Source organism: Aptenodytes patagonicus, chromosome 2 (assembly GCF_965638725.1).
Source record: "Aptenodytes patagonicus chromosome 2, bAptPat1.pri.cur, whole genome shotgun sequence".
NCBI classification, from domain to species: Eukaryota; Metazoa; Chordata; class Aves; order Sphenisciformes; family Spheniscidae; genus Aptenodytes; species Aptenodytes patagonicus.
In genome coordinates, this window is record NC_134950.1 from 137,062,402 (window position 1) to 137,123,349 (window position 60,948).

General features: G+C 40.9%; 1 protein-coding gene across 7 annotated transcripts; it reads right to left on the reverse strand.

Annotated features, from left to right (window-relative positions):
• Positions 1–21,823: 21,823 nt before the first annotated feature.
• ABCB5 (ATP binding cassette subfamily B member 5) lies at positions 21,824–60,241 on the reverse strand. Of its 7 annotated transcripts, XM_076331356.1 has the most exons (31): positions 60,196–60,241; positions 59,435–59,532; positions 58,293–58,380; positions 58,117–58,165; positions 56,917–57,070; positions 55,898–55,964; positions 55,472–55,663; positions 54,172–54,343; positions 53,022–53,146; positions 50,451–50,625; positions 49,363–49,476; positions 48,384–48,494; positions 46,149–46,286; positions 45,882–46,007; positions 44,392–44,595; positions 42,998–43,168; positions 42,052–42,138; positions 40,200–40,361; positions 39,467–39,706; positions 37,346–37,492; positions 36,830–36,934; positions 35,968–36,045; positions 34,762–34,845; positions 32,608–32,811; positions 31,654–31,754; positions 30,149–30,289; positions 29,503–29,659; positions 27,555–27,752; positions 26,427–26,633; positions 25,277–25,423; positions 21,824–24,732 (listed from the first exon to the last, which is right to left on the reverse strand). In XM_076331356.1, the coding sequence occupies exons 2-31, from the start codon at positions 59,481–59,483 to the stop codon at positions 24,535–24,537; spliced, it is 4,191 nt and encodes a 1,396-aa protein (XP_076187471.1). In that variant the 5' UTR covers positions 59,484–59,532; positions 60,196–60,241; the 3' UTR covers positions 21,824–24,534. The 7 variants fall into 7 exon arrangements, with proteins under 7 accessions (XP_076187471.1, XP_076187474.1, XP_076187473.1 ...); XM_076331359.1 differs by lacking the exon at positions 46,149–46,286; XM_076331358.1 differs by lacking the exon at positions 42,052–42,138.
• Between the last annotated feature and the right edge of the window lie 707 nt (positions 60,242–60,948).

The following is a 60,948-nucleotide window of genomic DNA, read 5'->3' on the forward strand; positions in this document are numbered from 1 at the left end:
CCTGCTATAGTAATTCCTATAACACGCAACTCAAATCATGGGTTACAACAATTTAAAGGTATTTCCATTACAATCTCCACCCCTGGTCCCTTTGGGCCAGGTTATAGGGTTTAACATTGCAATGAACTCCTCCCCTTGCTCCTAGCCTGGCTAGCAACAAGGGGTTTCTGCTATAGTAATTCCTATAACATGCAACTCAAATCATGGGTTACAACAATTTAAAGGTGTTTCCATTACAATCTCCACCCCTGGTCCCTTCAGATCAAACCATAGGGTTTAACATTGCAATGAACTCCTCCCCTTGCCCCTGCTCTGGCTTGGACTTATCCACAGACTGCAGTCCCTTAGGGTAGTACCTGCTCCAAGTGGAGCCTTATCTATGAGCCACAGTCTCTCCAGGGGTACGCCTGCTGCGGCATAGACTTATCCACAGTCACTTTGAGATGCACCTGTTCCAGCACGGCCTTCTCCATGGGCCACAATGTCTTCAGAGGTATACCTGCTCCAGCGTGGCCTTACTCGCAGCCACAGTCCCTTCAGAAGTAAACCTGCTGTAGCACAAACATAACCGCGGCCACAGACACTTCGAGATGTACCTGCTCTGGCATGGGCTTATCCACGGCCACAGACGCTTTGGGGTGTCCTGCTCCCGCATGGACTCATCCACAGGTCACAGTCCCTTCGACTCGAGTTCACACTGGAGTTCCAGCCTGTCCAGTACAGCAGCACAGAAACAGCAGCGATGCCCTGGCCATCTGCCAGCCCAGGCACATCGCCATTGCGTTATCAAAATGTTCCCAGGCACAGCAGAATACGATGATAAGCAGTACAGCAGTACAGCAAGCAGTGAAAGCAAAAAGCAGCCACTAACGAGCATTGGACTCTAATATACAGTAAGGCAAGCAAGCCCCATGGCAAGCACAGGAGCCTGCCAATTAATAGCTAAACAGCAATAACAGCTATAAATTCGATCTAGCACATTCCAATCAAACCTGTCATTATCTCGAACCCTTCGAGCCCCACGTTGGGCGCCAGAAAGGACTGTCGTGGTTTAACCTCAGCCGGCAACTAAGCACCACGCAGCCGCTCGCTCACTCCCCCCCGGTGGGATGGGGGAGAGAATTGGAAGGGTAAAAGTGAGAAAACTCATGGGTTGAGATAAAGGCAGTTTAATAGGTAAAGCAAAAGCCACACACGCAAGCAAAGCAAAACAAGGAATTCATTCACTACTTCCCATGGGCAGGCAGGTGTTCAGCCATCCCCAGGAAAGCAGGGCTCCATCACGCGTAACGGTTACTTGGGAAGACAAACGCCATCACTCCACACGTTCCCCCCTTCCTTCTTCTTCCCCCAGCTTTATATGCTGAGCATGACGTCACATGGTATGGAATATCCCTTTGGCCAGTTTGGGTCAGCTGTCCTGGCTGTGCCCCCTCCCAGCTTCTTGTGCACCCCCAGCCTTCTCAGTCAGTAGAGCATGGGAAGCTGAAAAGTCCTTGACTAGTGTAAACACTACCTAGCAACAACTAAAACATCGGTGTGTTATCAACATTGTTCTCACCCTAAATCCAAAACACAGCACTGTACCAGCTACTAGGAAGGAAATTAACTCTATCCCTGCCGAAACCAGGACACTGCTTTAGGTGGATGTGCAAACATGCCTGCAGATTCTTTGGATAACAACTAGAAAATGATGATATACATACATGTATGTATGTGTCAGGTGGTGACAGAGCTGAACAACTGCCTCATGCATTTTCATGGAAGAGCGCCTGGCACTGGAGTTTAGGCTTGAGTGTATTTTGCCACGTTACAGATTGGTCTGGAGAGAATATGCACGCCTTAATGGCTTTAATTCTGTTAATTTTTCCTATACTTAATCCCACCTACATAAGCGTTACCCCCAATGACAGCATTTTCCATTCTTTCATTTAGCCTTTCTGGAGGCATCTTTATCTTCCCTCCACTGATTACAAAGGGAACCTAGATGATTAGCTTAGACTAGGCATCAAACTTCTAGATGGTTAAAACTGGGTAAGATAATGCTCACGTGAAATGTAAAGATGACTAAGTTTAAATTTAGAGTGCTCTATAGGCTGAAAAGTTAGAAACTGATGAATAGGTTGTTTTCAATGTTACTCATCTCCTGTTGAGAAAAAGTGATTATTGCAAAAAAACACAAGAAGGTAATTCTCAAATATTCATTGGCTTAACATAAGTAGTTATTATTATAGCAAGTTTTACAGAAAACTTGCAGCCTCCTGCAGTCTGCACAGGGAGAACTTTTTATCTGGCTGCATTGCAAACATCGCTATTTCATTTATAATCTTGCATCGAGTAGCAAATCAAGCTTCAGTTATCTCTGGGTACTCAAAATGCTCAGCTCTACCCAGCAGAATGCTGTTCAGAGGAAAGGCAACCTGAGCTTTGGTTAGGCTTTAGTAATCATGTGATGTTTAGATGATTCAGTATTTTGTGACGAATACTCCAAGAACACTCTCCTCTTCTGCTGTTGGGATGTCCCTATGTAGCTTATGATGTTCTCTATTTAGGTATTTGAAACTAGAAATAAATTTTTCCATGAAGTCACATAATGTTGCCTATGTTCCCCAGTTAAATAAATATCTCACAAGTCATATTTTTTGTTTTAATGGGTCTAGAAAGTGAATTTTGCTGTAACCTGTCACATACATTTCAAGCCGTTTCAATTCTGCAAGCACCATATTTACACCAGACATGAAAATATACATTTTGATATGGGTAAGATTGCTTTTCTTTCCCGTCATACTTCAGTTCTGTTCCGTAGCTGACTGAGATAAGGACAGTTAAAGGTGCCGTGCCAGTGGTGCCGGTGGGGCCCTTCCCTGACCTCATTTAAACTGGGGAGTGAGTAATTGCAGTGGAATAAATATGGCTATAGCAGCAGTAAAGCATTTGCGAGAACACTAATACCATGACCTGATCTCAGTATCAGCTCTGAAGATTTACTCTGAAAATGTTAGGCAGTGCTTTTCAGACAGCTGAGCTACTGAAGAAAAAAAGTCAATCAGGACAAGATAATAATAAACCTACTTACCACAGGCATCCATATGATCCTTGAATATTTTTGTGCGCTAGTGTTTTTTTTTCCCCATCATCATGTCTATAGACTATTTATCCTGCAAAAATATAGTAATGTTGAGATTAGCGTTTACTGCAAAATCTTTTAAATGGTAAAGAACATACTTTCTGTTGGTGTGGCAGCTATAAGAAATCATTAAAATATACAACTGTACATGTAATATCCTATGAGCTTTTGTATTATACCAGTTCTGACATCCCCATTGCTTGCAGTGTCCCTGCTCCCAGCTACACTTGGAGTGAAAGGAACAATTGCTGAAAACCAGGGGATGGGGAAATCTATCATATAAACAGATGAAAAAAAGATTGGGAATATTTCACCTGGGAGAGAATGGAAAGGGCATGATTTGTATATAGGGTACACAGAAAAGAGATTGGAAACCTCTTCGTATCTCCCTGTGCAAGAGGAATAGCATAATTTCAATATCTAGGAACAAAATAACTGTCCACCTGGATTGCAACAAGAACATTATATCTATTTCCAAAAATTGTTACAAGCCTTATGTCCAATATACCAACCTAGACTCTACTGGACTGTATATGTCCTTTTGCGTGATTTTGCCTGTGAAACATCCAAGGCAGAAGAATTTACAAGCCTGGATGCAAGTTCCCTGTTTTGGGATGCACTTCCTTTATTCTCTACTTAGAAAGGGGAAATATTATAAATGAGTCAACTGATACAACATACACTTTCTACAGCACTCCTATACAGACAAACATTTCTTCTGTACTAAAGAGCTACAAGCATGAGAAATCACACCGCCCCTCCACATACAGGCAGTGCAGCACCCAGCTTCAGAGGGTTTTCCAAAGGTGTCCGGAATTGCCTGGGGGTGTGCAGAAGCTGCGTAGCAAATAGCAGCTACAGATCGTTTCAAGAGAAATATTAGTTCAACTGCAACCAATTTCCTGCCCTTTGCCACGGGAGACTATTTTGCATGAGCCTATTTTTAACTTGGGTTATTATTTCTTTACTATGTTGTGACAGCTACAGGAGTACTGTTTTCGGTTTATCAAAGCAAACGTTAACTTGGAAAAATGGACTTATTCAGATATTATGTAAAGGCAGAAATAATACTCCTGTCCTTTATTTTAGAAGCAAAAATCATAGCAAAAGATATATTGAAAGCTCTGGTGCAAAAGATTACGAAATTAAGGTCTCGGGGACCGATAAAAACATAAAGACCATCTGCCTGCCAGCTTCTATGGAAGATGTAGCCTGTTGTGTTAACCACTCCAGGAACTCCCAGCTTTAATCAAAGTTCTTCAGCTAAGCTGCTGACTTTGCATGTGGTGGACAAGGGGGCACTTGCAATGATTGCTCCTTTGGCCCTGAGGCTTTGCTGCTGACAGTTGTTGAGGGTCCCACAAGCACCGCTGAAGTTGTCCTGTGACATTGTAAGTTTGAGGGTTGAAAGATCCTCTGAAATCAACCTTTTGAGACCTGTTACACCTTCAGATCTGTAGTTTCTTATCTCTATGTTTTGCCTCTAGAAGCAAATAAAACCAGAACACAACTATACAGCGCTGTTTTAAAGAATACATTTACCCAAACCATGGTAGGAGGCCAGGTGCTGCCCCAGCTGATACACCTGTATGAGAGTCAGTAGCAACCACAGCTTTCACAAAGAGCTTCCCAGACTGCTGACAAGAACAGTCGGAGGTATGGGAGAGGGAAAGGGTGGCAGTATAAAAAATAGCAAGCAATACAGAGTAAGAAAAACTGGTACACCTATTTGCTTTCCTTTATAATGCAGGGAAATGGGGGTGGAATGAAATCTCCAAGGCAGCATTTAAAAAGTGGTTGAAGATGCTTTTGAAAGGTATGAGCATAACTAACCCATGAATTTCCCTGTCTAAATACTGCAGAGCCATAACAACAAGAGCAAAGATTTTAGTCTTGAAAAACTCGATTGACCCAATTTTAGGATGATTGACACATAGTTAGTAATAGATGGGATATGTTTTTAAAATTGAAAGACAAACAAAACCCTTTACCAGCCATCACAGTCCATTCTTCCATTAAGTTCACTTACTCATCGTGTTAACTGAAAAAGTTTAGTATGAATTTTATTCAGCTGGATTGAATATCCAGTGAAGTCAATCGGGCTGTAGAGCTCAGGGACTGAATATGGAGGACACCTGAAAGGTGCTTCAATTTAGAAGGAGCAAAAGCTACCACGAATTGAACAGCCTTAGGGCAAATACTCATCTCAAAAAAGATACTACGAGTGAGCAAAGAACCTACGAGAAGGGAAAAATATATTTATCACCAAATTTAGTTCTATTTTGGATGTCAGGAAACACAAGGATGAAGTGAGAATAACCTCAAATCAAGCAGATTCAATGCTGCAAAAAACTAAGACTAATATCAGGCAGTTCTCAAGACACATGGATAGAAAATGACAGAAGCAGCAAGGCCATCGTGTATAACTGCCTCCACCATGACTGCATAATGTAGGCATGACCTAAACTACTAAGTCAATACCTTGACTTAGCTTTCCAGGAAGCTGATGATGTCACGTATGTGGGAAAGGCAGAATCACAAAAGGGGCAGACAGCACGGAAATGGAAGTGACCACGGTCACGGAGGTCGTGGGCTCAGCTCGGATAATCTCTGTTCCGGAAAGGAAATGGCATGTGAGGTTCTGCCCGGAGGCAGCCAGTCTGAGACATTCTGGGTTCATCAGAGGCATGCTTTACTTGGCAGAAAATAGATATTAGGAATATTTTTGGATGTGAAGAAACTGATTAGAAATGACTCTATCATCTTCTATACTTGTGTGAACAGTTTAGGCGATCTTCAATTTATTTAACTGAATCGATGGTATGTGTAAGGGGAATCAGGGAAAAGCGTAATTTGTATTCAATTTGATAATCAGTAATTTAATTTAATGAACTCTTCCCACATCAGCAAAAATTGAATTTTAAATCACCGGGTTAAATAAAGAGAACCTTTCAATGCATAACTGAGGACTTGTTTAAAGTTTCTGGTGCAAATTTTCCCTGTTACCCCAGGGATTAATATGACCTGCAAATCTAGAAAAAAAAATACATTAACTGGTGTAATACAAGGCAACAGGGTCACCTCCACCAGAATATTCTGTTTACAAGACATTTCAGAATTAAATCTGTAACTCCTTTAAATTCAGATAGCATATTACAGTGTATGAAGTTCGTGTTTAAGACTGGTGGTTCATGCCACTACTACTGCATATAAAGCAGAAGATCTGACCAGAAATTATTATTTCATTGGTACCTTTACATGGTATTAGAGCCCTTCTAGGACTATTAATTTATAAATTAAACGTATATAAATACATCGTCATAAGTGACACAACACGGATGAGGTGTAGAGCACACAACCCGACTTGCAAAGATTGAGCTACGGTTAGAAATACGCTCTTCTGAAAAATGCTTCTGTTTGACGTATATCTCTCCCTTCGCTTTTCTCTGTAGTTACACTCAGCAAATTTGGTATGACATATAGATTTTATAAATACTTCTCTGTGGTTAATATCTTTTGTATTACTTTCTTTAGGTTCTTTCAGCTAAGTCAGTTGCTCTCTCCTCTTATTTCAACTAGCAGTGATGCGAGCGGGCTTCGTGCAAAATGCTGCTCTCTGTATTCACAGAGGAAGGGTATAGATGTCCAAGCGACAAATGAAAGTGGCAATGGCTATGCGACCTGCACCTTCTGATCCATTCAAAGCAGTGAAAGACAGCAGTCATCTGAAGCAAGGACGTTTCTCACGAATTTCTTTTGCAACTGAATCTTTATCCTCTGCCGAGGGAGAAGCTGACAGTTAAAAAGATAAATGAGGAACAAGAAAACTGAAAGAAAAAGAAATCTCCTTTTTCCACAAAATATACTAACGGTACGCAACTCAAGACTGATGTCTGTCAATTTTATGGGGATTAATGATGCCTTACACAGAGCAAAGTCTGCCATGGGGAGCAAAATTCTGTAAATTACATTAAAAAGTTGTTTTTTCAATCGAAGTGATAGACCTACTTAGACACTTTTATATATTTGTAATAAAATAAATACTACTACTTATTTATAATGTATTTATATACTCTATACTTATATCACATGTCATATATTAAATGTATTAATTGTACCATTGCATGTGGTACACACTGTGTGTGTGTTATAAAATTAGTATTTTCTTCCGGCTGGATATATATGTGTTTCTGCAGAAAGAGTACAGAAATTTGGGTCTGTATACGGTATTTTCTTAATGAATTAATTAAATCCTTGCTTTTAGAGTATAACTTGTTGAAAAAGAGCGCTGTGATCAGTTTTTCCATTTTGTGTAATTGCATGCTTACAGACTTGCTTTAGGCTCTTGTTTATGAACATTACTGTCTTTTTGTATTTTCCCTTTAAAATACCAACAAATGATATTTCTTTTCTGAACAGATTCCACCCAGACCTTTCCTTTCCCCAAGATTAATACTCTTGACTCATACAACATTTGAAAATTCTGGCAACTCTCCAATCGATATGTTGACAGGATTTTCTTATTAGCATCTGATCTGTGTTTCTTGGCGAGATGTTTGGCCCTGAGCATATAATCAATAGTTTGCCAAAACATAAGTTCAGTGGGATAGCTTCTCAATTTTATACAGAAGCTTTTCTGGATTCACACCTTTTTTTTTTCCTATGGCTTAGTGCATTTACAAGAGATGATTTCTGATGGAAATAAACATTCCCCTTCTGCCAAAAGTGAATGTAAAACTTACGGCCATGCACCATAAAAATCAGCTTCCTACTTTAACAGAAAGTTTTAGATGATGGGGAAAATGTGCCTGAGGACAGCATGGAGCTTGGAGCAGGAAGATGTTTGTCTGAAACAATATAATAATTTATTTTTAAATGACAAGCCTTTTCTCTCCAGAATTATGAAAGTTGTTGTACTTGGATTATGGAAAGACATGATGCATTTTGGAATAGGCTTTTTGTTTAGGACATTTCTTCTGCAATTTGCTTTGATCTCAGCAAAACATGTGGGTGAGCATTGCTAGAGGGGGACCTTGTGTTTCAGTCCTGTCAAAGCACATTCTTTGCAGAACATATTGGAAAAAGCTAAGTAATTAAAAAAAAAAAAAGCCCTGTGCGTGTACGTTTCTCCTTGCCATAACGTTGTCCATCTTCAAGCCATGGGTGTCCATGCCAGCTCTCCAAATTCATCACAAGTGTCAGTATCTGTCAGGCCTTTGTTTTAGGGACAAAACGCCAGATAAGGGCTTCTTCCCAAGTCCAAGCTCAAACTAGTTTTGATACCCCAGGAAAAGACACCAAGCTAAGTTTGGAGCAAAGTAGAAAAGCTGTTGGTCTACCCTTTTATTGTGTTGGTTTTTTTCTCATATTTGTCTCCATGTTAATATTGCTTTAACAATTCTTTCACTGGCTGGTCCCCCTAACCCTTATGCTGGTGACTGGATGCTTTGGTTGATGGCTCTCCGTGCAACGGTCTGCTGGCCAGCTTTATTCAAGAAAGGACACACGGGTGAAAAAGAAGCTAGGGAGGAGACATGAAGTGCTTTTCTGAACCCCAGCAAATTGGCTCCGCAGCCAGACAGTTGCAGAGACTTTAAAAAGCCAAGCTTATCTGCAGAACTGATGAAGAAAGTATTGCAATTAGACTGACATTTTATACAGAAATATAGGTCATTTGCCATGTACCCTTCTGACTCTGGTTTCTTCCCTTTGCGTCATAGTGACCGATCATCTAACCTGTATGTATCGTTTTAGCTCCTAAAACAGTGACTCAGTTTATAATCAGGATCAAGTGCCTCCAGCTTGGAGATACCTTTCAAACCCGCATGTCTGGATTCACAAATACAACCAATATATGAGAGCTGGAGAAAACACTCAGATAAAAGTGATATTTTAATTTTAAAAATTAAAAAAAGGAAGAAGGGAATGAAGCTTTGTGAAAACATCTGTGAATTTGCTTTCCCTTGTCTTCAGCTCTGGCTCCAGGGCCTCCTTAGTGAGAATGACACCTAGCAGGATGATTACTCATGAAAAGAGGGACAACCTTGTAACCCTGGGGGCATTATCATGTACTGCATACGTAAAACTGTTCACCCAGGATAGCTCTGATGCCGCAGGTTTACCGACCTGACTGCTTACTGGGGATTTTCTTGCATTGCTATGTTGGAAAGCTACTTTCTTCTTCTAGAGGCAGCATTTGTCTCTGCTTGCGCTCTATTTTCTTAGTCATTAGCAGTGAATGCATCAGCTGCCACTTCTCCTTGGGCAACAGCAGTGACTACGACCACAACGGAAACCCAGTCTCCTCACAGTCCCTTCCTTTGCTTTTGTTACACAAGATTTCATAATGATCACAATGTGCGATCTTACTCAGCTTAGGTTTCTTTACAGATAGCTGATTTAGATGTGAGAAAGTTCAAAACTCATTCATACAATAAAACTTGACTAGACACCACCTTATTACAATAAACAGGTAAAATAGAAATGAAAATCCACTTTAAAATCAATTTTATAGGATCTCTTCTCTTTTTTCCCAGGTTTCTCTGATGGGACAAGGAAAGCAAAGAAATGTCTCTTGGTTAAAATACCTTGTCCTTTAAGCTTTTCCCCATCTCTTCAGAGCCACATGGTAAATTGCTTGCAACTGAAGTAATCAGAAATAGTTTCACTGAAAGAAGGCTTAAAAAACTGAAAAAACCTAACAAAATTGGAGATTAAACTTAACTTAACAATGCTCTTGAAATACTTGAGCACACTGTATTCCAGGAACTCAGTTTATCCTCTTGCATTGAACTACACAGTTTCAGGTATAATTATGGAAATAGTGAAAGATCTCCGGGAGTTAATAACAGTTATTGAACCACACACTCAGCTAAAATAATTATTTTGGCCACACAGTAAGCAGGCAGCTTTCGTTAGAAGCAAACCTCCAAACACTTAAACCATGCCACCCCAAATCAGAAAAGATGAGAGTGCACTGTAATGGCGAATAAAAAAGGGAGTAAACCCACCTGTTTATTGTTCACAGTCAGGCAAGGAGAAGGTGATAAAGTCTCTAATGCCCCCATGTTAGCTAGTTCCTTGACAGCTTCTCACTTACCCTCCCAATGCACAGGCTTGTTGAAAAATAGATGCAGCAGAGGAACTGACTGCAAAACTCTCTGGGGCTCTGAGGAGAATTAGTTGCCTTCCTCAGGAAAGTTACTCCGGTGGTGTAAATTTTGTCAAATTGAAAGAGATGGGTCTGGCAAGTCAAGTGATATAAAAACACTAACCCAGGACTTCCAAAACTCATAACTCTGCAATTGCCTCGTGGGCTGGGAAATCTGGAGCTTGAAGATCCCTATAGTCACCTGGGGCTGGACTTAACACACAGCCTCAAGGACTTTACAGCCAAAAAGAAGAAATAGTTTTACCAGCAGTCTTGCTTCTACCTGTTTTTGCCTTGGAGAATCACTGGGTTCCCAAGAGAGTAGAAATTCTTGTGGTGAAGTCTCTTTCCCCTCTCCCCCCAAGCTAACATGTCACAAGACAATGTTTTTGCTACAAATGAAGGTTTACACAAGTGGAAATGTCTTTTTTTTTTTTTAATAAAAAAAGAGGGAGTCCACTGTTAGTGGGGATTGCAGAAGCATGGACTATCTGCAGTTTGTACTGTGCAAAGAGAAAAGACTGTTCATAGTTGAGACTAAATTTATTTGCACCTTAAGGGCAAGTTATCCAAGAGGCTCTTTACCTAGCAGCTCTGCCAGCTTGCAGGGCCTGTGCTCGAGATCGGCAGCATGCTATCGCAACAGCATGCGATGCACACTCATAGCATTGCTAAGGCAGCTAAAAATATTGCAGGAGAATAAACAAGCAGGGATCTGTAAAAAGTTTGTGTGCCAATAGATGTCACTGTTGCATATCTTATGTAGCTTTATAGTTCTAGCAAACGCTATCTGGCCTAGCTGTGCTGGGAAGGGACTGTATGTGTGTCCTATTTTGTTTCATAGACTCTTGTCTATGTTTTTTTATATATAAGCCTGTCCATATGACACAGGACAAGTAAACTGGGGCATCCACTGCCTAGTGCTTCATCAGCTAGATTGTAAAAAGTAAGTTTTATCTGTCACATAACGATTAAAGCAGACCTTTACCATTGATCTGTTTGAATTTGCAGGCCTGGCAATCAGCAATACCATCTGCAACAGAGCTGATAATCAGACTTCACAGAGATAACAAAGGTGAAACCGAGGAGCCGCACATGGCAGCCCACAGCCAGTCCAGTGTCTCAGCTGGCGCTGAGATAATACCTGCTCACGTGCCGTGTTGTTGTGGGCCCATACAACCAAGAGCAGGGCTTGGCACGGCTTTTTGGCAACCCCTGTGTCTGACTCATGCTCCGAGAGAAATACCAGAACACTCCTCTGTTAAAGCACCGGGAAAAGGCGCCTCTTCATCGCCGGACGCATCAGCTGGAGACTCCGCTTTGCGGGGAGGAGAGCTTTTCAGGGGGTTTTATTCTCTCACCAGGGATTTGCTTTCCATTACTTGCCAGATCATTCATCCTGGCCATCTCCTTTCACTCTGCAGCCCCCTCTCATGCTCCTGCATCTCTGGTTACATAGCAGGGGAATCACAGAAAACGTTGCTATAATTAATGTGCCACTTCAGGATCCTGTCCTGCCTATGCTCTCATTCTTGGCTAATGACTCATCCCCTCTTTTATTCCCCCTTATGGCAATCAATGTGCATCAGTGCCTTTACCCCAAATGGTAATGTTTTTATTAAGGACATCGAGCATATCCCTTGCGCGGTGATGCCAGGTAGAACACAAGCGGTTTTGATCCTACCAGCGTAACCAGAAAATCCAAAGAGGGTTTTTGGCCTCCTGAATTTCCTGCATCTCATTAGACTGTCCGGCGCACATCTGTAACAGCTCACAACCAGGCCTGTCAGCACATGGCTCATTAAAAAGCCATGGCTGCCAGCTTCTTTTGGCCTAAATCCTTCCCTTCACTGCGTAATACAAATACTGGTCTGTGCGCTGAGTACCTTCGTGGGAGCTTGAGGGAAACAAAAGCAATCTCTTATCAGACGGTTCGGTTCTCCGTGGGTGTCAGTGTGTGCTGATGTGCAATAGCCTTTGCACTCCTCAAGAGTGGGAAAGTGGAAAATCCCCATGGATGAGACTCTGACCTGAGGAATTTGCCTTGTAAATTACACAGAAGGGTCCAACTGGTAAGAAGGTTTTGTTTTGTCCTCCTGCATTTTTTTTTCATTTCCTCTCCTTCCCCAATCATATCATATACAACTTGCAAGGTATATACTTAAAAAAAAAAAAGGGAAAAATATATGAGGATTTAAATCAGGGCTATTATTTCCAATCCCCCTTTACTCTGTCCCAATGAAAAACCATTTCTGGCAAATTATTAGAATTTAATTCTTGGAGCATGTGAGCTACTAAACTTATGTCAAAAGCCAGAATACCTCAAACTTTAGCTGCCTTGAAACCTTTGTCATCCCAGTAATGAAAGCTGGAGGTACAGACTGAGTATCATCACCTTGCCCTGCTAATACCGCTCTTCCTCAGGAATCTCAGACATTTCCTGCATTGGGGATCCAGAGAATTTCTCATGAAAACATTGCTCAAGATCTATTTTGGCTAAAACCATCTTGATTTATGGCAACTTAAAAATATTTTCAACTGTCTGTTGAAGCATTAAAAAGCTCTCAGAGTTTTATGGGCATGTATTAAGGAAGGAGGAAGAGTGGCTTTTTATTTAATACTAGCAAGTTGGGTGTTGGTTTTTTTTAACAGTAAAAATGTTAAAATCAGGTAATCAAACCAAATATGGATGAAAACATAGATGACACCTCTTCTTTCTCCTCCGGACCCAATTTGTCCCACGAGCAAGAACATCCGAGGGGCAAGGCTCGCTCAGAAGGCCCATACAGGGCACTACTAGCAGCCCTGGACCCCAGCTGTCTCCCGTGGGAGAAGGGGGGTGGAAGGGGTGTCCTACCTGGGACATCCCCTGCAGCAGTTCAGGGGATCTGCTGGGGCAGTGCAGGTGGTGGCCGTGCTGGGCAGGTGCAGAGCAGCAGGGCCATCCTCATCACGCTGAAACGAGCGTTTGTGGGGTGAGCGCTGGGAGAGGCATAGCGCCCATCCTGGGCTGCGGTTGTCAGCTGCCACAGCCAGAGGCTGGGGTAGCACTGGACAAAGCACGGGGGAGCAGAAGCTGTGGCTTCCCATCATCGTCCTCCCTTTCCTCTTCCACACATCTGTCTCCATCCATTTTCCATTAATCTTTCTTTCCGGTCCTGCCCCAGCAACCTGGTGAGCGTTAGGTGGGGTGACCGTCAGGGTGCCAGGCGCTCTGTGGCTCAGCTCAACGAGAAGGGCTCTGCAAGGTGCACAAGCTCTTCCCGCTGCCAACTTCAGATGCTGTGGCCCCAGCCCAGCCCCAGTGCAAGCGGGGCTTTTCAAGCACTTTCCTCCCTGGCCCAGGTTATTAAGCCAAACCCCAGATGAGGCAGGCACAGCTAGGGACAGAGCAGTCTCACGCAGGGTGTGCGATGGCACTATGCGATGCACTACGGAGCATAGCCAGAAAATAAATAACCTTTTTTTTTTTTAATTAACCTGTTTTTCATCTCCTCAGCCTCCTTTCCCCAGCAGGTTCTCCTTGTCACAGAAGTCTCCTGCTGGAGTTGTATCTCAAGTCTGTTAGAAACAGGACCGGGTAATTGGCTTTGGATGTATAGTTTATTCAATAAAAAGGCCAGCAGAGGTTAGCTAAAACTGTTCACAGCTAAATTTGGAAAATGCTTTTAGCCACAAAAAATTGCTGAGAAGGTTGAAGCTCTTCATCTCAACATTTCTAGAACAAAAAAAATATTTTTATGTGCACAAATTATTTCTAATCAAGAATTTTAAGAACAGAAACCATATATCCAGTTTCTGCTTGAACAAAATGTTCAAAATATTTGGCTCAGCTGAAATAATTTTTTAGTGAATGCATTTTCATTCTAGCTTCCCCCAAAAAAATTTGGGGCAGAATGTCTTTGCAATGGCTTTGCAATTGCAATTTGCTATGGAAGAACTTGCCATGGCAGAATTAACAGTGTCAGGTAAGACCCTGGGCTGGTTTTGGAGACCTTGTGATACACATCCTGGCACTGATCCTGGTGTATCTAACAAAGTAACCTGTCCTGCAGATAAAACTCTCCTCCCTGTTGTCTTCTCAAGGCTCTCTTGGTGCGGTCTCGGGAGGCTGTGAAGGACGCTCATGCTTCGAAACCTGGGACTAGGTGGACAGATTGCGTATATCGGCTGTCGCTGGATGGAGAAAATCCCCTGTCTTGTGATCTGAGCATAATGAGGCTTCTTAGAAAAATATGACCTTTTGAAATCTCTACTACTAATCACTCAGAGCAACCATACCCGACAGAAATCCTCTGTCTTCTGTTAGTTTCCTGTAGCATCATTACTCACCACTTCTGGAGTTTACTTACCCTTTTCATGTGTAGGACTTCTTTGTTTGAGACACTTTTTTTTTGTGTTTCATGTGCTTGAAAGTATTCAGGCAGGACCGAAGCTGAATGGTGCTAGTCATTTCGTAAACAACTTGGGGAAATACCTCCCCCTCTCTTGACAAGTTTGCCATTTAATCTGAAGCAAGATAGGACAAGTGAATGTGATGAGCTGAAAAACGGAAGGCCACATGAAAGTTGTCTGGCTAATGTCCTTGTAGAACATCTTTTACCCCTCGAGCCTCATGAAATAATTCCAGAAAACACACACATCTGACTATCATTCAATTCAACCTTTAATGGTTCCCAAGTTTTTTGGAAGGTTAAAATAGTGCAGAGTCCTGAAGAAAGATTTGGAGATGTTTCTGCTTGTGTGTATTGATCTAACCATGAACTTCAAGTGTTTAAGGTTTGGGTTTTTTTCCTGTTTTATTTTTTCCTAGACTGATCTCATTTGGGGACAGGATTCTCTCCGCCTCGTCAGAAAGAAGCTGGCACATTTTAGAGGCAATTGTCTAAATAATAAATATGGTAACAATTATAGCAAAGCCCCTTCTGGCTTTGACTTGTCATCAAACTGGGGTTACACGCATAAGTGCATCTTAGTACTTGAAGTTCCCAGACATTTCCAGTTCTAACAGTCGATCTGGCCATCTTTATTTCCCCCTGCCAGTAAATGAAACACAGCAAGCCACTTTTTGTGTACCTCTGTTTCCAGGGAAACATTATCTCAAGTAATACGGTCTCACCAAGTGGGCCCTTGCTAGTCTTAGTGGAGGACGGAGCTACCCGGGTGGCTTAGTTTCTTTCTCTGTGGCAGTGGTTGCAGCTGAGACATTGCTTAATATGTGGGGCAATCTGAGAAGAAATGAGGAGGCATGAAGGAAATTCCATCAGATTTTGGGGAAAACAAATAGAACTGCTGATGTAAAAAAGTCTATATATTATGCAGTAGTTTTTAACAATATTCTGTTAATCACAAATCACACATAATCAAATAACACAACCTGTTATATGCAACATTAAAAAACATTTATTGATGCCTGTTTTCTTTTGCTTGTGCTTTTGGGTTTTTTTATTAAAAAACCCGAGACTCAGTTTAAATATGACTTGTGTTAGCACAAGTTTATTATAAACACATGCAAATATTTATGTGAATGTGCCAGTCCTGGTGGCATTATGATTGAGTGTACTTACCAGGAAAGAGGATAAAATACATTTTTAGATGTACAATACTCCCCATAAAGATGAAAACAAGCTGAAGAAGTCATGGCAAAAGCTGAACTTTAACGAAACGCGTTTTAAATGTCACCCACATAATACAGTTCTTTACTGACGCTTGGCAGTAACTATGCAATGATGACTAGGGTGGGATAAGCTGTGCTCCTGGTGGCTCGAGATAGATTTTAAGGACACTCAGCGTGGGGGTGTTGGCCCATGGCGGGTGGCACTTCTAGGCGCCTTCTGTGCTGAGCATTTTCTTAGCAGTGACTGGGGTTCAGAGCAGCAGCGGGGCACCGCTGCCCCTGTGTTTTTCTGCAAACAACGTGCAACTGTGGGATGGCTGGGGGGAGAACGAAAATACGAAGCCTTCACAGGAAAGCTATACTTTCTGGAAGAAAGCAAGTCTCTGGCAAAGCAGCGAGACGAGGAGAGGTTTAATTTTGCTGTAAGAAGTGTTTTCGCAGAAGCTGGTTTGGGTTGTGTAGCTTTTCATAAAACCATCTCTCGTGGAAGCCAGGGGGCAGCTTCTGGGGTCTGGACAGACCTGCTGCTGCTTTCATAGCGTGAGCTGTCTGGGCTTTTCAAGTGCAAGGACTTTAATTGCTTTCCCAGGAGGTATGGCTAAAAGGCCTAGACATAAAAGCTAACAAAGATTTATCTACTGAAAAATGGAATAAATATGTGTGAGTAGCTAAAATCATGGGGGCAAGTGCAGTACGTGAGTCAAGAGTGATGGCTTAAGTGTCTGACTAAGCTGAAAAGAGAAATTGCATCATCAAAGCTTGGTGACTGTCAGAAGAAAAAACTACTTTTGACTCTGCAAGATTGAACTAAAATGCTGAAAGCAAATGGAATTTTCCCATGATTCATTCGAATTTTTGCTTGGATTCTTTCCAAACTTCTCATCATGAAGCAATCTCTAATGTATTTAAATATATACAAACATATATTTTATAAATCTAAAACTATATATCCATTTAAGTATACTCATATATATTGCAAAGTGTATGCTTTCCTCTCTTCCATAAATGGGGCAGATTAGACATTTTCTCACAGAAAAAGCACATCCATAACTGTTTATTTGTGAGTGATAGAGGCAAAGATTATTTAACGGTGGTGGATGCAGACAAATTTATCAGAATCAATATACATTATCACACTGTGCAACTAAATGTATAAGTGCAAAATAATTATAGCACGGTACTAAGATATACCAAAAAAAAAAAAGAGAGAGAGAAAGAAAACATTAAAACATAACATTGGAAGAGTCCCAAAAGGATTGGCATAAATTCATGGAAAAAGTTGCTCCAGGTCTCCAAGTATGTGTGAAATAAGAAATTGAAGAAAACAGTCATGTGAGTCTTTATTGGGAACCATATTTATTCCAACTAAAACTTCATTACTGAATATTAAAAAGTAAATCACATTACAGATGTCTCTTCACGTTGCTCTAACATCATAAAAGCGGCCCATTAAAATTTCATTTTCATATTCAGTGTTGCTGATATACATTTCATTTACAGTAAATAAAACACATGTACTGGGTTTATAACCGAGACCATTAGTGCTGCATAAAGTGATAATTGTTTGGTTGAGTTTCCTTTGAAGCAACACACACACTACATTGCCAGGTGTATGTTCATATGAATAGCAGATGTGAAAATGGGAACTCCACTTACCATTTTAAGTGTGGTTTCATAAAAAACAGGCAATGTGTGGGATTGTCAGAGACACCGTTTATTTTGATCCCTGAAAATGTTAACTCCTTGTTTCAAATTCCCCTCATGCCATCCGAGAGGGAAAAAAAATCCAGATTCTGCTAATTCACTCATTATTGTAAGCCGTTTTGGATGCTTCTGCAATTTGTAAATTTCTTTTCCATCTTACACAGTCAGGATAAACAATTCCTGTTGCCTGAACGTTTGTCCTTCACTCCAACCTTCTTGCACTGCTAATACCTAGACGAAGAGACTTCACCCTCCTGTGCTGCAGAGGCCCTTCCTCTTCCTCAAAGTACTCCTTGTCTGGAAGAGTGTGCTCCCCAGCGCCTTTCTGGTCAGGACCTCCAAAAATTATTTGCAGGACTGATAAGCTAACCTAGCAATCTCTTTAAGAAAGATCAAACATTCGGAGTGGAACTCTCTTCACCTAATGTAAATGTATAATCTGAATGAAAACCGAGACTCCCCATTTATATTTATGGTAAGAAATAGGCACTTCCCTGGGGTAGTTCACGGTACGCTCAGACAGACATCTGGAAGCAGATGAGTCATATCCTAGAGTGCTTTAAAGGCAATCTGATTGATTGCTTCAGCCCTAAATGTCTGAAGTTGAGTGGTAAGTGTCCCACTGCAGTGCCCGTTTCCCTCTTGTTTCCCTCTTCATAGAATACCGTGTGGGTTCTCCAGGAATGCTGCCCGTGGTGGATCAAATAGTGAGGATAGCCTTTTGCAACTAGGGGTGAACTTGAACAATTATTTCCACAAAAATAGACGTATTCAGGTCATTCTTTCAAACCTCAAGGACCGTAACAAAAGGAACTATTCTAGTGGTGGTTAACTGCAAGATGTTTTTTCTTTGGACTATATAGGAGAAGGCAGTAGTCACAGACGATGTTCATAATGATTAGAAAGAAATGAGGATGTTACTCCTACGGCAGCAGCAGAGCAAGGAAATACATAGCGGTCAATTCAAACAAGTCCACAAAATCTATTTGTTGAGCTAACACGACTTTAAAATATCTTTCTGTGAAAGCATTCAGTAAAATAAAGATTGGCATCTTCAGGAGAATTACAGGAAGGCTTAGCGAGTTTGCTTTGGAGCATGTGATACTGATGTCGTTGGACAGGCTGGGGATAACTCGAGCGGATGTGTGAGCTTCCCTAAGGGCACAGCAAATTATTATTTCCAGATGGAAAGACACGCTTCAGAAAATAGTTTCTGGACATAACTGCTGATGAGCCAGGTAGGCAATAAATGCTAAAATGAGAAGGTGACTGCTAAGGTCTCAGGTAGATAAGAGCTGCCCGCAGTCTAGATGACAAAGCACAGCACAGAGGCAGATGGAAGCAATCCAGTGTAAATGATTCACTTACTGAGAGCAATGACCACTCTTCTGCTGAGAAATTTTTGTTAATTTTAGAAAGTAATCCTTTTGCATCCCTATTGCTTTTGGCACTTCCCCTCTCGTCTCTGTCTGTCCTTTTGCATCGGATCACATGGTGCAGCATCTGCTGTGTGTACTAGGGAAGGTGCTTGAGGAGGAAAAGCAGCCCAGGCAACCAGAAGGGAACAGTCAGGGAGAGCTATAACCCTAGAAAATACCAGGGTGATGGGCAATCTGTGGTAAGGCTTATATATAGGGCAGCTGGAGGCTGGTAAAGAATAGCAAGGCAACTGGATTCTTCTACCTTTGCATAGAAAACTGTCAGTCCTTTAAAAGTACCTAAGGATCCGAACTTAACAAAATAAGCCCCTCAGGTATATTTTACAAGAAGAAAATACATATATGCAGTTTGTGGCCTCATTGCCTAGCTATTTCTCTTCTTGCCTAACTATGTTGAAGATCTTAGAAACACCCTAACGTCTCAGACATGGAGAAGGTGTATTTTACAGAAGTCGTTTGTCCTACATACAGTAGTATGGATACAGGGAAAGAGGTCAAATAATGCACTGACTTTCACTCACTGTCTTGACCAGGTCATGTACAGTTTGGATATAGCTGTAATGACTGCCAAGCCAGTTCTTCAGTATAATCCAAGTCCGTTTGCAAACAGAAGAGCTTGGAAAAACCTTGAAAAAGCTGTCACTTTATTTCCTCCTTCAGCAAGACACAACCATGGCTCGAGAGAAACTGAACTCTTCTGCTTTTGGTTGTTTCTCCTTAGAAAAAATGAGTTCCCTGGGTAGAGCGCCCGTGGTAGCAGGCAGCGGGTGAGCCCTAAATGCAGGCAGAGCTGGAGCACTGCTGTGACAAAACACTTCTTCACGGAAGGGGAGGCACAAGCCTCACCCAGGGAAGATACTTAACCCTTGAAATCCAAACTCCATCGGCACTAGGTTATCAGCTGTCCTACTGATATCTGTATGGTAGGATCTAGCAGATCAAGGTCTGGCTTTTTTTTACCAGTGTTACAAGGGTAGCTATTTTCCTAGAGCAGACACAGTCCAGGAGAGCAGTTTCTCTTCAAACCCTCAAGCAACGTCAGGTGAGCAGACCTTAACGATCCCGCATAGTTTCTTAACATTTCCCTTACTAATTAGGTGAAATCACAGACCATTAACATTTAAATAGGCCCGCTCCCAAGTGTGACAGGAATTTCCTAGAGCTCCGTAGGACAAGAGCCCTGCGAACTCTCCCTCAGCCAGACACATTGCCACCTGCAAACACGTAAGTGTAAAGTCAGCGGTACAATGTGTGTTGACGGTAGCCAAGAAAGGACAGGTGAGGTATTGCCTGCCACAGATTCCGTAGTGGAATTTTGCAAACTCTCAAATTTTAATTAAACTCATAAATCTAATCCAGGTAAAAAAAAAATAGAAAGACACATTGATGTAGTATTTCAGCTGACCCTAAAAAACCTCCAATTGTTCTTTTCTCCCCCCTTCTCAAAAAAAGATCGTTTCTAAAAGTACAAGGGTTGTGAATTGTAATTTTAATGAAAGCTGTCTTTCTTGCCATACAACCAGCATTATTAATTAACTTCTTTATGAGGTTGCTTACTTTACAGGTTTTAGATGAATATAAATTGAAATTTTATAGGCTGCAGAGGAAAGTAGATATCTGGGAAAAAACACGTGATGATAAACATTATATTCATTTACTGTCTTGCAAACAGCGTTATTCCTGAATTGCCGACAGGTATTTCAAACCGAAATAGCACATCCAGGAATGGGAAACATCACCCACTGGGACTGGTGCACTCCAATGCTCATACAAACAAGAGGACAATTAACTTTTTGAGGCCATAAAGATAACTGGGTCCTGTGCCCTCTAGTTCACATGCTTCCGTCAACTACTTCTCCCATCTCTGGGGCTTCAGACTGCATTAGTAATTAACATTTTAACTAGACTACTGATCGCAAAGTTTTAATAAAATTTAACAGCTATGTATGATACTACAACGGAGTCAAGTGGTTAAGAAACACTCGATTCTTTGTCCAAAATGCCTTATGAATGCCTTCTCTGAAGTCTTCGCTCTCTTTTTTGGGACATCATACCTTAATAATTCCCTAGGAGGCTTAGATCAGTGCTGGCATAAAGAAAGTGTGTGGGCTAAGTGCTTCTCATCTAGTCATGAACAAGGCATTTGGTGTTCCTTGACAAGTATGGGCTGATGTGTTTCCTTCATCACTATCCTCATGGCAGTTATCTTACGGGTGAGGTCCCCAGTGACACCAGCAGCGACTCACCATATTGTGGGTGTGTTTGGAGAACACTAGCCCCTGCCTGGGCAGGGATAAGGGAAGTCTTTTTTTATCTCTGACACCTGGGGTAGATGGCAACACAGGACAGAGTGTGATGGGGCCAACAAATCCCCTGCTTTTAAGATGCGTCCTCATAGGCTTTTCTTTTCTGTCAGAGCTAATTCTTTTGATCTCTATATCAGTCTAGGGTTTGGTGCTGAAAAAGTGCTTTTAACATGCATTTATCTCTGAATTTAGGTCTGCTTTTAATCGGAGCACAGCCAGTCTGCAAGCTCTATGGGCATATCCAGCTGGGAAGGTGACTTGGCTGGTCTGAAGTAAACCATCAGAGCATAGAGTTTGTTATTAGTGCCTACAGGCTGAGCACATTAATCTATTTATATCTCACGGAGTCAGTAAAGTCATCCCGCTCAGTCTGTCTTTTAGCAGGCATGCAGTAGTGCACTTTTTTGTCATTCTTACAGATCTTTGGGACTTTGCTCCGTTTGCTTGCTCACCATCTCTTTTGTGTTGGGTAGGACTTGCTTTTGTCTGGTGTTTTTCTCAGGTCTGCAGCTGATCTTTAAAACAGGGCTGTGATATGAATGGCTTTTAGTATGTCTGTATTGAAATAAATCAGTAAAGTGTGTTCTTACATTGCATAATATCTCACTTGTGAACTTAAGTAAATCAACGCTATTTACTTCAACTGCGTTTTCTCTTTTCCCTTTTTAATCATGTAAGAGCAGAGGATGTTCCCGAGGCACATCTGTCTGGCACTGCTCTTTCCTCACTTGGCTGCCACAGCCCAGAGCGGTGCACACACGCTCCCTCCATCACATCGGCACCTGCTCCTTCTGGCCCTGACCAAAACCCACGCCTACCTTTCTATAAGGAACAATGTGACACAGTGCTGCCAAGCGTCTTACTTCAAGACCTTTATCTGTTTATCCTTAGCATACATAGCTGGTACTGAGTCTGTCCAGCTATTGCAGCGTGAGAATGCTCTATGTAAACAAAGGTGAGGAACATGCCAAAAAGGATGCAAGTGTAGTCACTTTTCTTTCCATGGTAGGTAATGTTGACCTCTGAAAGAGCAAATAAGGGGAAACACAAGTCACGGAACTTATTTTTCTAGGCTGACCATGCTGCAGCTCTTTCAGCACCTTCCAGGTCAAATAGTGCATATTTCCTCATTCCTCTTGCCCCTGTGCTACTAAATAATTCCAAGCTGGTGGGAAGTAAGCACATTTTGGATTCTTCTCCGTTATCTGCATGGATGTGAATGCAGTATTTTCCACAAAGATGCTCCATTAACTAGCCCCAGATGTTAGATGATTCATTATGTTACAGAGCCTTAGCGTAATGGTTATCTCCTCCATTTATATATTGAAACTAATTTCCCATTTTTACTTCATCTTACTTAATTGTTACTGCAATAGAGTGTAATGAATTGTAATATTACAAAAATTTATTATTCATTATAATTGTAATGAAAAACACATATACATCTAACCCAAAAGTATAAAAATCACTCTTTCCTTCCCCAAAAGCTTTCTGGATTAAGGAGGAAGATATTTTATTTTCAAAACTGAGAATCAATCTCTACTGCTTGTAATTTTAATTCCAGTGCAGAAACAAAACAGGGAAAAGGGAATTAACTGGAGCCCGCATTGGATAATGGGGAATGTAATGAGAGCAGCAGCTCCTGTGGTATCTGCCTATCATGAGGAAGTGAAGAGGTCACATAAGAGGGGTGCCTGAATGAGTGATAACTTCTCTTGTAACAGTCCCTGAGAAAAAATGCGTGAGGGAGAGTGCCTGTATTTATTCTGGCAAAGCTGAAACCAGAATTTGTTTTCTTTTGTGTGTTTTATTCCCCTCATGGATCCTGATGCCGGAAAACAATTGAAATGGGCAAAGGAGGTAGTCATTACTGTAAGTTTTGTCTGCTACAATGGAGCAGAGATATCTGGAAATTATAAAGTACTGCAGGTTGCTCCAGGCCATAAATCCTAACCCAAAGCCACGTGCAAAGCCTTGGAAAATTAAAATGCTGCAATTGAGTTTAACCAGCCAAAAAAAACGGCTGCTGAGTCACTCTGACTACATGGTACATATTCTTCAACTGTTGAAGGATGTATTGCAGCACCTCGAGTAACATATCAGAGGAATAACCAATTATTAAAGCACATGCGTAAATGAGTTTTGCCAACACTTAAAACAATCTTTAAAATTATTCATAGAATCATAGAACCATTTAGGTTGGAAAAGACCCTTAAGATCATCGAGTCCAACCGTTAATCTAACACTACCAAGTCCACCACTAAACCACGTCCCTAAGCGCCACATCTATTCAAAATAAAGGATCCCATATTGAAAACCACTTTTTATTTTTATTTTTTTTCCTAAAGAAAAGCTATTTACACGGCTGACGTGAGTCCACTCCAAAAGCAGCCATCCTAGCTTCCCTGGAAGACTTTTGAAATGACCCTGATGGATGCAAAGAGTGATTAAACTCTGTTAGGTCAGCAATGGAAAAATGCTGAACAAAACAATGGTATCTCTTATGTCAATTTATCTCTACATGGAAGGCTTGTAACCATTACAATTATTGACTGAAATAGAATATTGAATCTCCAAGAAATGCGTGAAGCACAGTAATATTAGAAATGTGGCATAACATGGGAAAAAAAAACCAACAAAGCCACGCATCCAACCGCTTCTCTCTAAATTTAATTCAAATGCCTTTATTTGGAAATTCAGCAGTAAGAATTGACAGTCATCTTTATCTAATTAAGAAGACTTTATGGCAGCATCTGGCTGGTGAAGAAACCCACAGGGCAAGCAGAAGCACCTGTTCACTGCGTATCCATGATGCTTAACCACTGTCATACTCTGGTACCGCCTTGTCTATGGCACCTGGTGTGGGCCAGGGTTTGGGGGGACAGCAAGAGCAGGGTGCCCCACCTAAGCCATGGTGTGGATGAGACTACTCCAGGTCTGGCTGCCTCCAGATCATGCGATCCCCACAAATGCCCAGCAGATTCAGCCCCTGGGACTCACCCGTGCACCTTCCATGACCCACCCTGGGGCATGCACCGCTCATCCCCACGGATGTGTGGGGCAAGGACTACAATGGATATAGCAACCAGGCTGCAACACGCAGTCCCTGCTCCATCAGCACAGACACAGCCAACCTTAATTCTCTGTAAGCTTTTCATGTCTTCCCAGAAAAAAAATATCTGCAAATAGTACTAATTAGAGACTTGTGCATTTACAAGGGCATAGTAGTGTCCTTCCTTTGCCAGTAACTGGCTGTGGGTACCCTGCTCAACGACCCTGCCGTTCTGGATCACTGCAATGATGTCTGCAGTCTGTACGGTCGTCAGGCGGTGAGCAATGACTATGCAGGTTCGACCTTGCCGTGCGTTATCGAGAGCTTTCTGGACGATCTGCACACAGATGTCGTGAAAATGCTGTTAGCGCCTGGAGAGCCTTCACTTGTCATAAGTGAAGAATCAAATCACATTTGATTTCTTACTCTTTGTTATCACCTGAATATATCTCCCATAGATATACAAGTCAGTGCATACACGAGACACCCTTACTTAACACGATTTCTCACTGAGGTCAGTGAGACTGATCAAATGAGCGTGAGACATTGAGAAGTGGGTTCTTGGGCATCCGTTTTGGGTCAGAACACAGATTCGGTATTTACCATCAAATACAGCTAATAGGAAGACAGCTGAAGAGTATCAGCTTCCCATGGTGTTTTCTACTTAAAGTTTTGGGGTTTTCTACTTGTTTATTTAGTAGATATGCACAGCTTCCTAGTGTCGTTCAGTTCACAGCTTGCAGCTGGAAAAGCTACCATGATACACCTGCCCTGTTGTTTCACAGCTGAGCGTTTGCAGCATGTTTGCATTGATTTTATTCTACAGAAGGAGCTAGCCATGTACATAGAGATATATATTTCACGTAATAATCATTACTCACCTTTTCACTTTCTGTGTCAAGAGCAGAGGTAGCTTCATCCAGAAGCAAAATGGCAGGATTACGAACCAGAGCACGGGCAATTGCTATTCTTTGTTTCTGACCTCCAGAAAGTTGTGTTCCTTTCTCACCCACCCGGGTATTATATTTCTGGATGTTAAAAATTAAAAAAAGAAGGCCTGTGAATACTCTTAGAGAAGGAAGATTAGAAAAGTAAAGTTTTATGCATGACTATAAAAATGATTAGGTATTTCCATCTTGAAAGAAAAGAATAGTGCAAGTGTTTTTAAGAAAGCTAAGGTTTTATAAACACCTCTAGTATAAACAGTTATATATACAGACACATGTGTTTATACCTGGTCTGAAAATTTACTTCCCCAAAGACTGGAATAGGTCTTGAATGGTACCACCAGTGATACGGTGGTAAAGCGTCCACAGACATCTGGCCATGAGCATATGATCATAAGAGTAACTAGAGATTTAACGTTTACTGACACATACATGAAGAACTCGATCCTGCGTCACTTGTGAATAAAGAATCCCAAACATCATTAGTAGTAATGAAGATGAAATCTTTTTCAGCATCATTATATCATGTTCAAGTTACACAGAACTACAGTGAAAACAAACTATCAAAACATTTTTTCTTGTTATAACCAAATTCTTGGCAGGCATGGTCAAATGCCATGTCATTCACTTTTGATTTATTGCCCCTTCATATTTGTTAAGAAACGCTCCCTATCTATGGCTCATCCAATTAGACATAGAGCACTTAGTCAATTTCTTTTTTCTAAAATAATTCAGTAAAACTTTCTCAGAGTAACTTGAGAAGTTTCAGCTGTCAAAGGAAAAAATATAAAAAAAAATTATGAGGACCTGTTTGTACATAGAGTGTCCTCGCATTTTTTTCCTCATATTCTGCTTTGTCTACCACTGTATTAATTGGAACATTGACTTTTTTTGAACAAACTAACAAGGATTTTAAGCTTGAAACACACCGACATTTTAAAACATAAATTCTATATTTTTTCCTATTAAGGGAAACAAAAATGTTTATTTTTAATTTGATCAACATAAGTGAGCATTGCCAAGATTTCCCCATGTCACTCCAAAAATCTATTCTCACTGTGAAGAGAAGATCACTATCTCTTACCTCTGGCAGTTTTTCAATGAAGGTATGAATATTTGCTGCTTTAGCTGCTTCTTCAATTTCCTCCTGACTAACCACCCTACCGTTGTCTCCGTATCGAATATTTTCAGCAATGCTGCAGTCAAACAAAATGGGCTCCTGCGACACCAGGCCCAGTCTGGACCTCAGCCATTGTAAATGCAAAGATCTGGTATCAAATCCATCTGCTAACTAGAAAAAGCAACAGAAAAATGATGCCAAGTTGACTACAGAGCTCATCCACTGATACAATTCGTGTTTCCTGTTTACAGTGTGTAAGAGGAAGCCTGTTACGTGTTCGATTCCCAGCTGAAATCAAGTAAATTTTGCATGCAAAATGGAAAAGAACCAGCAGTAGAGATGAAATATTTCCTTTCATTAGTTTTTAATTTTGTGTGTGTTTTTGCTTCCATTTCCCGGCAGACAGAAACGCAGAGTGCAGATTGCAGGCTGTTCCTGCAGTCCTTCCAGCCCTACTGACCGGGAACCAGGAACCTCACAGGAAAGCCTATCCCTGAGAAGCTGAACACAACAATAAATATTCTCAGCTGCAGGCCTTTAATTCGATCTTAAAACCTCCAAGGAGGTTTCCTTGGACTTTCTATACCCATTAATGGGGATTGCATCAAAAAGCCCATTGCAGCCTTCCAGTGGTGATGCAGCAGCATCCCCATGGGATTACATTTGTATTCTCTGAAGCATGTATCTATGTCTCTAATGTGTGAATTCACATTAATGAGATGACTTACATACTGACAAGCAAGCAACGTGAACTTTATGCCCCTGTGTGACCAGGCTGTGAGCAGCTTTGGGGAGGCAACACAGTCTGACCCCCTCATTCTCTTCCCCGGTGAGATCAGCGTCCTGAGCCACCGCACCATGCCAACACAGGTGCCAGTGCTGGCATGTGTGTCTAATGCATGGGGCAGGCAATGACAGGGGTCTCGAGGTTGTCTACAGCTCCACTGGAGCCACAACCTCACTAACCCACACCTCTTTAAAAGGCATCTCTCCAGAGATATTGCTAGGATCGTTTAAAGCCTCTGAAACCTTGGAAGATAAAGAGTTCTGTAGATTTAACTGTTATTAATAGACACACAAGTCTATTTTTACCACTTGTCCTTCCACAGGGTCATAAAATCTCTCCAAGAGCTGAATGGATGTGCTTTTGCCACAGCCACTGCTTCCTACTAATGCCAGAGTCTGTCCTTTGTTAACCTTCACGTTGAGTCCTTGCAAAACTTGAAATTCTGGCCTTGTTGGATATACAAAATGGATGTTTCTGAATTCAATGTTGCCTTCAAAATTGCTCTGAAAAAGTAAGAGTTCACATGCTCATATTAGCATTTATTAGCTTTAATTAAAATAACACTTGTAATACTTGGTTGTTTAAGGGAGAGAACTGAAAAGGAAGTTTGGGAGGGTGTTTTCGAAACTGCTTTTGAAGTTCTTTTCAATTGCATATTGGATCAGCGTAGTATCATTGTTCATGGGATGATCTGCAGTTGTAAGATCCTAGATCCTTCTGGAGAAACAGTTTTCTGCATCTCTTGTATCTATTTTTCATTTCAGCTTTGAAAAGAATATCTTTAGACAAATAAACAACGTTACTATTTTTCATTTCTGACACATGTAATTGAGGCACTTCTACTCTTGATATAAACTATAGCATTTGCTTTCCTGATCTCACACTGTAGGTAGCACAATTTGAACGAACTTAACACAAGGTCAAGATCAGCTATTAAGATAGCAGAGCTAAATTCTTCGGTAGGGAATTCACAGGCACGCAGAACAAGCTGTGTTTTAAAACGCAATGATAGTTGTTAATTAGCCATTCTAGCCAGGCCGATTTCTAAGCACAAGGGGAAGAAAGGGGGCACACATTAAGACTATTGCCTCTCCTATTGTTTGGGGTAGGAGCCAGCGCTGTGTACGTACTAGCAGCACCGCTAGCACAGTGCTCTCACAGCAGCTGATGATCTAATTTAACGGGCTCAAAGCTTTGCTTTGCTGAGGTCACAGGCATCACTGGCATTTGAGTCCAACCTATACTAGGTTTATTTATTTATTTATTTCTAGTATAAATAATTTTTATTTATAAATTATATATAAATTATATAAATAATTTATTGTAAGTTTTATTTTACCAGGGACCTTCTGCCAAATCTTTCAACGTCTGTGCCGGAGGACCCTTGTTCAAGAAGATATGTAAGTGTGCTCCTACCTTTAAAGGCTGAAAATCCTGTGTATAAGCTTAAAGTTACAGAAACTGGATTATGGCTTCCTGAGTAGGGGCCACCATCTGAAACCTACTCGGGAAGTTCACTTTAAGCTTAGATGGATGTGCAAATGTAATCCTTCCAGATCACGTAAACTGAGAGCATTTCATGCAGAAATTTGACAAGTGCTGAGGTCAGTTTCCTTAATGACAATTTTGGTTTAGAGGTGAATTTTTTGGGACTTTTTGAGTGTTTTGGGGTTTTTTTTTTCTCTTTCTTGTTGTTTTTTCCTTGTTGTCGTCGTGTCCCCCCCCCCGACTTTAGAGCAAAACAGATTATTCATTAAGTTAGTTTTGACTTCACAAGAGCACATTTTTACTTGTAAGAGTTTCCACAGTTGTAAGAGGATGGCTTTTGGCAAAACTGTTCTGTCTCTGAAGGAACTAGTCTCTCTTATCTACAAAAAGAGTAGAAAAATGCATTTGTATTTTATTTCTCCTGTAAACCCTTACAAAGACAACGCAACTGTTAGTGGAACTGACATTGTCAGTGTTTTCCTGAAACCATTTAAGACGTGGGTCAGTAGAATGAAAAGTATTTTTTTTAGCTCATTCAGAGCAATACTACATTTAAGGCTATACACTTCTGACTGAAAAACGGAAATAATATGGTCCATTAAAAAAAAATTAATGAGTCAGTACCACTATTTTATATAATGTCTGTCTTTTGTGACACCCTAAAAAAATATGAAGCTATGAATACAGTTGCAGACAATAAAACATTACTAATTTAATACTAATTAATTAATACTAAAGCCCCCAAACAACAATTACAACTCTTACCAATTTGTCACCTTCTTCACTGTAACTGTCAATTAGAGGTTTTCTGTCCAAAAGTTGAAAGATTCTTTGGGCTGACATTCTAGCTTTGCCATAATCTGGTGCCAGGGAAGCAGACTGACCAACATTCGCAGCTGCAAATATAACTGAAGAGAAGACTCTAAAAAACAAAACACAAAGCCTCATTCATTTCAGGTAGAACAACGCATTGTTTTCTTCATGTGTAAAACAAACCTTCAGAATAAAGTTTTTTAGCATCTTTACATTATGACATTTCTGGAGCTCCTCACCCCCCAAAATGTCATCCAGTATTAGGAAGTTCTATTTGTTCCTATAACTACTTTATAGGTGAGCAGTGGTGTCACATCATTTCTCTATGTAATACCCTTTGCCTGGAAGGAACGTCAAACAGCAAAGACTTCTCTAGAGTAGGTGTGCTGAGCATGGCCACACGCTTGCTGCTTCACTGCCCGCATACACACCTTTCCCCACAACAGCCCTTCTGCCCAAACTGCACTCCCAACCAGACTAAATTCCTAAATCTCTATGCCCCATTACCTCTGTACGTTGATGAAATAATTTGCATGCATTGAGATCACTGTCACATGTTTAGATTTTTTTTTTTTTACATTTTATAAAGTATACTCACATAAATACATTTTCAAAGTTGCTCAGACAATGGGCAATGAGCCATGCCCCAAATCTGAAGACTGCTGCATTAATAAAGTAGTTTGCACACTGAGCTACTCCGTAGGTAAATCCATAGAAAGGGGCTTTTGTCAGAGAATGTCTGATAAAGGAAGAGACTTTCCATAAATAACTTGTAAAACAGAAATAGCAGACACTGGCTGGGGGATGGCCAGATTTCTCAGTTAAAACTTTCAAGCAATACAACTCACCCCCTGAAAACACAACAAATCAGCCCAGAACACATGCACACTCACAAACAAGCCCTGCCAGACCCTAAAAGCACCCTGCATCGTGACATGGAACTGCCCTTAGGACAGAAAGTTTGAGCAATGAGATCCTTCATCCTCACTTATGCTATCTTGAATCTCCTCCTTTGCTTTTCTATAGCAGGGCAGGTCACTAAAGCAGTTAAAAAAATAATAAAATTTAATAACTACCACATATGACCCATTTTATTAAGAAAACAAGCAGGCTCCAGCCCAGCCTAAGAGCTGCCTGCGGGCTTCCGCCAGGTCTTCCCATCCGAGCAGAGACCTCTCATCCCGATTCAGAGCAGGGACATATTGCTGGGTATCCCCGCAGGGATTCAGACTAAGCCTCTATTTCTCAATCCGTCCTTCTGAAGAAGTTTCATTTTGTGTAGCTAATTGAATGCACACTGAATCGGAGTCCAGAGCACTCTGCCCTCATGGTTTAGGATGCTCTCTGAGGAAATGAAAATCTCCTTTCTAGTCTGAGCTGTAAATCAGAGACCTTTGACAGTCCAGGTGAGCATCCTGCCCATATCCGGGATATTACCAGTTCACCAGACACTAAATTTTGACACTGTTTTGGCTGAGGACAGATTATACAATGCATCATTTTCAATTCCTCCTTTTACATTAGTTACCTTGAGGGAGGAAAGAAACAAATTAGATTTTGGGCTATTTTGTTTAAATAAAATGGAGCTAGAAAAATCTGGCATCCCTGATGATTCAAATGCGTTTCAGTGGAGACAAGTCAGTGGGATGTAGCGGGTCAAACAAGGGAAACATGAAGTTCATTTCAAGGTTGCAAAAGTAGTATGAGGGGAATAGAACTGGTTTATGTTATAAAGGGTGTGGTATGGGAGTTAACTGTCAGTTCCTGAGTTAACTAGTATCAATCCAATACACTGAAATGGAGTGAACATATGTCCTATATTCTAGGCACACACAAGAAAACACAATATTCTCTAACACATATGCAGAGAATGCAGTTTATAAAGTGTTTGCATAATGAAAAGGAAAATCCTGCAAATGTTTTTTCACTCTGCATTTAAGAATGTAAAAATATACCAACTGAACAACTTTCAAAACTACGCAAACTGCTATTGATATCCTTCCCAATCTTTTGGGTATTGGATAGTTTGCAAGAAATGTATTTACAATAAGTCTGAAAGACTAAAATGTAGAAAGAAAGAGTTATTAAAGAAAAAAATCCCACCTATATGGACCATTCAAACTTGTAACGTATCTTTCATAAAATGCTTCTTCCCTGGTCAGTGAAGCTACAGTTCTTATGTTTTCAACTGATTCTGTTGAAATCTAAATTGGGAGATAAAACAAGTAAGAGGTAATCCCTTACAACTGCAATCTACAACATATCTCCTAAACACTCGATCTCTTCTCTAGCATTTATTGTTTTAGATCAGAAAGTGTTTGCTTAAGAGAAGAGACCGAGGTCTATTACCAGGTGAAGGAAAGCCCAGAGCAACAAGATTATTCACCTGACGATCACAAGACAAGGTGGGGGCTGAAGTCAACAACGTATTTGAGTTCAGAACCTTGGGCCAGCACGCAGGAAGTGTCAGCAGCCCGTGCCCTAACCCGTGGGTTGTGATCCTGATGATTTAAACCCTATTTCATAAAATAGGAACAACCCCAGTAATCTGGACACAGCTTGCACTTTTGCACGGACTACTTCTGTCTCCTGGAAGAGGGCTATCAGGTGAAGGAAGGCAGTACCCTGAAAGAACTGAGCACATTAATGGTTTGCATTTTATGATGGAATAAAAATAGTAGCAATGTCAGGGCTCGATGGCTCAGCCCTGCAACGCTTCTGGCCACAGCACAGAGCAGTGCAGAGCTAAGCTGCTCACTCTAGGCACAAGGCGCACCAGTGCTGGGGCTGCTGCTGTTACAGCTGTCCCTGCCCAGAAATCCACTATGGAAGCTTTCAAATGCATTTTTATAGCCTAATTTACAGATGTTTTGTGTTATTTATGTTTTGCTTTTCTCGGGGATATATAAACATTCCCTTCATCCCCCACCCAGTCCTGTCCTCTCCTCTTCCCCTTTCATTTATCTTGGATAATTGAGTCAGCTGTAATATAGCTACAGTGTTGTCCTTAAAAGTGATCTCACACCATAACCCTGTAGTTAAAATTGGAGAACTTACTCTTCCAGCCTCTTCCAAAGCTTTTTGATCTTTTGCGGCATGACCAGACACAGAGCTAACTCTTGCAGCATTTGTAGCAATAACGAAAGGAATGCAGGCCAGGATAAGCAAAGTTAACTGCCAGCCGTATACAAAAGCAATAACGATGGCAGTCAGAAGGGTAAAGACAGTCATAGTCATCAGTCCAAGTCGGCTTCCAGTTGCCTAAGAAAACCCCAGAAACCCCCAGATATCCATCATTAGATTTTCTTTTTGTTATTTATATCACCACTTGAAATCGCTATACAGTCAAGGCCGGCGGTTCAGCTGGAAAATGAAACCATGCGTGGTCACGTGCGTGGACATTATGCACCTACTTATGTAACTGTTCCTAGACGTTCCTCTTACCTGCCAGCATTCAGGCCTTCAAGAGAGGCTAAAGGAGTCTAAACGGTTGGTCACGGCAGTTGTTTAATGAAATATATATCTGGGACTTCTTGCACTACCTGAGGCACAGAAGACTGTGGCCACTGTCACGGTAGGGCAGGTTGGCTGTTGGGTGCCGAGCATTAGGCAAGATGGGCTTCCTTCTAACAACAGTCATCCATTGACCCATCCCACTAACAGTGGTGGAAACTACTTATCCTCAGGTTCTCACACTGCTGCACCTGGGGCTGGGTTCTCAGAAAAATATTTGAATTTGGCCACCCTGCAGAAATGCTTTATCTCAGCAGGGATAACGAGTGGGAAAGATGAACTCATACTGAAGAACTCCTGTCTCCTCCCAGCCTGTGTAACCTTTTCATCGAGAACTTTTAAAATGAGAGATGATTAGCATCCAGCATCCGGGTGGGCTCTGATCTGCAGAAAAAAGGTCTGAAAACAGCCCTGTGGAAATAGTTCATCTTCCAAAATTTGGCTTGATGGAAAAAACAAAAATCCTTGGGCGGGAAGCAAAACTCTTCTCTCTTTTGCCAAAGACCTTCCTGCCCTGAAAAGACTTTTCTTGTTCAATAAATTTTAAAATAGTAATAATTAAACCAATGCCAAGGTGAATTGATGCCATATGTTGTAGGGGCTGCACATAAAGATGGATTTGGAAACTTGAGCCAGCGCAGCATGAGGCACGGTACTTACTTACTGACACTCTGTAGCGCTCCAGAGAACACAATAGCTTTGGAGAGCAATTCATGCCCTTAGTTGACTTTTGTAGTTAGGGGACCCTGTGCACCCCTCCTTTCTACTGTCCTGACAGGGTGATATAGTTCAATGCCACTGAAACAAACTGGAACTTTAAAAAATGAAAATGACTTAAGTTTTGTCAAAAACTATTTTCTCACTACTAGCCCATAGGGAAGGAGGACAGGAAAGAGAAACAAAAGTCTACTGAGACTGAAAAACATAGGGATTAAAGGGTGTTTGATGTACAAATTTGAAGGACACAAAGACATCTTAAAACAGAAAACTTTTCCCCTACAAGTCCTGCAGTGGTTTTTTTTTTGTTTTTTCTTCAGGGAGAAGGGAAGAAACGGAGAGACATTTGGCAGATCATCAGGGACTGCTGATGAGGTGAGCAGTAGGACAAATTGTGCAGAATCTGCCATATTCTCCTGCCAGTGTCCAGTGGCCACCTCTCTCATACCAGTACCTTGAGTCATTCCCTCCCTTGGCCACCGCCCTCCCTGGTGTTCTTTATTAATGCCGGGCCATTTCCTACTGTTTGGCTTGCTTGTGTGTGAAGCACATTTGGTGGGAATGGGAGGAAGAATTATCTTCATTAAGGTTAGTAAAGGGTTGTATCATCTGCAGATGCAACTTCTTCATGGTTCTCATGTGACACCCGTCACAGGGTACTAAAACCTGGGGTCCACTGATTCTGGTCCCCAGCACACACAGATTTCACTTTGCATGGTGAAATGGTTTACAGTTATTATATACTTAGCTTAAAGACTTGCAGGGAGGAACGTCTGCTGGATTTTTCATAGTTCTCACAAATTATCAGCTGGGAAGCCATTTCCAAGGTGTCAAGAGCATGCTATGTAAATGCATCTGCCCGTCTGTGGGGTAGATTTACTACCTTGTGTTCTGAAATAATCTCAGTGTCCCTTGCCAATTACAATTAATATTTATAGGGAAAAAAATATTAAAAAAGCACATAAAAAAGAATCGGCATACCCCTTTGACTTGGGAAGCATCTGTGGCAAGCCGAGTTAGCAGAACGCCAACAGCATTTTTCTGATCATCGTACCATCCAACCTCCTGCAAGAAAAGACACTGTTACTAATTTTTGTTTCAAAATTTACATGTTCTTATCATATTTCAGATTTATCAGGATTACTAATAAAATGAACAAACGTTTCCAGCTCAGGTAGCATATGGGGAAATGGAAGTAGAAGTCATGATGGCTAACTGCAATATTCTTCCTCTGTAGTCAGCATCTTCCAAGTAAACTAAAAGAAAAAGCTTAAAAAGTATTATTCTGTTGTGAGCATCTAATTGTTCACAATCCAAGTGTTATTAGCTGTAACGTTCTTCTGAATGTGCCTTTTTAGAAACTTTTATTATAAACCCCTTTTACTGAGTACTTCCTGAAGAGGTTAACTATTCTCTTCTTACAAGTTACCTATTCCATTAACTATAGAAGAGCAATTGCTCATCTGTATTTGTACATACAGAAAGGAAATGAGGCCCTTTTACCTCCAAAGGCTATGGCAGTTTTTTTTTAATCACTGATTTTCCCTCTCCTAGTCCCTTTCAGATGTTTCTATGACCACACAGGTTCTTGTCCCCCGTGGGTGTGTGGGGTGCCAAGTTATGCATTCTCAAAACTCCTATGCAAGTAACATGAAATCGCACAAATTAACAGGAAGGGTTTAATATAACTAACTTTGTTCTTCTCATGGGTAATTCTTGATGCAATAGGGCAATTTGAATTTTTTGCAGTAAAAAATTATCAGATTGTCTACTTGCTATGGATTGCAGTATGTAGATTTAAATCTAAATAACTAAACAGATTAGACTTACATCTCTATATTGCATACTTGCATCATGACCACCCAAGCAAGGGGAGATTAAACTTTTTTGGTCATCCTTGCACACACAGACAGCTGCAAACTGTGTGCATATTAGCATGTCAGAAGTATGCACATTTGCAATGACATTCCTTCAAAATTAGACTATTTGCAGTAGCAGCACTGAGCCAAACTGCACATGGGACAGGAGACTTTCAGAAAAAGTTGTACTTTTTCCTAAGCTAATGGTAGAAGAGACATGTTTTTGTTTTCTTTTCTCCAGACCACACAATTGAAACCCAACGTGCACCTTGTAACAGTCTGCAAAAGCCATCTGGCTCTCACGATACCCTAGCTGCACAATTCATACCTGCTGAAGTAGTGCTCTGAAGGACAAAGAGCGCAGTCTCATTGTTAGTATTTCCCCAGACTTCCCAAACATGAATCCCTGGAGGAGGAAAGAGAGTCACATTTTCTCATCTGATGCTTTAACTCTGTTTACAAAGCCGCACGACAAAAGCAATGACACCAAAAAGTCTCCTACAACCCCCTTTGCATATATGTGTCTTGGGAAAACTGCCATTTACATTCCTGGAACCTGAAACTCTGTTTTCCCACAGAAAGGAAGCAACATGGCAAAGAAGGCAGGAGCTTCGTTGTAATGCCTTATTCGTATGCCTCAGCAGCATTAGAAGATAAATCAGCCTATCTAGTCGTTGGCCTCCCTACTCTGACTGCTACCAGAGACATTCACTCACAGCAGTCTTACCAATGGATTTTATGATATGGACATCAATGTGCAGTAACTGTTTCCTGCAAGCTGTGAAGCAGTCATAAGAGGACAGCAAACGATGGAGTTTGATGGTATGAAAAAGACCATCTGCTATGGAAAGAGTCTATTTTATACTTACTTTGGCAAGAGCCTATAGACTGTCAATGAGAAATGTCAGTCTTAACTTTGACTTTTAAGGCCAGACCCTCCGCTTTGATTTCAATCATGCTGAATCCACATTGCCTTCAGTGGCTTATTTAAACCAACAGTAAATATGGACATCTGTCTTTAAGTAAACACATCAATAAACCCCACATATCTCAGGAAGAACCCTGGCACTTCTGCATGTTTTTGTAAGCTCTGATTGGTGTTTTGCTTCTCAAACTGTATTGATATGAGTTATACCTGCAGTCTGCTGGGGAGCTAAGAACTTCTAACATTTCAGTGTAGTGACACTTACTTGGATTATGTATGCTGCTAAGGTAATCACTCCAAGTAAAAGAAACATTAAAGAAAGCACCAAAGTGTTTTTATTCCTCTTTTCTGGATCTGTTTCTTGAAAAGCCTATGCAAGAAAAAACACAAAAATGAGTACGTAGACAATGAGTGCCAGTTACATAAATCAGCCTTCATCTCAAGAAACTTGTCTACTTCAATTTCTCGTAGTAAGTATCCTGGATCTTGAAATCACTCTGCAGTCAACTTTCTGTTGAGGGCCAGAAGACAGTCCAGCTTTCCATTTAACCTACATCTCGATAATTTGTTCCCCCAGCTCCAACTATTGTTCCTCCTTTCCTCTGCTAGTCAGATGCAGCTCCACTGGGCTCTGCCTCTAGAGGGTCACGTCACCAACATTTATCCATTTTTCATTGGCTCCATTTATACAAGTGAATCCCACCCAGAGTCTTACATAGGGAGAACTGGCTGAGCATGAGGGAAGCTCAGGACTACAATGTCCATTTGCAAAAAAACTTACCCCAATGATTTTTCCAAATATAACAGCAAATGCAGGATGGACCCCACCTGAGATGGCAGCAGCAATCACTCCCAGCAGTACATACAGCCACTCAGGTTTGTTCAGAGCCAGGATTCTTGAGTAAGGCACAGCAGGGAGATTTTCTTCCTACAGGAAAGGGAAGGCTGCAAGTTTTCCGTGGAAACATGAAATTCCCCAGACAGTGGGTGTTCATTAGGCTTTGAGTAGTGAGCTGTCTTGGTAAACTACTGAAAGCCCTCTCTGTGCGCTCGGAGTGAGCAAACATGCTGGAGATCTGCAGCTTTGCTGTTTCATATCCTAGAACTTCAACTGCACTGTAAAAGTTTGGAGGCAAAAATTTAACAAAAGGCTAAGTCATGAGGGGAGAAGGGTCAGGATAGTTCGCTGAAAGTCAGATAGGGCTGGTCACCACAAATGGCAACTTTAACACTTGAATCTTTGTAAAGAACTAAAAGTCTCACTGTTCAGAGCACAGAAAAGATCCCTCCGGTTCAGCTAAATGCTAGTGGGCTGGCAGTAATACAATTGGGTAGAGAGGTCGTCTTTCTCTTTCGCAAACTATAGCCTATGCATCATTACCAAAAGCATAAAAGAAGCATATGTAACAGTCAGTTAGTCTGCATCTCCTTTGAAAAAATGCCCTGTTCTGCTTTACTAATTTATTCAAGTGTCTATGCCTCCACAGGGGGAGTTCTGGAAAAGCGAAAAATGAAAACATTGGAAATGAGACAAAATATTGGGCAGGATTATGAGTAAGTTGCTTTTGCTTCCTGATTATTTTATCCCATGTTTCAGATGCTGAATGAGGGTGGCTAAGCCTCAAGCATAAAAGTGGGCTGAGCTTTCTGAAATAATTACAACTGCTGTATGCTTGATTTCTTAATTTTTTGTGAATGTGATGAATATTGAAGTCTTAAGCATGAACATCCACTACTTCCTCTGAGGTCTTAAGCAGTATTAATACACAGACAAAAAGTATCTTTTGAAGTTGCATAACATTTTTGTGATAATAGGAGTGGATCCAGCTCCTTCGTACTATTTGAAATATGTATTAGTTGGAAGCTATATTTAGTGAGAAGGAATATTGATAGATACAATTTACACTAAGGTTTCCATAAGTATTTTAAATAATCAGATGCTGTGTTACAGATGAGATCCTAGCTTCCATAGATTTAAAAGGATCCATGGTTTTACTTCAGAATTTATATTTTATTTCTTCACTTCAAGGGTCCTGAAGTCAGGTAAAAAAAACCCAAACCAAAAAACGCCAAACAACTCTTCCAATACATTTCATGCAAAAAAAATGCTGTAGTTCAAGCAGTACAAAATAGGAAAAAACAAAATCAAGTTTCTATTGAGCTGCCTACCCAAAGTCTGATCTAGAGTCAACTAGGAATCTGCTCCTATTGATTGCCATGAGCAAGTTTTACTCAACTTTGACAAAACAAAGTTCTGTTTCTAAAACCTGAACTTCCTACATGACTTTTATTTCTATATGACATTTGTCAACTAAAGTGTTTTATGTGAATAAAAACCTCCAGAACTGGATGTTTTAAAGCATATACTAAGACAGAGAGAGAGAGAATAATGATTCTTTTGTTTAGAATACACTTCAAAATGTTAGGGGTTTAATACATTTTTTTTTCGTTTGACATAAAGGTGATATGATATTCCAAAGTGCCTTAAAAATTGGTATGCACACCCCAGGGATTACATTATCCATGAGTATTTGCAACAGTGAGTACCAGGAAGTAAGGAGTCTGGCAAATGAAATCTCACAACTCGTTTTAATTAGATAGAATTAAAAAATCAGTAACACTGAAATAATACGCTTAGTTTTATGAAGCATAACAAATCAACAGCACAGGTTCTTTCCAGCTCTACACTAAGTCAATAGAGTTAAAATGAAGTTTTTGGTAAGACGTACACGATTGTCCCCATATTCCTAGGATAAATACTCAGCCTGGTGAGTACTGACTATAATAGCACCAGAGTAAAGGTTGCATGGCAGCCAGCTATCTAAACGTAATTAAAATTATGTGCTTTGTGTTTATGCTTACATGTTATCACTAAGTTCTAAACTAAAGCTTTAATACCCACCTCCAGCTCTTTTTTTTTCTTTTTTCCAGAGGACTTTTTCTTAGAAGAGCTCCTCTTACTCTTATGTCTGCTGGATCTTCTTCGAATGTTGCCTCTCCCAGAGATCACCGATTGTTCAAAATGATCTTGAAGAGTCAGCTCCTCCTCAAGATCATTTCTGTCATTTTCCTCATACTCCTCAGCCCCTGCATCTTCACTTTCTTCTGATGTCCCATCATCTTGAACATTATTGCTACAACCCTAGTGAGAATTCAGGATATACAATCACAAGACTTTCTGAGCAGGGAGAAGGAAGAGTAAAATTTTTTTCTCATGAGTACTGCTGTTTCAATCATGTGATCACCGTTGCCTATATGCCACATATATTTCAGTCTGTAATGGCAGAGCAGTAGACTATTTGGTCCTGATTTTTTTTTTTTCCTCTTTTCTCCTTCTCTTTAAGCAGTCTATGGAATCCACCTGGAATCTAACAATTTTGTGGTTATGCCATAATTATGTAGTCTGTGCCTTCAACTCACTTATGGTTTTGACGTATTGGATTGTGTGTAAATATGAAACACTTTTATGGGTAAAACCCCCAAGAATTCCAAGCCTGTGTCCGTGCCCAGACTAGAGCGACTGAGCAACTGCCAGCTGGACAACATGCAGGAGCTATAGAGAGAAAATGGCTCCACATACCAGCATTTCACAATTTTGTGAAATGGAGAAAGAAAATAAATAAATTTGCCCTTACCTGCTGCATTACAAGAGAATAGTAGACTCCCTTCTGCAACATGAGTTCACTGTGTGTTCCTTGTTCAACCACGACACCTTTCTCAAATCCGGCAATAGTGTCAGCAGTCCTGATGGTAGACAGTCTGTGAGCAATCACAATGGTAGTACGTCCAGTCCGAACCTTACAGAAAAACAACAAAAGCAATTTACATTAAAATGTGCAAGAAAACAGCACAGAAATAAGACAAAGTTATTTTAGGCATTTATAATATAAAATAAATCCAAACTTTAAAAAGAATTCTTTCTTCTAAAAGCAAAGATTTTTTTTCCTGGTTTCATATCTCTTGTTTAACAGCCTAAGGACACTTTCACTTGCCTAATTCAGGCAGAGAAAACCACATTAATCTTATTAGACAGGCAATGCAGGTATTAAAGGCTATAATTAAGGTTATTTGACTTTTTACTAAACTTGAACTGTTTGAGCTAAAGTTGCCCATAAAGTGTTTCCATGTGTATGCGCGCATGGGAGGGAAATGCGGTGAGAACAGTTAGATCTTTCTCAAAATAAAGCTGGGATAGCTAGTACATAAAGAAAGGATATTTCTTTATATACTGTCCATGCATATTTTTGGAAGTATGACATTAGCACGACTTCTGACAAGACTCAGCAGTAAAGCGTAGAGGAGTGGAGCACATCTGGGGTCAGAAATGGGTTTTAGCCACTCCCTAAAGCTCTCTCCCAGTCTTTTGAAATAAGCTACATCTCAAATCAGGGGCCTGCTGGGATTTGGCAGGGAGAGCTGCCGAAGCCTCAGTCTGCAGGTTACATGCTCCATCCCTCTCCAGCTCCCACACGCAGACCAGTGGCACGCACTGGTCATGCAGCAAATGAGCACGTGCCAGGTTGCGGCTGCTGGAGAGAGTGGCTTCCCTCCTCACTGATGCCTAGAGCAGACGGTGGCTTGGGGGCAGGAGGAGAAATCCAAGGGGACCTCATGCAACAAATATGTTCTGCAGTCAAGGAGCCTGCTGGAAGTTACTTGCTGCAGAAGTTGAACATCACATGGGCACAGGAACAGGGGCGTGGAGAAGATGAGGACAGTTTCAGTAGATGAATACTTCCATGGAGATTTGGTGTCTTCCCCTACACCTGCCATGAAGTTCTCATGGATCTGATGCAAGTCACTCAAAGCCTGTCACAGGACGTCTGCCTCGATGCAGTTTTCATGCCTGTGCCCTAATGCGCAGAGGTGCAGAGCCTTCACCACTGCAGCTGGGAGCTGTGATCAGAACAAGCAAAATGCTTTAAAAGATGCAAAGTTATCTGAAAAACGGCAGACTACAAGCATCTGCATATGACCGCTCAGAAACAGCGTGCATTTGTGAAGTTAATATCTCTGCTTCTCAGCTGTAAAAATAATGAACAATATTAACACCACTTTTTCCACTCAGGGATGTTGAGAAGAAATTTGTAAATCCCATTTGGGGACTACACTGATGGACATCAAAAAGCTGTGAAAAGATGAGTAAGTTATGATTCAAGGCTCATTTTGGTGTGTTCTGGGAACATGCTGAAGGATGAGGAAAAGTATATGGAACAGTCCCCTTAATTGAGTGATCTCCCTCTGTTATACACTAAATGAAGCAATAAGCTTCTGGAAAAGGTTAGTATTTGATCATGGAATTAAAGAACATGCAGAAGAAAGCTAAATTATGGCTGAAGCGGCAATCTTTTAGTGCTTAACTTTGCAGCAATAATATCATTTATATACAAATTAGATTAGATGAATATTATTTTTGCATCCACATGTCACCTCAATACTAACAATATCAGTATAGTCATGTGAATATAACCAACAGCTACATTTTACCTCAGATTTAAACTGAATGGCAATGAAGGTGGTAAATTCTGTATTTCCCTTGAGCCATACTTGTAACTCATGTCTCTTTGTGCATAACTACTGAAATGAAAGACAGGATTTTTCACTTAGCTTTTAAAAATACATTAAAATATTAGCTAAATATAGATAAATTTCATTTATCTATAGATAAATTAGATAAATATTAAATAAATGAAAAAACATTCCAGCCCACCCATGAAGTTCTTTTTTAATCAAAGCCTTTAGGCTCCACTACATCTTGGTGGAAACTGCTGACAAAGGAGGGCTGTGAGGAAGGGACCATGAGCTGATGGGACAGAAGCATAGGTATGAGCTCTGACAGCTCTGCTCCGCAGTAGCACCCACCCTAGAGCTGCGTGGCTGATAAAAAAAAAAATGAGGCGGGCAGAGACTCAGTATTTGTAACTGCCTCTGCTTTTGTTCTGTGATTTGCATTCAGTCTCTGTAAAGAAAGAAAATGGCTAAATCCCAGGAGCTTTCTGGAAATTATGAAGCAACTGCTCAATTAACAACCAATACTAGGAATTTTACACTATACATTTCTATTAATCTACCTGAAAAAGGCCATTCAGTCCTCATACCTTGTCTTGATAAGATGCCATCCATATTTCAGCAGGAAATGAACAACTGTGATTTGAGGAAGGGAGTGCAGGAGACCTAACTTACAGTTACACAAGACTGTAAGTGTCTCGGTAATTAGTAATAATGCTAAAAAAAAATAGACGTGATTCCTAAGGAAAATTTTGATCGTTTAAACACCCTGTTAAAACACTGAAATTGAAACATCCATCCAAATTTTATTTTTCAGTGTTCTTGATTCCAATGGAAACCTGCACTGAAAATTGTATGTTAATTTTTCTTAAGTGCTGTTGCACCTTTTCATGGCGACTGGTAGCTTCAATAACATGACTCCTACCTTATCGAGAGCTGCTTGCACTATGGATTCACTCTGAGTATCTAGTGCGGATGTAGCTTCATCCAGAAGAAGAATCTTGGGATTTCTTGCTAGGGCACGGGCAATAGCTATTCGCTGCTTCTGTCCCCCACTCAGCTGAGCCCCTCTTTCCCCTACCATGGTGTTAAATTTCTGAGAAAGGAGAAAACAAAACAGAAATTGTGGGACATCTCAAATGAAATCCTCACTTCTCTATGCGATCATAAGTACTCAGCTTCTAGACAAGAGGTAGCTTTATCCGGCTGACTTGAGCATGGGCAGAGCAAACATGCAACTACATCCATCCATCTAGTCCTTAGTCAAGCCCTCCTACCTCCATTACATACTTTACATGCCTAACTTTGAACTTATGGTTCTTTAAAGTCTTGATCTTTACTGCTTGCTCAGAGTGCTCCAAACCCTGGCCTGTAAAAGGTATCTATTTACTGAGGACTGCCTACATTTCCAACAGGGTTGGGATCATAAGGACCCACCAGGACCTACAATGTCACCTCCTCTGAACCTGAGATGTCCCCCTTGGAGCCATGGCTTGGTTCCTACTGACTGTGTCACTCACTCCAAAGTGGCAAGTCTCAAAGTCCACTGGAGTCTTTTATTATATTGCTGTTTAAGAGTAAATATGATCAAATAACTCCTCCTGAGAAGAAGGGACCTTGGAACAGACTGACACGCTAGGAGTGGCACATTCTTGAGAGGTGGGGGCCAAACTCTCTGAAGTAGTAGAAGAATTTGAAATCAAATCCCAGGTGGGCACTTTTTCCACATCTTTTTAACTGCAGGACCAAAAGGAAGGACATATCATCATCCATTCCTGAGGATGTGTTCTGAATGACTGACCTCACTTCCCGCCCTCACCCCAAAAGGAGTAAGGCACCTACAGCTAGGAGAGGGCTCAAAGCTGTGAATCTCAGGCAGAGGGAGAGCTCAAGCTCCCAGTCACTAAAAATGGCCTTGGTTCAGGGTATACTTATTTACTTCCACCCCCTATTTCCTATTGAATGTGCAGACAGCTGCTGACAAAGGGTTTCAGATTTCTGGATCTTCTCTTTAAAAGTTTAACTCTTCTCATGCCTTGTGAGATGGGTAGGGATGGTAATATAGCTGTGAAGCTTCCCTTCTCCTGAGTTAAGGCATTGACAGTTTTTCCAGACTTAGACACAAATCCTTTGAGGGCAACCAAACAAAGGCACAATATCTAGTCCAGAAAGTCCCTGAACTGAAAGCTGCTGGAGGCTATAAGAGTATTTTGGGAAGTTATACTACAGCTTGGATTCCCATGCTCTCCCTCTCAGAAACAGGACACCGGCCTAAATGGACCTTTCGTTCTTACACTCAGAAGAAGTTCATGAACTCACATCAGGCAGTCTAGATATAAAGTCAAAAGCATTGGCTTCCTTGGCTGCTTGCTCAATTTCAGCATCAGAAATATCTTCTCGGCCATAGCGAATGTTCTCAGCTATTGTTGTTGCAAACAAAACAGGCTCCTGGCTCACAATACCAATATTTTCTCGTAGCCACTTTACATTAAGCATCCGAATATCCTGACCATCTAAGGTAATCTGAGAGGAAAAGCATATGTCGAAGAAGTTGAGGAAATGCATTCTGTTCATAATAAATCAATTAATTTCTATGACTTAAGTATCAGCTACAAGGACAAAAAAGAAAAAAATTGTTGCCTTTAGTAGAAAACTATGTTGGGGCAGAAGTTACAACTGCAGTTTTTCCATCCACTGCACAAGCTAGAAAATAGTGAGGAGCAGCATAAACAGAGAAGACATCAGGGGTTTTTTTTTTTGGTGGTTTTTTTTTGTCCCCCCACCCCAATAACCATGCTGTCCAAACTGACTTAAGAGTTTTCCAGCTTCCCTGCATACTTTTTACCCTGTTCTCATGCCCCTGTGCCAGTTTGCCGGCCTCACAGTCGCGGCTACACAATTGCCTCTGTGGCTGTGCTTTACACCAGATCAAAGAAATAGTCCAAGTTGACTAAAAAGGAAGCAAAAGTTATTTTTAACCTAGACCATTTGCAATGTGGTCTTAAGAACATTGACATGAGCACAGGGGGGGAACAGCAAACTGAGGCATGGGGGCAGGAATGAACAGCCACAGAAACAATAAGTTTAAGAAACAACTGTGTTAATAGATAGCTGCCTTGATACATTATGTAGTGATAGTTCAGTGTTTAGTATTTGAAATGCTTACCTAGTTCCAACTAACAGTAACAACTACCAAGTAGCATTCTTCAAATATTAAGTAAAAAAGAACATTTTCCTTAAAAATTTATTGTTTATTTTCTTCCTTTTTCCCTTTGGAAATTTCTTATGAGAAGTATTTACCACTTACTGACTGGATCTAGTGTTTAGTGGTAGAGCAGACGTACAACATGTAACGACGGAAACTTTTGCTGTTAGGAGATAGAGAAATACGAGCCAAGAAAACAACCATTTAAAATAGGAAAACTCTCTCCAGGTTTTAGTTTATGTTCAATGAAAAGGAAGCAAAATACAGCAGAGCACTGTTGGATTATGCTTTGCTTAAAAAAGTTTACAGAACCTTAAAAGCCAATTGTTGATAAAAATAATTTTAAATTCAGATCTTGCATCTATTCAAAGATTTGTGGTATTTAGTATTTCTGGCATAGTACTGCAAGAAGGAGGAGAATAATGAAGTCAAGCCAACAAGAGAAGAGAGTTCATTGCAATTTAAATTGTGGAAATACTGAACTATGCAGAGATATGCTCAAATTCAATTAAAAAAAAAAAAAAGAAGAAGGTTCTGTCAACATGGGAAACTCATGCTTATCCTAATAGCTCTCAGTTTTTACAGTTCAGTTGCAGGCACTCACTTCTCCCTGGACAGGATCATAGAATCTCTGCAGCAACTGAACAGTAGTGCTTTTTCCACAGCCACTGGCACCAACTAAAGCAATGGTCTTCCCGGTTTGAACTTTCAAGTTTAGACCCTTGAGGATCTGGGGGAAAAAAAAAATAATTATATCTTAGTTTGACAAGTTTGATTAGAGAACCATCTGTTAAGGTAACTGTAGCAATAATCAAGGCAGTAGTAAGGGGCGCAGTCTGAAGGTATGGCAATATTAGTAAATTAATTGTACCTGGGAATATTCTGGGGCACTGATATGAAAGAGCCTGCATGTATGCTTGTGAAGTATATTAGCCTTCGAAGCAGGATGGCTACATGCAACCTGCCTTTTGGGAATGGTCCCTGGATCCTTCTGGCTACCAAACCAAGCCTGGGAATTGAGAAGATTGATAATTGGAACAGGCCAAGTTCATGCCAAGAAACATTTTAAGAGTTCCCTTGCATAGACCATTGCATTCCAGTGCCTGGGAAAATTCCCCAGCACACTCAAATCAACTAATATAGACACAGTCACAGTACTCTCAACTTGATAGCTCATTTTCTCCAATTTGTGTGATCTGGTAGCAGGCTTGGGGTCTTACGTTCTCCTGCTGTCCTCCATTTTCCAGTGCTTAGACAATGGCATAACACTTAATTATGAATCTCACAGAAAAATACTTCTAAGGTGCTAAAGTTTACTGCTAAGAAACAAGCCTGCTTTCTTCTACTTTTAGAATATAAATGGCTGTTTTGACAAGGTAACTGCTGGAAAACCCTTAATAAATCCCAATCCTTATTGTTAACAGCCTCAGCAACCTGGAGAGTAGTTACAAATTAATGATATATCTTTTTTGCCATTTTCACATTTAGGAACATTTTACCTCAAAAGATGTCCATGTCATATACGAGTAATGTTGTGTAGTTGCCAAAATATTTGGCTGCTATGGGAACTCCTCTTGTTTATACCAGGCTGATTTATAATTTTGCCTACACATGTTTTTGCAATGAGAGATTAAAATAGTTGCAATATTGCTCTCCTCTCCCTGTGTTACATCCAGCAGCGTTTGTATCTCCAAGAAGCTGATATCCTGGTGCCTGCATTATCAAGTAAGAACTATATTCTGGATACCATAATTTCTCCAGATGCAAATAGTCACAACCACCTAATGGGCTATTTCTAACTCTCTTTTATCAGGCAAGGTGTTGTCAAGATTAAAACTGACAATAACTAGACTCCTTAGATCTCTTTGATTTGGTTTAGCCTGGACAGGGGAGATTACACTGTGTTGCATCAACTGCTTGAGAGATTGTGGATAACTTCTACGCATCTTTGCTGATTCCTTTTGGCTCTATTAAATAACATTGATACTCTTAGTAGGGAGAGCTGCTGACTCAGTAGATTTGGGAAGGATGACAAAATATTTCTTACTTCCCTCCCATTTGGCGTGCAGACCCATAACATAGCTCATTGGCCTGAATAGCATTTTTAGGAAGGATGAAGAGCCTGCTCTGTCACTTCTGATTTCTGAGCCAAGGGTGAAAGAAGATGCATTGCACTGACTTCAGTTAGGCAGAAAGCCTAGCTCTGGGTCTGTCCTTCAGCAGCCCCAGTGTCCTGGAAACAGGTTTGATGCATGATGGGACAGACCTCAGATGACTGAGGTGGGAAGAGCCATCTGAAGAAATAGCCACAGTGATATGAACTCTCCCATTCTCACCACTTAATTGGCATGCCCAGCTTTTAATTGTTGACATTTGAAATCTCTATTTCTACCTTTTTCTTCATCAAGTAACAACAGCAGCAAATCCCTTTTCCTTTCACCTTTATCAAGGTCTTCAAAAGATTATAAACTGTTGAATATGGTAGAGAGGTCAAACCAACTGTATCACCACAAAAGTAATCACCATGACATGACGCACATAGCACTGCACAATAAGGGCACTACGGGAAGTTAACTGGCAAAGAACAGGGACATCAGTTTATTGAACAGCAATTTTAACATCTGCCCAAAACAACATTTGACTTCCAAATGTATGTTTAGGATGATACGTTTCAATCCATTTGATGGCATATTGTTGTAAAGCCTATCTCGCAGGTCATTTTTCACATGGGATATCACAGCAACTCAGAACAACCAAGGGACTGGGAAGAGCAACTTCCTAGTTTAACTGTGTAAAGTCTGGAAGTTTTAATGACAGATCTTGAAAAATCTTATTTGGTTTATCAGAGCTCTTGTTCACAGAAATTCAGACTAGGAGCAACACATGTTCTTCTTAGCTTTGTCCAGCAGAGGAGAATGATGAGCAGGTAGCCAGTGGCAGGAGATCTAAGGCTTTGTCTTTGTGCACTATCGGGGGAAAGAATAATGTCCCATCTCCAAGGCAGGAATGCATTTTGCATTCAAGAACAACAACAAGATTAGGCAAATAATATGGACATAGGCTGCAGAATTTCAGTACAGTAGATTAATCTAAAATGAACACTTACTTTAACATCAGGTCTGGATGGGTAACTGAAATGAATGTTTCTGAATTCAATTTCTCCTATGAGTTTGTCTGGTTTGTAGCCTTCCTTGGAACTGCTATCTATGAGCCGTTTCTGGAAAGAGGTTTTTAAAAGATATTGCTGGTTATTACACTTTTGGAACTGTTATTTCATCTGGATACATTGTTCTCTCCTTTACTTTGTCAGCTGCTGATTTACACCGCAGTACACCATTGCAGAGCTGCTGCATTTTACTCACAGGATGCTGAATGCAGGGGAACATCGAACTGTGAATTCTACTTTGACAAACATAGTACATTTTCAAATGCAACAAAACCCACAGCAGAAAATCTGTAATTGCAGAACTTAACACTACTACCTTGCAGCCAAAACATGGCCCTCGGTAATCCATATAGGAGGATTTTATATTCACATCAAGTAGCCGTTTCTGCATGAACTTTCTAGTCCTACTTGTTTAAAATATTTTATATACACAGATATCCAATTGCTGCATAATACAGCAAGACCAAGATAATAACAATGTGGAAGCCCTTTTTCATAGCAACATCAGCACTGCAGCTTTATATTATTATAGCTTTCAATAGCACTATTAATCCCCTCGTCACCAACTCCCCCCCCCAAAAAAAACCCAGCTCAGCTGAAATTGTGCATACATGCATTTTTAAAAAAATAGTATAGTGCCTTACTACTTTACCTCTGGAGTTGCAAGTCTAATATTAGAGAAAGACCTCATCCATAAATCTCAGATACACATGCCAGGTTTCCCAACATTCATTGTAACAAACAAAGAGGCAGTTTTCTTGATATGAATGGAAATATTATGGGTTTCAGTGGTAGACATCTATAGAGTTTATGGTTTAGGGGCTGTTGAGTGTTTTTGTTAAGTCTCTCGAGGGAAAAAAAAAAGGGAAAAAATTAAGCGTGGTTGAAAGGCTTCTTTTTTACTTACTTAGATACTTACCTTATTGATAATCCGATATACTTCATAGGCAGCCCCACGTGCATTAGCCATGCTCTCCAGGTTGGGAGCTGCCTGGCCCAAAGAGAAGGCTCCGATGAGCACAGAGAAGAACACCTGCGGGGGACAGAGGGAATCACAGTTAACAGTGATTACAGAGTCACCAGTGCCTGGCTGTTAAATGCCCAAGTCTTTCTAGTGCACCCTTTCCAGGAAAATTAAATACAAAAGTGAAAGGTGCATTTCACAGTTGCTGCTGTCCACTCCCATTTTCCTGGGGTTAATGGTAACTACTGATAAATGCTTTTGTGGCATGAATGACTTTTCTTTTTGATGTTCTTGCATTTTCTATCATGTACAAATAGAACAAATATTTTTCTCTGTTGCTTTCCAGATGTTCCCAAAGTTAAGAGGCTTGCAAAATTCAGTCCAGATTTTCTTAACTGAAATCCCACCTGTGGGACCAACACACAATTAACTTGACATGCTGTGAGGAATCATACTGAGGAGAACTCATCAGAAGTCACCTGAGTGTGAAAGTTAAGTACGTAGCCAAACTTTTGACGGCAAGAAGATAGCTAAATATCCTCAAACCAATAACAACTTAGACATATTGGTAACGTACAGTAAACGCTTGCAAGTAAACAACAACAAAATGCACAGAAGACATTGTGGCTAAATGAGATGTTGAGGACTTCCCAGTACACATTCAGCACACCAGTGGGATTCATTTAATCCTAGTGTCTAGCTAGAATTTTGTTGGCAGTCCAGGTTACTTGTTTTTGCTCCCTAATCACCAGCTGTAGGTTGTTCATCCTGCCCTACAACAGGGTCCAAGACAAGTGAGAAAAGCGCAGATACTTTTGCCTCTACATGGATTAGAGTGGGAATTCAAGATGCCCCATTCAAACTTGTTATATCAAAAGCTAGGTAAGATGAATGCCTTCCTTTCAGTTCTTTTCTACCAAGTGAGTCTCTAACAGCTAATTTAGCAAGCACTTGGCAGAAAACAGAGATAATTATATACACCACTTACATAACTATTTTCTTGAAGTTACAGAGCATTTTTCAAGCTGCATTGCTGTACTTACAATTAACACACGGCCGATGTCATAATTTTCTTCCTCAGTGGTGAGCTTGGTTCCATACCAAAATGCAAGTGCATAGGATCCAAAGATAAGAAATTGTGAAACACCGAGAGATGTGTTGGTGGTAATGGATTTTTTCACTCCAACACTTCTAGCCATCTCTAAGTTAGCATCATATCTGAACGTGGATAAGGAAACCATTAATTTGACAGGTACCACATGCCATTCTGATTGATATTTCCCAGCACCCTTTTTTTTAATTTAAAGGATTTCTGCCATAAAAGCAATTAAAGTCTCACAAAGAGAACACAGATTTTGTTTGACAGAGGACTAGTAGGGATATAATTCCTTTGAATAAATCTGCTCTGACATATGCTGACAACATTGTCATACCTCTAAGGAAGACATATTTAGAAAACAATTGAGTAGCGTGACATCATTATCATGACAGAAGACAGGATACCACTCTTGAGCCATTTGTTTGCATTAGTCCTGAAAGGAAGCCTTGAAAAAGTTTTATCAACATTACCTATCAAAGGTAAAGTTTAATCTTCCACATTTAAAAAAGGCAAAACAAACAAACAAAACGCCCCCAGGCACTATGGATGAAGGCAGGTAAACAAATAGAAGCCAGAGCTCCCTCTGACGCCAGAGCTGTTCTCTTACTGGCCATTCTGGGAGGTCAGGAATCTTTCCCCTAGGTTAGTTTACTGATTAATATGGCAACATAGCAAACAAGTGGACACGGAAGACCAGTATAAAGACTGACAAGTTCAATGCGAGAATTATTTCTTCTAAGGATAGTTCATCTTCATTAATCTATCATTTCCAGCTAATAGCTTTCACTTACTTAAGTTCATTATGGAAAGTATAGCCTCGGAATACTGTATCTTTTTACTTGTCAGTGACATGCTCAGCAGCTTGCACTTTTTTCCTAATACATATTTTCTGTACAAAACATCCCCATAGTAAGAAAACATGAAATTCAGTCAGCTGGGAAGGAATCTTAGAACAACGTGCATTAATTTTGTTCATGTAAATTGCTCACATGCTACCGATGCTGTATTTGTTACTCAAATACGTTTGAATGTTTTGGCTTGGTTGTGTTCTTAAAACCAAGCCCTACCTTCGAGTCAGCAGCATTATAAGTCCTCCAGGGAGATGAGAACTGGATTTAAGCAGTGTAACAAGTACACGTGACCACTTGACTACAGAGGAAGAGCCAAGCCACTGCCAGGAACAGAGGATGACTGAAGGTCCCTTGCAAGCATAAACATTTGCGGTCAGTGGAGGCACTGTGCAGTGAAAGGTTGCTTTTCCTAACTCTGAGGCCATTGTTCAGGAGCTGTGTAGCAGTCACAATCCATGGTTTGCAAAATGCCCTAGTCAGTCCCTAGTAGGAGTTTGTCTGTCCCTAGTAGAAGGTGTTTCTAGGACAGCAATCAGTTCCATGGTTTTTTTTACATTAAATGCAGATGGAGCTGTGGAAGAGGCTGACTGGTCAACCATGGAGGAAAGGAAAGGCCTTACTGGCATGGAGTTACCTGGATATCAGTTATTTTGTCTCTAGACCTCAAAAAAAAAAAAAAGAAGAAAAAGTAGTTTGAAGCAGCTCCTACCATTGGATTTTCAGACGCTGGTATTTGCAGGGACCAAGAAGATGGGGAGGAGGGGGACAACAGATCTAGGCCATCGTAGGGCTTTTTTGCCTTTACTATGTAAGCAGAAAGGTTCTTAATATTGTTGCAACTTAAGTACAAATCCCAGTAAGCAGAATACAGTTCTATAAGATAGTCAGAGCTCAGCCCTTGGAAGCGGACAAATGCAGGAGCAGGCTGTAGGACCCCAAGCTAGGGCTAACATCACCTTAGAAATTTCGCACAAGACCAGGGCAAACATGAGAGTTGAAAAAGATAGAAGAGATTCATGGATCGTCTGGATCAGGTCTTCTGGTCTGCCTTTCCCAACTGCATTTTATTGGTGCTGCCCTGTATTTGTATACTGAATGTTATTGTTTATATTTGTTGAGTTATCTGATATCTATGTGAATAAATTTGTGGTCAGTCATATCCACCTCACTTTTTACATGTGACTAGGGCCAACACTGGATTAGGTCAACTACAAGTGTTATTTGCAAATCATTAAAGTAATAAAAGCCAGTGATGCGATTTTACTTAAGGCTGTTATCCAGTGAAGCTTAAATATAAGCTCATTAACCAAAGATCAGAACAGCAGTGCACATGTTCTAGAAGTTAAGCAATTAATCACATGCTTTGCTGCATTTGCCTACTAGGTAAAGATAACCTTCCCACCACTTTCACTTTAAATTCAACTCCAGATCTCAATCAGGGAAGAAATTTGCAGTGATAACACCAAGTAGCCAGTATTCACTGACTAGGTCTATTTACACATCTTTATTTTCAGGTGAGCTGTCCACTTACAGAAAGATAAAATGACACTAAGGAGAATCTCATTCCCCTGCCCATCCAAAAAAACCCAACCAAACCACAAACCCAACCCACAGCCAAACTCCTTTTCCATATTTTAAATATAATTATTATTTAAAAAACTTACTTTGCTAATGCCTTCTGCTGTCCATTGAAAGCCACAACAGTCCTGATGGCTGTCAAAATTTCTTCTGCCACAGCTCCTGCTTTGGCATAAGCAGACAGCTCTTTAGCAGTAAGGGATGCCAGGAGCTGGAAAGTTGAAAAACAGATGTTATTGCAGTCTACTGAAAGGGTATTCACACTGTATGAGTGAATAAGAATGACCAATGTTCAAGGCACAAGACGAGGTTTTAGGAAAGAGGGGGTCAATGCCTCTCTGTGCCCTGAATTTCCCCAAAATTCAGCTCACTCTCTCATTGTGTCCTCATTAAAGTGAAAGACTACACGAGCATCAGATGAGCTTCATGTCTGATCCACTTTCCTCCCAAGCTGAGGACAGCCTATGAGCTACACTATGATGTGTGTGGGGTCAGAGAGGTGTGCCGTAGCTGCTCTGGGAGGTGTCTGTGGTGTTCAGAAACTAGAGCACAAGCAGACATTGAAGTAAGCAAGGTAGTTGCATTACAGCTTCTAATGTTCTTTCTAGCTTATTTGAAATGCTTCAAGTAGAAAAAAACCCCAGTATTATATATAAGTAACCACTCAGAAATACAAGCCGTACCCATTCACGTGGCTACAACGGATCACAAGGGGAAAATATTTTCCTATCTGAAAGGGAAACCTCTCCAGACATTTCACTAATTTATATCACTCCAGTCTGCAGCAGCTGTATATATATCCTAGGGTCTACTCTGTACACAGCATGAAACTTAGTAAATTATTTGCAAGAGATATGGTATTGTACACGTGCAGATGGAAAGAGCTTGAAAGGCATTTGTGTTAAGAGGGAAGAGTGAGGGTCACAAGCGCGTGCCTGGGCTTCCCCAGTGCTCTGCATGAGGAAACTGCTGTGCGAGGAAGATGCTCTGATGCCAATGACCCTCCTGCCACATGGCACGAGAACCGAGTATGTGGACAGAACGAATATGACTTACAAGTACGTGCTTGGGAGCCCAGAGAAAAGCTACAGGAGGAGCGGAAATCATAAAGTAAGCATGGGGCCAACCTCCCAACTTAGAAACCACACTAGGTTTCTCCCACTCTCTCCCCCTTTCCTGTGCATGAGTTGTAATGTTTTCCTGGTTTGCTTTGTTTTTTAATCCCCACACACTTACAGTTGACCAAACTGCTGCTGATGCAGCAAGCAGAGGGCTGACTGACAAAATCACCAGTGTCAGCTTCCACCCGTGGATGAATCCTATAATAATCCCTGCCAGAAATGTGGCAAAAAACTGTACAAATATGCAGATCTTGTCTCCGATGCCTTCGTGGATGGTGTTGATGTCACTTTAAACAATAATAATAATAAAAGAAGATTTGTTAGCTTTGAATGCCTTTCATTCTAACTCCTTCCCCCTCCATTTCATGCTGTGTGGCCTAATGTCAGAAGCTTTGCCATTTCCTAACTGGCACAGTGAAATTTCTAACCACAGCTACTGAACAGTACCATTAGTCTCTTGTGTGGCCAAAACACAGCAGAAACCTCCTATTTTTTAGGACTCATTATCTGTATTTTCCATCATTCTCTGTTGTTTCTATGCCCTGTCACTAGGTCACAAATGACCTAGTTTCCTTATCCAGCATCCAAACGGAGCAATACAAGTAAACAGCCAAACAGCCTCCTCCTCACCTCCCGTGACCATCGCCAAATGATTCCTTCTGCTCAGCGCTCTGATGCATTTTATGTTCTTAATTTTGGCTACAGATTCAGATCAAGGGTTATCTCCATTCTATCAGAACAACCATTATTTGGAAGAACCTCTGTTTTTCATACAAATTTCCTTCCCCATTTCCTCTTCCCAGCACATACAGATATTAGAACTGAGAGTGGTTTCATTTAAGCTTCTCTTACACCTTTCAGGACACAGCTCTGTCCAAAGCTACCTTAAGATCCAGAAAAAAAAAAATAATAATCTGTGTTCATGCATATAGTCCCATTGCATCTTGGGGCATACAGTCCTCATCCCCAAATCTATTTAAGTCTATGGAAAAAGCTCCAAAGACTTTAACTGACTGGACGGAGTCCAGCCTGAGATGTGGCTGGATGTAAATGCAAGCTCGTTTCCATTCAATAAAGCATCAGAGCTTTCAGTGTTTGTAAACTAGCTGTAGACAGCAGAGCTGTTTATCTAGTACTGTCTGCCACGTACTTCATGGACGTTAGAAAGCCAATGTCAGGCATTTCACAGCAAAAACCCTTCCAATGCATATATTATAGAAACTGCCCAAACGAAGCTGAAAAGCATAATGAACTTCTCCCTCAGAGCTGTAATATTTCCCACTTTAGGTTTGGGTTTGGGGGTTTTTTGGATTTTTTTTTTTTTTAACTCTCTATAGGCTATTCCATAGAAGATAAATGGCAGTTTTCTTCTAAATGTCATACTTAGGGGGGTAAAAAATGAACAGAGCCCTCACTCTGTCAGTCTGGTGTTCAGCATTCCTATCTGGGTAGTATCAAACCAAGCCATCTCCTGATGGAGCACTGCAAAAAAGAACTTCTGCCGGATCCTTGCTGTCTGCCTCACAGCAGCAATCAAAAACGTCCATACTTGGATGGTGCTCAGGATCAACACAGCACAGCCAATTCCTATGTAGTAGTAAGCAAACCTGTGATAAGGGAACAAAAGGCCATATGACCCCACTGTATCTTGTGAGAGAAGTCAGACACACAAAGCAACAATTAGTCTTCATTTACCCCATCAAAGTAAATACTGAAGCCTGTGATACATTATTGAGAAGCCTTTTTGAGAAGACAAACATTTGGCTTCTGCTCCAAGGGGTAACACAGTAAAAGAAAATCCCCCAAAACTCTGTTAACAGAATAACTACAAAGACTCTTACTTTGTCATTTCACCTTCTATATTTATGCCTGGCACTGATGGACAGCTGGAACTATTTACTGAAGTATCTGTGGGGGGAAAAAAAAAAGTAGTAATATTTGTGAAAGTATTATATGTAGAAGATAAATCATGGCAATCCAGGGTCATCAGTTTGGGAATGTTTTGTAGTTTGCAAGTGGGGTTTTGAAAAATAGAAAATCATTTGGCAAATACACATTTATTTTTAAGGACCTTCTAGCAATTAGTGCCTGATAACTGATGATACAGAAGGTGGTAATGCTCCTTACTATCTTGCCAAAGTTGAAGTTAATTCATAAAGAGCACATCCAATGCACTGCTTTTGTCCTGGCCTGGCCTTTAAAGATCGATTAAAATGATTGGGTCATTTGTAGCAGGATGAATTTTCATAGAATCATAGAATAGTTTGGGTTGGAAGGGACCTCTAAAGGTCATCTAGTCCAACCCCCCTGCCGTGGGCAGGGACATCTTCAACTAGATCAGGCTGCTCAGAGCCCCCTCCAACCTGGCCTTGAATGTTTCCAGGGATGGGGCATCCACCACCTCTCTGGGCAACCTGTGCCAGTGTTTCACCACCCTCAGTGTAAAAAATGTCTTCCTTATATCTAGTCTAAATCTACCCCCCTTTAGTTTAAAGCCATTCCCCCTTGTCCTGTTGCAACAGGCCCTGCTAAAAAATTTGCTGCCATCTTTTTTATAAGCCCCCTTTAAGTACTGATAGGCTGCAATAAGGTCTCCCCGGAGCCTTGTCTTCTCTAGGCTGAACAACCCCAACTCTCTCAGCCTTTCTTCACAGGAGAGGTGTTCCATCCCCCGATCATCTTCGTGGCCCTCTTCTGGACCCGCTCCAACAGGTTTGTGTCTTTCTTACACTGAGGGCTATATTTGCTCATTATATACCTGTTTAGATGTGCACCACTGCATAGTCTGGGGAGAAAAAAATCTTAGCCCCTGTAGCAAAACATAACTGGTACGTAGAGAAGTCTAATTTTGACTTTTTACCTTCTGACACATTTGATTTCACGCCGCTTAGCACAAAGCTGTTTGTCATCTCTCCAAAGACAACGATCATAAGTGGCAATCCAGTACCATTTGCAACAGCTGCGATCAAACCAACTACCATCAAAAGGACATCCACCCAATCAGCATAGCGAAACTATGCAAGCATTAAAAAAAAAAAAAAAAGGAAAAAAAAAGAAAGAAGTTATGCCTGACAGTTCACGTATTTGTTACAGTACAGCAGACTTACAGAACATGCTTTGTTTCTACCTACATATTCTAAGTAGCAACAACACTCCAACTGAAGGTAAACCCAGAACATAGGAATTTTGTAGTAGGCCCCATACAGCTTTAAATCAGTACTCAGTAAAGCTGCTAAGGGAATATTGGCAGGACACATGGTTCTTCCCCAACTCAGCAGGAAAAAAAACAAAGTGTATGTCCTACATATTTCCAAGTGATGATCTTCTCTGTACAATATATTGCATTTTGTGTTCCAGTAAGTTACGCATTTACGAAGATAATGCCTTTGAAATGTAAACAAGAGTGAGTTATTGACCAGCACCTGGGTTATATCTACCAGTAGAAATGCAGCAGAGATTGTATCTTAAGGCTTGTCTACCCTTGAACGTTTGTTTGGTTTAAAGAAGGATGTGAATTTAAACTGCCATAGCTATTCCAGGATGTGGTTAATCTGAAATCAGAACATTTTATTCCTGACTGTCCTAACCCTCTTCCAAAGTGTAAATGGACATGGAATAAACCAGAGAAGAATAAAATTTCTCTTGTTCCAGAATAAGCAAGTCCACGTGTAAGAGTTATTTGGGAATAGCTGTTGTATGGAAAACTGACACAAAACCGTACCACTGGTTCTCTCAGAGAGCAGATCCCTCAGATGTCAAACACAGGATAAATCCTTTATAAATAGAGACAAGGCGAGGGCCTGTGCAGTATATATGTCCTAGATCAGCCTCAGCAGGGGTGAGCTTCATCCTCCAACAGCACTAAGGTTGAACTGCTGTCAGCGCTACCAATACACTGCGGGAGGAATCTGACCTAACAGGCCAAATTTTAAGGAGGTCTAGCATCAATAGGTCTCAGGCTTCTTCTCTGGTTTTTGATTGCCTACTAATTGCAATTCATAAACAACTCACAATGACAAATAAAGAAAATATAAAGCAGACCATCAAACTGGACACTAACCAATTCAAAAATGCCAACCACCCGTTTCTCTGGCTTCTCATTTTCCTTCCTAGAGGGAAATACAAAAGACTAATTAAGATGATTTTTTTTCTAGTGAAGCCATATTAAACTCTGTCCCCTGACCCCCTACACCCAGTCTACCAGCAGCCAATGTGTTAAGTTCAGAGAATACCTACTTTTTTTTCTTGAGCTTTAAATGGTCACTTTGTTCAAGATTTTCATCATGTTGGAAAGAAGGGTTGTCATATCCCTTGCTTGCAGATTCTGTGAAAAAAAAAGCAGAATTTTTTTCTTTTAACATAATAACCCATCTTTTGTACCACTTTCTTGCAACCTTCCCTGCTGATTTTTTTGCATTTAAAGCTTAAAGACTAATTTTTCTCATGTTTTTGGAACAGCCTGGTGAATTTTTCTTGAAACTTCCTTTCTCCTCAGTTCATCTCCTCTACTCCAGAAAAAAGATTCCAGCCCCATTTCTGAGATGGAAACAAACTTCATTTTTACAATTAAAATATATTTATACAGAAAGGCTATCAAAGACTAAAAGCAAGAATTAATTAATTCTGCAAACACCTACACAACTGAATGCAAACAAGGAGAAGCCCTACTGAAATTAGTGGAATTGCTTATAGTGAAGGTTATAATTGCTGTAGGTAACACAGAATAGATGCGAGTTAACTGAAGAATCATGTCTTTGCCTGTAATAACCATCTTCATTATTTCTTTGTATTTTAGTAGTTGCCACACATCCCACTTCCTTTGTGCTAGGGGCTTTAGAAATCTACACAAAAGAGGAATCCTACCCCAGAAAGCTTATGATTCTAAATGCATAAAATGAGATGTAATAAATGGATAAAGAAACCGATGAGCAACCACAGTAGGGAGCCAGCTGTGAATCGCTGGGGCTCCACACACCAGCCACCCCCAATTTCCATTTACCTTAACTGCTGACTCACTATGAATACAATTTTCCGCATACTGTTTTTAATGTCAGCCAGTCCATAAAGACTGGTTTAGACAACCATTTGAAGGCAATAATGTGCTTCCACCTTACTGAGCTTATCTTAGGAGCATTTTCATGCCTAGGCTAGGACGCACCTAAATAGTTTTACCCATGTAAATGAATTTTGTTGAACTTGGTGGAAAGATTCATGCATAAATGTTTTCTAGGTGGTGGCTTTAGTTCACTGGAAACTCATTGTATTGTCTCCTATAAAACCACTGTGGCAATCAGGAAAGACTTATAATGCACCTTTAGGTTTGGAGCTGTGGAATATATTCCCCAAACGCGCACACAGCTTTCATGCCTGTGGCTTACCAGCATCGGAGAGGTCCCTTTCTGTGGAATTTACAAAACAGTCCTTCATTGTTCTTCTTTGTTGTATGCTTACGAGATAAAGTCACGTTAATCAAAACCTGCATTAAAAAAGCAACAAAACATTTAGAAATAGTTGATATTTAAAGAGTTCACATTAAACTATTTGTGGGTTTTTCCACGACTCATTACATTTTGGTCTCAACGTTGTCCTACTTAAATACGACTAAAAAAAATATGTAACAGCGTGATAAAGAACTACTTTTAATGAGATATTAAGAACGGTGCAAACTATTAGAATGAAACCTAACTCAGTAGCCTGTTTGAGCAGTCTTTTATGCTAAATCCCCAGATCATTCATATAGAAACTACTGTGGATGATCTATGACAGAATAGAGGATTTCCCTCATTATCTTGTGTTTGATTAAAACTTATTGAACAGTCGTAACACGATCATGATTATAATGATAAAGACTGAAGATGCACATACGCATTATGCCATACACCAACTAAGCAAGATTTAGAGGCAGTAAATGACTGATGGACCAATTTTCCCCAGGCTTTTCTTCTTGATGTATCACATATACAGGTTTAAAAAAAAAAAAGAGGCAAAAAACCCACACATGAATTTGATGAAGGCTGAAATAATAATGATAACAAAATGCATAATCAACCTGACATAAACAAAATATTATCTTTTTTAAACATCCTTTTTGACAGATTTCTGGCAGTGGTGGTGTTTTCCTCACGTTATTTCAGCTTACCTTTACAACCCCCGCTGTGCCCACACGTTTGGCTGACTACGGCCCCCCGGCGGGGCGCGGCGCGGCGCGGTGCGGTGCGGTGCCCCCAGCCCCGCGGCGGCGGCCACCGGCCCGGCCCGGCCCGGCCCGGCCCGGTCCCTGCGGGGCGGGTCACCCGCGCCCCAGCCACGGGCTTTATAGCGGCGGGCGGGCGCCGCCCGTCCTGCCTCCCTCCCTCTCTCCCTGCCTGCCGCGGCTCGGGTGTCAGGTGAAGGTCGGTGCCGCAGCCGGGCATGAGGCGCCGCGGACGAGGGGCCCGCAGGGAGATTTCGGCCCGCGGGCTCCCGCCCTCAGCAGCCCCCTCGGAAACAGGCCGCAGGTCTCCGGCCCTGCGAACCGCGCGGGGTGAGCCCCTCGGCCCCGCTATCGGAGTATCCCTTTCCACCTTGAGTCTCAAGGTTACTAAAGCTAGGAGAATTTTTGTGTGGAAAATTTTGCTGATAAGCAGGGGTGAGGGGGCATTTGGAGAGGAGTCACTTGTCCAGTGAAAAATTCAGGCTTGTGAAAGCTGTCTGCAAGGTCATACCAAATTTGGGGAATTGCTTCACTGCATTTGCTGAATTGCAACTAAGAGTAAAGAGATGCTGCTGAATTTGAACTAAGAAATGTTATTCTCTAGTAAGTGTTTTCATTTCCCACTTCTAAATGACATGAAGATCAAAGCTACCTAAATTTGTTATTGTTTTTAGAGAAGCTAAGTATCACATTTTGCTC

Bases quoted from the DNA above. Each gene is read 5' to 3' on its own strand.
- ABCB5 (XM_076331356.1), bottom strand. From the start codon at position 59,483: ATGAAGGACTGTTTTGTAAATTCCACAGAAAGGGACCTCTCCGATGCT. The intron at 57,071-58,116 runs GTTAGTGTCCAG...ATGCTTGCATAG, and splicing joins TGGTTGGCATTTTTGAATTG to TTTCGCTATGCTGATTGGGT. The intron at 44,596-45,881 runs GTGAGTGCCTGC...TTTTCCTCTCAG, and splicing joins ATGATCCTGTCCAGGGAGAA to ATTACCTTAGATGGTCAGGA.